This window comes from Plectropomus leopardus, chromosome 11, assembly GCF_026936395.1.
Source record: "Plectropomus leopardus strain MGB_pleo_1.0 chromosome 11, ASM2693639v1, whole genome shotgun sequence".
Classification (NCBI taxonomy): Eukaryota; Metazoa; Chordata; class Actinopteri; order Perciformes; family Serranidae; genus Plectropomus; species Plectropomus leopardus.
The window spans coordinates 10,684,126-10,755,456 of record NC_142186.1 but is presented as its reverse complement, the minus strand read 5'-3'; the positions used below and the strand labels follow the sequence as shown (position 1 = coordinate 10,755,456).

At 40.4% G+C, this 71,331-nt stretch overlaps 4 protein-coding genes across 5 annotated transcripts; 1 reads left to right on the top strand and 3 right to left on the bottom strand.

Annotated features, from left to right (window-relative positions):
* Window positions 1-389: 389 nt before the first annotated feature.
* On the bottom strand, window positions 390-5,877 carry LOC121945381 (uncharacterized). Its single transcript, XM_088083997.1, has 6 exons — window positions 5,583-5,877; window positions 5,273-5,437; window positions 4,957-5,075; window positions 4,559-4,726; window positions 2,648-2,772; window positions 390-2,049 (listed from the first exon to the last, which is right to left on the bottom strand). Exons 1-6 carry the CDS (start codon window positions 5,875-5,877, stop codon window positions 651-653), a joined length of 2,271 nt encoding a protein of 756 aa, XP_087940123.1. The 3' UTR covers window positions 390-650.
* Window positions 5,878-7,277: 1,400 nt separating this feature from the next.
* Window positions 7,278-19,633, bottom strand: tbc1d31 (TBC1 domain family, member 31). The gene is made up of 23 exons (XM_042490575.2): window positions 19,185-19,633; window positions 17,821-17,961; window positions 17,000-17,115; window positions 16,696-16,874; window positions 16,331-16,482; window positions 15,987-16,146; window positions 15,615-15,815; window positions 15,319-15,492; window positions 15,056-15,135; window positions 14,810-14,956; window positions 14,544-14,677; window positions 14,048-14,181; window positions 13,730-13,909; window positions 13,392-13,624; window positions 13,195-13,267; window positions 12,967-13,046; window positions 12,725-12,860; window positions 11,772-11,864; window positions 10,661-10,789; window positions 10,274-10,468; window positions 9,669-9,732; window positions 9,371-9,574; window positions 7,278-8,680 (listed from the first exon to the last, which is right to left on the bottom strand). The coding sequence occupies exons 1-23, from the start codon at window positions 19,253-19,255 to the stop codon at window positions 8,526-8,528; spliced, it is 3,231 nt and encodes a 1,076-aa protein (XP_042346509.2). The 5' UTR covers window positions 19,256-19,633; the 3' UTR covers window positions 7,278-8,525.
* Window positions 19,634-21,398: 1,765 nt separating this feature from the next.
* Window positions 21,399-27,586, top strand: derl1 (derlin 1). Its single transcript, XM_042490666.2, has 8 exons — window positions 21,399-21,719; window positions 23,527-23,638; window positions 23,759-23,823; window positions 24,504-24,530; window positions 25,456-25,551; window positions 25,668-25,720; window positions 25,934-26,044; window positions 26,688-27,586. Exons 1-8 carry the CDS (start codon window positions 21,567-21,569, stop codon window positions 26,833-26,835), a joined length of 765 nt encoding a protein of 254 aa, XP_042346600.1. The 5' UTR covers window positions 21,399-21,566; the 3' UTR covers window positions 26,836-27,586.
* Window positions 27,587-28,704: 1,118 nt separating this feature from the next.
* On the bottom strand, window positions 28,705-61,552 carry zhx2a (zinc fingers and homeoboxes 2a). 2 transcript variants are annotated; one of them, XM_042489917.2, is made up of 13 exons: window positions 61,135-61,552; window positions 41,645-42,177; window positions 40,239-40,937; window positions 39,149-39,361; window positions 37,904-38,158; window positions 37,513-37,728; window positions 37,262-37,346; window positions 36,770-36,955; window positions 34,646-35,061; window positions 32,537-32,789; window positions 32,241-32,400; window positions 31,774-31,893; window positions 28,705-30,139 (listed from the first exon to the last, which is right to left on the bottom strand). In XM_042489917.2, the coding sequence occupies exons 2-12, from the start codon at window positions 41,741-41,743 to the stop codon at window positions 31,776-31,778; spliced, it is 2,700 nt and encodes an 899-aa protein (XP_042345851.1). In that variant the 5' UTR covers window positions 41,744-42,177; window positions 61,135-61,552; the 3' UTR covers window positions 28,705-30,139; window positions 31,774-31,775. The 2 variants fall into 2 exon arrangements, with proteins under 2 accessions (XP_042345851.1, XP_042345852.1); XM_042489918.2 differs by having other exon boundaries at window positions 41,645-42,173.
* Window positions 61,553-71,331: the final 9,779 nt, after the last annotated feature.

Sequence of the window (71,331 nt, the reverse complement as noted above, 5' to 3'; positions counted from 1 at the left end):
TTAACCTGAGCAGAGGTCTAATCAGCTAATAACTGAAAACACCTATGTGGGTGGGCGGGGACAAATGAACACTACAAAATCACCTGAATATTCTGCCATAATACAATCTGATTTAAATCAAATTATAAAACATATGGTAGAGTAAAACACTTGCCTATTTTACAAATTAAAGTCATGCCCTTAAAAAAGCACAATATAGTGCAACTATTTTACAATCCATTAATTTTGTGGAAAGTGCATTTGCCATTAGTTTTCTAGAATTTAATAAGTTTTACACAATAAAATATTCTAATCTGTTTCACAAGAACATAAATTTCGATGACCTCTATGATTATATCTGCGCCTGTGTGTGAGGTTGAATAAATGTGTCCAAGCATCTCAGTTTATGTACATACATAAATGGAAACATAATGCATTCAAAAATTCTGCAGATTTTCTAAATTAAGGGGATTATCTCAGACTTCTGAAGAGTTTTCATGGAAAAAAATTGTGTTTGCTCATCTGTATTAATCCCATAATAATTTTGTTAATTCAGAAACACAATTTACTAGATTGTTAATCTTGATTGAGGAAAAAACATTTTTTCAAGTGAACACATTACATTTTCGTATTTATAATGTTTAGTGTGAATAATTCATAATGTCAGACTGTCACGTTTTGCATATGTTTGGATTCAGGCGCGCTGAGTGTCTGTCGGTCAGGCTTTTGCTCCTTCCTAATGATGTATGCATGCTGCTGTGAAATGGCCTGCTGCCCACTTGTCCGCCCATTTTCTGTCCTGTGCCGTATGTGGTGTCGAAGGAGGTTTGGCGAGCCACAGGTTTAGGCCTTTCAGCGCGACTCTGGGGCATCCAGTTTAGTCTTGGAGGGGGCCTGGCCTGCTGGGAGGTGTGGGGCTGTAGATGTGTCCCTGAGAAGAGTAGCTTGGAGTCGGACTGGAGCTGAGGTTTAAGATGAGCTAGGGTTGCTGATAATGCTGATTTTGTACGTGGAGCCTCTGCTGCTGGGTGTTTCTGGAGGGAAGGTTGGTGGGGCCGCAGGGGCTGATCTTGCCTCCTGGTTCCCATAGAGGACACTCTAGTTTGTAGCCCAGTTGTATGCCCTCTTGGGGGGGTTAAAGGTATCTGCATGTCCATCTTTGCTTGCTTTTGCTGTGATGTGGAAGGAGACAGGACTTTGGGATTATCAGACAGAAAGTCCACCGTCGGTTTAAAGTGAAATGAGTAGTTCCATAGTCGTCTTTGTGTGTTTAGACCTGCAGCAATCCCTGAAGGCTCCGTCAATCTGTGCCTATTCATCTGACGAAAGAGAAGATCTTCAGTACCCACGCTATGGTGCTCGAGATATTTCTTAAAAGTCGATTGATAATTGACAATCCTGTGCTGTCCTTTTGTGGGGGAGGCAGGGTGTGACTCTTGGGCACTCGCATTTTTTTCCGCTGCAGTGGGGATGGTGATGCAGCTGGTGAGCTGAGACTGAACATATGAGACATGAGTGTGACCCAGAGGGTTTGAGTGACTCTGGATCTTGTTTTGATTCTTCTCCAAAGGTTTCACACGCATTTGTGCACCATGCTGTGTGCAGACAGCTCCCACTGTATGCTTTGGCTTTCCCACAGGTACATTCTGCAGCGTCTGTGGTTGAGTTTTTGGTTGCTGTTGTGGAGGTTGTACTAGTGTACCAGTGTCTGCTCTGTGTAGAGGCTCAATATTACCACTGCTGCACTCCCATCCTGCACTCTGTGGGCTGGATAAAACCCTCAGTGTTTCTTTGGCCTGAGTGTTTTGAGCATCTTCATTCTGAGTCCTGTTGCAGATTGTTTTGGTCAGGTGTGATTTTGAGTAACTGGCATTAGTGTTAGAGTTTTGAGCTGTTTGTAATGCATCATACAGAGGGAGAGTGTGAGGCACAGTAATAAAAGTGACAAAGCCGGGGACTGTTTTGGAGCTTGAGTGTAGCCTGAGGAATTCCTGATAGAAAGGTGTGACTGCGCTGCCCTTTACAAGAACAGCAAGACTTCGATGGACCTGCCAGGACAGCCAGGAGAAACTGAGGAGACACACACACACACACACACACACACACACACACACATAAATAGTACAGCCAAAAAATAAAAAGAGTAGAGACAAAAGTTATGTGGACATAGTCTAGGAATGCTAATACAGGAATGAACATAAAATCTGTCATCTGAAGCTTTTACATGCCTTGAAGTAGCTGCCAACAAGTGGCTAAATGACGCTACATATCATCATCGTGTCCAACACGGCTTTACAGTCTTGTTATGGTACTGAAATTAAGTCATGTGACCGTTCGATTATAGCCTTAGCTAACATTTGCTTTTCACTATTGGTGATTGCATTTAGGCTTCAAAAATTATTAAAGGTGGTGTTCATTTGTGAGATTATTTTCTGCAAAAATCTAAAATCCAATGGAAAATTCCATAGGCTTTTTAATGAAGGAACCATCAAAAGACAAAAGAAACAAACAAAAAAAAAGGTCATCCCTGCAGCACACCATTAGATAAACATTTCCAAGAACACAAACATGCATCTTAGAGGATTGTCTCTTTGAATGTGCTCATGTGCAAACATACGGTTTATGATTGTTTGTGTTTGTGTCTGTGTGTGTGCGAGTGTGTGTGTACCTGTACGAGCCAGCCAGCACCTCAGTCCAGTCAGTGATGATAAAGCTCTCAGAAATCTGACCGGTCAGCTTCATGCCGGTCTTGGCACAGTATGTCTGTCCAGCGACGCTGCGTACTGACAGTTTCTATGCACACACACACACACACACACACACACACACACAATTATTAATCAATTGTTTAATTCATATTAGTTATAGTTTTCACTGGAAGAAACAATACAAAAGTTTCCTTTGCTATAGACAGTGAGAAGTTGTGGTGATTTGACAGGCTTGTTTGTTAAATTAATACATTGGTAAATAATCTTCATTAGCCTGTTTATTTTGCACTAAACAATGTCTTTGCAATAGCTGGTGACTGCAGCAGCAAATAATAGACTTCTAAGGATAAAAGTGAAAAAAAAAAGTTCAGTACAGGATGTTAATAAATATTGAACATCATCATAATGGTATTATACTACAGCACTGTTATTTACAGCTCAAATGTTTACTGTGTGCATCACAACAATGACTGATGAAGCCCAACAAAACCTTGTACCTTTTTTAAATAACAATGTCCTGTGACACATTTGGACCGTGATCTAAAAATATATTTTTCAGCTTTGCTTATAGTAAGCACACAATAAAAGCGAACACATATCATATAGGAATTAAGAATTCCAGTATTTTATTTCCACAGCTTAGGAAAATTCAATCAATATTTGAAAATGTGAGCTATTTTCTGTAAAAGCCAGAAACCAAAGAAGTCTCAAGTACAAAGTCTGGAGCTGCTCCATAGATAATGAATGGGATTTTGTGGAACCACATTATGTTTGATTTGCTTTCTTTCTTTTTTAATACCCAAATTGGCTTTTTTTCTAGAAAATTTATATGATATGCTTACAGTGTCATCAAGAATATCTTTGACCATTCATTTACTATAGAGCAGCTCCAGACTTTATAAAATCAAAAATTTGATTTTAGCACTTTAGTTTTTGGATTTTGGAGAGAGGTGTTAATGTTAAATTATATTTTTGGACTGTGTTAAACTAGAGGATTCACATGTGTGACTTCTTAAATAAGTAGCTCCCTTGTAAGGTCCAGCTAGGTGTGATTTTTGGCTACATGCATCAATGGCAGCAATGTATTCTCAAAAAGTCCCCTGCTTTTCCAAGCACAGACTCTCACGCCTGTGCTTCAACGCCTTGCTTAAGATCAAAATCAACTTGAGCTAAAAACAGAGAAACAAGACTGCAGCATGTCCATTACCTACAGGCTGGCTATGGTGCTTCTTATGTAAAGTATATGTTTAATCATTGCATCTAGCAGGAAGCCAGTAATCTGTGCTGTTGTAGCAGGAAAGCTGTGGCTCTTTAGGTAGTGGAGGATGACTTAATGACACTGATGAAGATGGATGAGGCTGACATCACAACCCCTCAAAAAAAATAACTTTGACACACCTTCTTTTCTTTCGTTTACGCAGTTAAAGTAGCTAACATGAAACTTAAAAGAATTGAGCAAAATACATTTCAAAATACCAGGGTTATATTTTATTTGTTGTACTCTTTAAGAAAGTGAGGCTTTGGGTTTGTGAGTTTTTAACATTAAAAACTGTTGTGTTTATGTGAGGGTATTTGGGAAGGCACGGCATGTATTGTGGCTGGATGACCTTTCGGTAGAAATGTGATGAAGAGCTTGGATAAAAAGTTTTTATTATTTTATCTTAGGGATGGAGGACAGAAGGGTATTTATTGACCAGAGCTCCTCCTCAAAGTCAGATGAAATGTTTTTTAGTTTTTTTTTTTTCTTCACAGGTTTTTCGACGGCAAAATATATTTCAAACAATTATTTCAAAAGCAAGTTTTAGTAAAAACAGAATGCAGCCAGACTGGAAAAGGCAGGTGGATGGAAAGAGGAAGATGAATGGACTCACAGGGAAGTTTTTGCTGTTGAGTTTCAGATCCTGCCACATGCTGATGAAAAGGTTCAGGTTGAGATCATCCAGCAGGAGATAAACAGACACATTCCTCTTCTTGCTCAGCTCCAGAAGGTCAAATAGCAGCTCTACATCAGTGAAGCTGTCAATCACTATGGCCAGGGCCTACACACACACACACACACACACACACACATACACACAGTCATATGTCTCTAAAGGTGTCAGTCACTGCAGCAAAAACCTGCACAGACAGATATCACTCACTGTGTATCTACACATAAGATACCAACATCTGTTATCATCCCTCTCATGTACAGACATGCATGTCCTTTAAACATGCAGCCACATGAGGAAAAACACACAAACTGTTCTCTTCACACACCCACACAAACCATTCCAGCCTTTCTGATGAACTCTCGGACCAGGTCTTTCATGGCAGCTGCTCTGCTGTCAGACTGGAAATAAACCACAACATTGGGCTCATCCGGGACAAGATCAGTGCGCTTCACATCTGGAAGGGACAAAATCATTATCAGAGGTGGCAGCGAATGAGAACAGATACTGATTTGCCATCAAAGTACATTAGGCTAACACACAAAAGTCTCTGCAGGAGTTTAACACCTCAGATATCAAGAAAAAGATATTTAAGCACACTTAAGAGTAAATTCCTTGCTTGCTTCCATAAAATGTTTTCTACTCCTGTAATACCTTTTCTGCTGCTTAGTTCCAAGCCTGAGGTAGGATTACTGTCCGTGGACTCTGCAGGACACTGTGTGGTAGACTGGGAGTCATCAGACAAGCTCTCTAAATCTTTGTCATCATCATCATCATCATCATCATCATCATCATCATCATCAGATGCACCAGGATCAGCTGTGTAAAGCAAAATTCTATGATAAATAAAAGTAATACAACCAGCAATTATGTCCATATTTTTGTGTTTTCCAAACAGGCTGCTAAGAGTAGGACAAACTGTGAAAATTCACAGTGTAATCACAATGTAAAAAAAGACATTTACAACCTGTCTTGCCATCTCTCCCATTCTCCAGGATGTAAGTCTTCTCCAGCTCCGACAGAAAGTCCACTTCTCCATCTGCATTCAACACTGCGTGGTAAGCCTCTAAGCCCTGGTTAAGCAGTGAGTCCACTGCAAGACGAGCGCTCTCGTTGTGGCTCAGGTCCAACGCGGGTCTGCTGGCTATATAATCATAACAAGATGGGGAAGGTATGCGGAGGTCTTGAACACGTCGCCTCACCTTGCCCTGGGGTTTTGACCTCTTGTACCACAGCACAGACACGCCGCTGTCATCCATCGCTTACTGTATTTCAGCTGTGCTGTGTATGATCCTCAGAGCCTGAAAGACCAGCATTTCTTTGACAAAAATGAAAGAACTACTGGTTAAAGCACACAGAAAGGTAAAGAGAAAATAGTAGCTCCGCCCCTGCTTGGGGAAAGATGGTTTTACAAGTGATGTGAGGTGACAGCTCGGAGCAAAAGCCGTGCAAATACATGGAGCTGAAAGTCAGAATACATAAGAAAGTAAGTGCATGTATACATGAAGAAAATATATGTTCAGAGGTAAGTGCATAGCATCGTGCGTGAGATGTTAAATTTGGCTTCAAAATAGATACCTTTACTTTTGTGTGTGTGTGTGTGTGTGTGTGTGTCTGTGGTTGTTAATTAAGAGTGATAGGACAGAAAATAATGACAACTGATTTTGCCCTTTTTCCTTCCGGGGCTTGAGGATGATTCATAGCAAGTGAAGACAGACAAACGATGGGTGGAGGGAGTGTAAAGAATGATTGACAGAAATGGGGATGGCTGTCATTTCAACTAATGTCAAACAACACCTGGATGATTATAGGACCAAAGGCAAAGACAGTTAGTTACAGGCACACCCAGTGAGCAGAAGCACAAAGGTTCTCAGCTGTTTTACAGTAAACACACTTGGATTCCTTGGCTGCAGCAAAGTCGAACCTGATCTGTGTGTTGTTTATGAAGAGATGGGTGGCAAAAGACAAACTGCCTATTGTCTTGAGATGAGCAGCCACATAGTGAACACCCTGAAACAAACTCCACAAACTGCCCAATAAAAACATGACACTTCTAACCTAAAATATGGTAAAATCTGTACTTGAAGCCCCTGGGAACTGGAGTTTCTTATTGCATGTCATCTGTTTGCCACACACCATCCCTTTCCTGCCGAAAGAAATATAAATTACATTAATTCAAGGGTATGAGTAGCTGTACTAAAAATCAAAAGATTCGTTTGAGATGAACCAGGCCTGCACAGACTCAATCACAGGCGTTTGCTGCACAATGTATGTTGATTAGATTTGTGTTCAACTTGATCCATGCAATGGAGGTTTTAAGCTGTTAACAAACATATCTTGTGTGGTCGACAATAATATTAATAATAATATGTGGTCTGCAAACTACAGGTAGTCTACAGATGGATCTAACAGATTGTAAATATAATACCTGCGACTTCTTGTATATTCTTTGAAGTCTGCTAAAAAGTGTCTGCATTGACAGCAGCTCTTTCTCACTGTCCCCCTGCTGCTGCCGTCTGATCTCGTCCACTTTTTTTAGGTGAGGCACAGTTCACCTCCAACAAGCCAAATGACTGCTGCAATCACTGTGTAATACCAAAGACAAAAACAGATCTAACACATGTATATCTTGAAAGGTAGAATTAAACAGAAAGTTGGATCAAGATTTTTAAAAACATTTTATCCAAACCCAGTTTTAAATAAGACAAAATATTACATCATTCATTGGAATAAAAATTCAAAATGGAGCACCAGAGCAAATATTTAAAAAATGACAACCATGAATATAAAGTGTGAAACTGAACATTAAATAGAACAAATTCAGAGCTATAATTTTGTATGTACCACAGACACAAGATGTTAAACTGCACTGTAGACACTAAACAACTAACAGATGTTTCATCACACATTTGAAACACACACACAGTTAGACATTGTACCTACAATTCTGTATGTTGCATCAGTTTGTCATTTTGATTACACACAGTAAGATTCACTGGCTACATATTGACCGCAGTAATACAAGATTAGCCTTTTCCCTGTCCTGGCCACTGTCTGTGTCTGGAGAAGGCCCAGACAGAATTGAGTTAAAATGAGTGAAACCGTTATTGCTTGTTGGGATATTTTTAGAAAACCCACTCAGTAGTGATGGTAGGTTTGGATCTTAGAGTAGTGACATCAGCTTCAAAACCGTGTACACATCACATGAAGCAACAGCACAGTCAAAACCAAAATAATTAAAAGTTTCTGTCCTTACAGGATACCAGTCAGAGGACTGATGTCTTAAAGGGAGTGTTCATCCCAAAACCAAAATACATATTTATATGGAGTTGCAGAGTTGCACTTGGCTTGTGGTGCTCTGTGATATGTCTCTTTCCAGAAATCATGACCTTATTATACCTCATACTTTTTTTCTCTACCAAACAACAGCTGCCAACTCTTAACACCACGCAGAAGGAAGTGTGCATCTACTGCTAGCTCACTTAGCAACACTGAGTTGGCTAACGCTCCAGCTCAGCCAGGAAGGACACCATCAATGTTTACATCCGGCGCCGTCATGAGCCTTCGGTCCATGAGTCAATGCATGCTTCCTCTATCACCAATGCTTAGCAACTCACACCAAAACAACCTAGATTAATAAATAGCAGTTAAAAGGAAATATGTATCTTTGATTTGGGGGTGAACTGTCCCTTTAATGCACAATGTGTTGTCATGAGATAGCAGTTGATGATGTGCAGTTTGAGTCCGGTTGTATTAATAGTCTGCAGTTAAAAGGATGGTATATAAAGATTTGGAAAGAGGTAAACAGCAGCAGTTCTTCAGTCTGAGTCATTGTTATTGTCAATGTCGCTCCCTTGAGACAAAAATATGTTTCTGTGACACAAAGAAGACAGAGAGCAGTTTGTGGTCACTGTGAGACAGAGGACAGTGTGTGGACAGACTGTGAGGAGGCTGAGCTGCCCTGTCTGGCTCTGGCCGCCAGTTTCTGTCTCAGTTCTCGGATTTCCTTCAGTAGTTGTCTCTCGCTGCTGTCCAGCTGGGCCCGGCCTCGATCCAGAGAAACTGAAAGAAAACAAAGGAAAGGCACAGCAGCATCACAGATACAGAAACAGAAGATAATAGTGATCACATTGTGTAGAGCTGCAACAATTAACAGATGATTCGATTAGTTGAAAGAGAGAAAACTAATCAGCAATATTTTTTTATTCAGCATATATGTCAAATTTCAAGCAAAAATGCCAAACATATAATAGTTCAAGCTTCTCCAGTACTGAGAATGTAATGCTTTTTCCAGTCTTATATTATGGAAGTAAACTAAATATCTTTAGATTTTAGACTGTTAATCAAACAATAAAGCAATTTGAAAACATCATCTCTATTTTTTCACTGTTTTATTGACCAAGCAACTAATTGATTAATTTATTGTAATTAATAATTGTTAGTTTTAGCTCTAATCTTAAGCATATTCTTACTAAACAATATTTTTAATGGCCCCTCTGACAGTAAGAGTAAGAGTAGGAGGAGGAACACTCATCTCATCCTCATCCTGGTAAGGTGTTGTCTAGTGGTAACATGTTATCTTGCTAAATTTATCTTGTGGTCTCTGCAATTGATCTTTATTGTAGGACAGCAGCATCACTACCTCATCACACTTCCACAACACATCCAACACAACAAATTCTTGCGCTGCGTTGTTGATTTGGATTTATTTATTAGCCTTCAGAAAACACTACCATATTTACAAAGACTTACAGATGGTGGAGGTGCTCTCTGAAGGTGAGCTGCTGTTCAGACACACCATGTTGGTTCCTGCCTGCTTTGGAGAATTGGCAGAGTTGAGTCCGACTGCTGGACCTGCAGCGTTGATTCCAACATTGACAGCAGTGGTGGCACTTGGTCTCTGAGAAAGTCCTCTTGTTGAACACAGTGATCTTATTCCCGTCTGTCTCTGGCCGTCTGATAAAAAGCAAACACTGTAGTATGAAATACGTTTCTGCATAATGGACAGTTCAGCACAAACATGGATAGATGTGTGTGTGTGGAGCAAAACCTGTCTCTGCTGAAGGCCATCGCTGCTCCTGTAACTGTGCTCTGGTGCTCATCACTTCATCCCACTGCAAATTAAGAAGTACTCATTTTCTGACTGGTCAACAGTAAAAAATAAAAAATAAATCTGGCCCATATATATGCACCAATACTGTATATTGTGCAATATTGTATATAGTTTGTGCAATAACTAATAATACTGTAAACAAATTGTGCAATGTGTATACTCTATAGTCTGTTGATAGTTGTTAATTCAGGTAATATTTTTTACATTTATAATCGAATTTCTCTATTTTTAGTATCTTATGTTCCCTTTTTTATTCTGTTTAATACTGCACTTAGCCACTGTAACCAGTGAATTTTCCCGGTGTGTGGATCAATATCAGTGTTTTTAGTGATGTTTCATAGTAAATATTTCAGACATTTATGGTAAGCTGAGATGTTCTTGAGGAACGCAAATAATTCTTATTTTGTATTCTTATGACATGTCATAACCGATTTTAAAAGGTAGCAGAAAAGCCCATAAATTATGTTATAATGACTGAACATTGACAAGCCAATACATCATGTAAGTTGAAGTGTTGACAAACACACTGTTGTTGTTCTCACCTTCCTTCCTGCCACGTCTCTCAGGGTGTCAGCCAGTCTTTCCTCCTCTGCCAGGGTTTGCCTGTGATTCTCTGCCAGTCTCTCCCTCTTCCTCTCCTGCTCAGCATCGACCTGCTGCAGGCGCTCTGCCACCTCTCTCTGCCAGTCTGACTCCAAGCCCAGCTGGCACGCCTCCGCCAGTGACTCCTCCAGGGCCTGTGTGTGTGTTGAGAAAGTTAATGGATACAAGACCAGAGGGTCACCAGTGCCTGTGCCAAAATTGGAGTTTGCATGCGTTGTGGTTTTGACAGTTTCTTGTAAAGTGACGTCAGATTTATGAGTGCATTCAGATCGCGTGCTGACATATGTTGATGATATTGTGCTGCCTCCTCATCATGTGGCACAAACCTGCATGTTTGTCTCTGTGCGGTGTAGCAGCTCTGTGTAATGCTCATCTTCTCTTTCTGCCCTCCTCATCCTCAAATCCACCACCTCCTCAACCTGCCGTCCCATGCGCTCCTGCTCCTTAAACAGGTGCTGAGGGACATAGTCATGGGAAAAACAACAAACAAACAAAAAAAAAAACAACAACCTCAGACTCACAATTATTACACAACAACATCAGCTAAATATTTATTATTCAAAGGACCTCTGTGTTTAAATTCAATGATCTTAATGAATAAAATATGTATTAAAGGTGGCATCTAAAGGAGGCTACAACACTGGGAAGGTTTAAATTGGGAAAAATTCTGTGAGTGATTTCTTTGCCAATAATTTTATTTTGTTTCAAAGTGGGACAAAAAACTCCTAAACTTAGAGGCTGACCTGCAAATGATTGTCAGACATTTTGATCTATTCAATGTCCAGTTGAAAAAACACATTTTATGCTTACAGGTATTTTAACTGCAAAATGTGCTCTAATTTTAGGAGAATCATCAATAGAATAATTATTCGTTACTTCCTGAACCCCCCACAATACAGGAGTGGATAGATATAGTAAATGATATTTATCTTATGGAAAAGATTACTTTCTCTCTTCGCCTTCAGAAGAGTATGTACATTAGTCTCTGGACCAAGTGGGCAAAATATGTAAATCCTCTACGACCATATTTTGTGGAATGTATTAGATGGATGGCCTTGTTTTATGTTACCGTTTTCTTCTTCTTCTTCTTCTTATTATTATTATTATTTTGTTTTACTTTATTAGTTTTTAATTGCTCTGACAAGTCTCCTCATGAAATAGCTTATCAAGCTTTTATATGTACACATGATCTCTCCTACATTATTAATAGTTCTAAAATTTCTTTTCATAAAAAAAAAACCCTGAACACCAAGGGAAATTAAACTGTCTATATTAATGTATATTCTGTACCAAAAAAATCTGTCCAGAAAAAATAAAACATTTTTTAAAAAAAGAATAATTATTCGATCTCAGAGACATGGTGAGGAAAGAAAGGAGAAATGAATCGGAGGACTCTGGCTGGGAGGAAGGAAGGTTGCACTGCATGCTGTTCATCACCTGTTCAAGTCGTCTCCTCTGAGCCTCCAGCTCCATCTGTCGGACCTCTAGATCCTGCACTGCTGCAGCTGTTTCTTGCTCCCGGAGATCCATCTGTAGCACAACATGGGGGTCACTGTTGGGTTAGTGCTCAGACATGGAGGTCGTGTATTTAATTTGTCACGAAAACTTTGTTTTTCTTGTATGCCTCCACGGTAAATGAGGTATCCAGAAACTTTTAATTCTTGGCTGACATGCAGCAGAGGGTTGGAATCGAACCAGCAGCTGCTGTGACAAGAACAAAGCCTTTGTACATCTGGTGCCCGCTCTACCAGGTGAGCTACTGGGCGCCCCGTGATTTTAAGGAACTAGTTTTGGTTTACCAAAGTCACACAATAACACAAACTGACTGATCGAGGCAGCTGTAGACCTGCAGCTACAGTGTTCAGCGAGGTACAATTACTGTTTTGGCTGGCTTTAAGGAAGCCATATTCAATTCCACTTTCCATTTAGCTTCTCATCTGAACAGGCTGTTTGGGAATTACTGAGCGTGCGACTGGATAAATGAGACGTGGATTATACTGTACGAGTTGTGAGAGTTCGTAAACAGGTGTGTTTATACAGTTAAAGGAGGACCCGGAGAACATAAAATTATGAAGAATTGCCTCAGTTTTTGAATTCTTAGTTCACTGTGGAGGCATGTGAGAAAATCAAAATTTCCCCCACAAATTCATCGTAACAATGGATGAGTAATTGTTATTAAAGGTGGTTTTTCAAAGAGTGAAATTTTCCTTTAAGTCCACTGCAGATTATTTGGTAGAAAAATGACTTTTTTTTTTTTTAAAGAGACAAGCACTTTAATGATGATTAACTGTGACCAGCAGAGCTAGTGATTATGGCCCCAGATCTCTGGTATGGCTAATGTCGGCACCTATTTATAGAAAGACTACCTTAAATCTTAATCATCAGCTTACCTTTCTACTGATCTCCTGCTCTAGTCGCTGGACCTGTGAGGCTCTCAGGTCCTGTTGGTGTTTAAGGAAACGTCTTTTAGTTGCGTCCAGCAGCTGCAACTCCTTTACCTTCAGCTCCCTCTTCATGGCTGCCAACCTGCAGAGGGACAAAGCAGTGTCAGCAACCCATTCTGCTAAATCATATTGTTCTTTTTCTGTCTGATAACTTAACCATGAAGGTGTGAAGTGTTTTGTGCTTTTACTTTGCCCTCTGCTGTGTTAGTTTTTCCTCTTCTTGAGCCAGGATGTTTCTGCGCTGCTCCTCTGCCTTCTGCAGCAGCTCCTGAGTTCAAATCAATCAAACTATTCAGGTCACTTAACTTCAATTCCATGCATGTGTTTCATACACAGATGAACTATATGAGCAAACCAAAAAATATACCTTATGACAAAACATTTGCTTAAAATATTTTTTAAAAAAATATCTCTACCTGCTGGGCATAATAGGCCTCCTCTTCAGCTTGGCGTCGCAAAAAATCAGTGCGCAGGGCTGACACCTCCTGCCTGATGAGACAAACACACATCTCATCTTTTTAATCTTTTCCCATCATTGACTTTTACATATATTATTAGCTACATAAATATGCATATTTTATTAACACTGTCAACACACTATCAGCAATATCACCTCTCGCGTAGATACTCCATCTCCTGCAGTCTGATCTTCTCTCTCTCCCGGCTCTGGTACTCTACAATGAATTCTGGGTAGTGGTTGAAGACGGGGTACTGGCCTTTGGTCAGTGGCATAAAGTCAGAGAGCATTGTCCTGGGATGGATGTCAGCTGGTGTGCTACTCATCAGTCGGTAAGCTTCTTTTATCATGGCTCCTACATCCAGGTTGTTACGATGGTGGAAAAAATACTGAGAGGAAAACAAAAGGGAGATGTGAGAGAATATTTCTGGGAGGAGGACAGAAAGGTTTAGTGACAGACTATGGATCTCACTTTAACTTCAGAGGGTAGTTACCTCAAAGTCCTGTTTCTGGGAGCAGAGCAGAAGAGGTTCACGGCAGCAGGTGATGTAAGCCACACAGGCCATGAGCAGGAATGAGGGATGGTTGGAGAAGATGTTGTCAAAAAGTCGAAGCCACTCATCACGAGTCAAAACCTCTGAAAACAAAGTCTCCAGCAGGGGCCACACATAGAGCTGGGGCAGACAGAGATACACAATAAAACCTCTGCATCACACAGGAGTGAAACAGTGAGCTCCAGGACAGCTTGTCTGACCACCCATACACCCTGTTCCTTGAGTTGTGTGTAGCTGTGTGTGTACTGCTTCTGTTACCTGTGACGTGATGCCACAGTCCGCCAGGTGCTGCAGCAGCTCCTTGTCATGATGAGCCAGAATGTTTTCTGCCATGCTCAGGATGTTCAGAGGAGGGTTGGGGAAGTACTCAAACCAATGCTGACACCAATTCACTGTACAATCAAACATCTGAGTATGTAACACACTGATAATATCATGACTTTGCCTCAAGATATGCAGATACAGAATAAACAAAGCCACAATTGAAAAAAACTGAATTTGTTCCAGACCATTAAGTGTCACAAGTCTTAGACTTTGGCTAAAAAAAACACTGAAAACCAATGTTATTTGGTTTCATGCTTATGAATTCACCAGTGCCATTCTTAGTGTCCTGAACTGAATAAAGGATTCTGGACTCAAAGCAGCAGTCCAAAACACTGGAAAGCTAAAAGTGTTTTAATTTTGAAATTTCCAAAATTTCATAATTATGTGCTTACTAGGAGAATGGTGTTTCATAAATACAACCATGACATACCTATGACAGTGGCCACCACCTCGAAGCAGAGCATTGGGTTGTTCTGGAAGAGCTTGACGAAAGGAAAGGCCACCAGGGGAAGGTACTCTGCCTCGCCAAAGATGGCTGCCCAGTGAGCTAAGGCAGACAAAACCCTGTGGGGCGGAGGAAACAACCGAATAACTGATTTGTTGAAAATCATGCGAGTCAAGATTGAAAAAGCCCCCAAATTACAGCAGAAAGAAGAAGATACTTATACTGGGTTGATATTGTGCGTGTGAGAGTACCTCTGCAGTCCCCTCTGCAGCTTGTGACTTTTGATGGGGTATTTATCATGCAGAGTGAGGTAGGCCGAATGCAGGCCTTTATCAGTCAGACTGCTGTATGCCGCATGGTTCTCTGGCAGACACAACAGAGACCGCCATACAAACATCCTGCAACAGGTACATACAAATGAATCATGTAAATCTTACATGAAGTGTTAAAAAGTTGGCATTTTTCATGAATCCTCCTCTTGTGGAATTAAACGTTACCTGTATTTAGCAGGATACTCTCCAAAAGTCTTGAGCATAGCCACCAGTCTCTTCTTATTCAGACCAGCAGGTAATTCATTCTATTGATAAACACAAAAACTTAACTCTCTATTAAATTTTGCTCTCATTGCCTCTATTCAGGGGGGGGCGGGGGGACACTGCGTACATTTACAGTGGAGCATCTCTATGAGGAATGAACTTAACATCACCACACATAAAAAAAATGAAGGAAAAAATGAAGCCTTGGTGCTTGTTGTTCCCACCTCTTTATCATCAGCTGTAGACCCAGCAGGAGGTCTCAGTATCTTCACCTGTGTTCGTCTACCGAAGCTCTTTGCTGGCCTCTGAACGACTTCTGACCTGACCTTGACCTTTATATTAGACAAGTCCTGATCAACTTCACCACCAGAGACGACCGCCACCTGGGAGGGAGGAGGCTGTGTGAGGGACAGACACACATGCACAATATCAATACCCATACAGATCAATATCTCACTATCAAAAAGTGAGAAAAATCTTGAACCTTGTCCATCGTGCTGTTATCACAACTGACTGTCACCTTGTTTAATTCCTGTGTGAGACTCTGCACACTGTAGATGTTGATGCTGCCATTATCCATGATGGCTACAACATGTCGGCCATTAGGACTGACCGCCACTGTGGTTATGGCGTCGTCGTGGGAACCCATGTGGAAAAGCAACTTGCAGGTGTGGATGTTGATGAAACGCATGATGCCATCCTGGCTTAATACACCTAGTGTCTACAGAGATAAGCACATACTTACAGCGTCAATACATAAACAGACCACAGCCTCATTAATATGCACAGACAGGGCCTCTTACAATGATGTCACAGATGTCTAAAATTGAAATAAACAAGACCCCATAGCAGGAGAAGAGAGAAGATGAAAGGAGTATTGCTGTCCATGTACCTGGCTGGCTCCTCCATCAAAGCTGTCGGGCAGGAATTCCAGCTGTCGGACAGTTCGGACCTGCGTGGGCATCTGAATCACCCTGACCAGCTGCTTACTGTCCAGACACCACAGGTGCAGCAGGTTGGAGCGCCCACCAGCAGCAAGGCTCTTACCATCACTGTCAACACAAGGCAGGTGAATCGGTGTTTGACGAAGCTCTCTGATTTCTATTTACTTCAACTTTTATTATGTTTATAAAGTGATTAGAGGTTAAACAAGGTGGGAATTGTAGTCATGAAAAACTTCACTGGAAAGCTGCATAAACGCTGAGCCAGTTAGAGGTTGTGATGTGAGCGACCCACCGTGTGACAGCGAAGGCCTTGTAGGAAATTTTGGGTCCACAGTCGGGGACAGGGAGCTGGTATTTGCAGAACAGGGTGTCACTCTCCCAAGCAAAGATGGAATCATCACTGAAACAGCTGAGGATGTTGTTGCTGAGAGGCAGGAAAAACACCTGCAATACAAACAGTATGCCATGACTACAATGAGAAGAATAACAAATGTAGTGTAGACCATACATTTACTTGACATTTAGCCTTAACATCTTAAAATGAACCAAAAACCTCACATAGAAAAAACTCTTACAAACTTTATCAATCCTTGGATATAAAATTACCTTCATGATTTGACCAAACTACTATGTGTAAGTGTCATTTTGCAAGTTTACCCTCTGAATGCCAACAGACTGTTTGATGTTGAGCTTCCTCTTCCTCTGGAAAGTGTCCAGGTCCCAGAGCTGCGCTGTGTCTGAGGACGTGGTGATGGCGTAGCGACCTGAGCTGTGGACAGAGATGAATGAAACTGCTCCCTCATGACCACGCATCCAGCTGACCAGCTGCTTTGTGTCTAAAAAAAGATGTGTCATTGAAAATTAACTTGTGTGGAAAAATTCACAATAATCTAAAAACAGAGTACACCTCTGCAAATTACCATTAAAAGAACAAAGCAATGTGTGGATGTGTCCATCAGACCTTTGTCGAAGCACTTGATGGTGTAGTCAGCCATGGCCACGAGGAACTCTGTGGTCCTGCGGAGGCTGAATGCCAGAGCAGTGCAGGCCTGCCCTGTCTTCTGCACCAGCCGAAATCTGACCCAAGAAATAAGCAATGAAAAACACAAGGAAAGATAAATGTGACAGTATAAAATTTTAGGGGTAGTAGTGCATCCTCCTCAAACGAACTCAAGTTTGTTTGTGCTCTTTAGATAAGGATACATGTGGACTCAAACAATAACAAGCAAACTCCAAGGAACCCTTGTTTTATACAATTAAAATGCCTTCATTCGCATGTTAGACTTGGAAACAATCTAAATGCGTTTCAACATTAAGCCTTCATCAGATTGCTTTTTAAGTCTAACGTGACCATGCCATGACAAAAAAGGCATTTTAATTGTACAGTATTAAAATGCTTCCGTGAGGATCTGCTCATTTTGTTCTCCTTTAAATAGAGGGGAAGATATATTATTATTTGGAACACTATCATTTCCTTGCAGAGAAAAAGAAAAATTGGGATGAAGATGGGAAGTGTGTAAGTATTTTATCACCACATTTTTATGGTCTAAATAGGAAACATTCAGGTGAGAGAAGAGGCGTGTCAACAATAAATGTCTATGATTATTATTAATAAGAAATGTAAGCATGGTAATAACAATAGGTGGACCATAATAATCCTGAATATTTCACAATTCCTATGTAGCTAACTATCTTAAGGCACATCATAATTATATATGATAGTGATAACCAAACACTTAAAACAATAAATTATTTGGGGGCTTTTTGAGCACAGCCTATCACCTGTTTCTACTGATGTCAAAGACATAGATGTTCCCATGATGATCTCCAGCCAGGAAGGAGTCTCCTGTGGTGTCAAAGGCCACATGAAGGAATCGCACCGTCTTGGCCTGTTGAGCAGTGCGGACCACCGTCACTAACACACTGAGGAAGACAAAAATAACACAACTAGTGGTCACTCTCTCGCCTCCAACTAGTTCAGAATGCAGCAGTTAGGCTTCTTATTTTTACAAACGACAGCACAACACCCCAATCCTGACTTCTCTTCACTGGCTCCCTGTGTGTTAAGTGTTCTAATGACCAGTTAATGTGATGGTTTTGACTAACAGCTCGTCTGCTTTTTTATTATGCTGTCTTCTGTGTTTGGTGGGCCAAAGATAAATTTCCACCCTGGTGGACAATAAAGATATATTCTCTTCTATTCTCTTCAATTTTTATTCTGTGCGTTTTAGAATTGATTTTAAGATTTTATCTAAGCCTGTCTAGGTCTGGCCCCAAGCTACATAGCAGAAATGTTTACTCCATATAAGCCAGCTCGCAGCCTTAGATCCTTTGGTGGGGCCTTTCTGGCTGTTCCAGAGTCAAAGCTTAAATTTAAAGGGGATCATGCTTTTGCCATGAGGGCCCATCAGCTTTGGAATGATCAGGAGTTAAGGCTCGCGGAATCCGTGGCTTTTTTTTAAATCACTTTTTAAAAGCCATTTATGGAGACTTGCTTATCTGTGCAATTGTCTTTTTATTTATTTAATTTCCTTTTAATTTTGTCATTCTATTGCTTTTGGTCCTTTTATTTATATTTATTTACACTGACATTGTGCATTTTTGTCCTCTTGTTTTAACTTTATCCTAACTCTAGCCTAGTTTTGTCTTGCTTATGTTTGATGGGAATGTGTGGTTATTGCTTTGCTTGTTACAGCATTTTGTAAACTCTGCTTTTAAATGTGCCATATGAATAAAGATATCATTAACACACCTTTAAAATGAGAAACCCTCACTCGGATGGAAAGCAACACATTTTTAATGAATCATGGCTGCTCTCTAGTGGCTACAACACACAATGATAAAATTGGCTTAACAAGGACAACAACAATCTGAGGAAGCATCCCTTTAGATTACAGAATAACGTTACAGCATATAACAATGTAAGTGCAATGATTGCCATTCAAGTGTTTACAGCTCATACTGGTATGAATGTCAGAGTGCAACAAGTGTGATTGTACAAACCTGCATTGCAGAACGTTAGTTTAGGTTTGGAAATATATTTTACATGTACATTTTACGACATAATCCAGATAAATATGTCTCCCCCCACAGCATCAGGCGCAAACGACAACTAATTAAGCACCCTTTAGCTTTTACAGACCTACCCTTTGCCTGGTGTTGGTTTTCGATGCCACACTTTTCCCTCTTCTTTGTTTCCGATGTCTGTCACCTCCATCTTTAAATACGTTTGAAGAAACTCAAAGCAAACCCAAACAAAACATAGAATATCCTCCTTATTTAACTAACTTCATGTTGCTGCTACAGTGTCGAGTAACATGGCTAACGCTAGCTAACAGGCTAGCCCCGGCTACTCTCTTAAAGGCGGAGCAAACAGCGCCAAATTTGAAAGCTCAACATTCACTAACGTTGTATTTAGTTTTAAGTAACGGCCAACGAAGCCATGCAGCTCAGCGCCATTTAGTATTGGAGCTCCACGGTACATTTACAGCTTGTCGCACTCTACGCTCGCAGTTTTCTTCAAACTTCAGTTACAGAAGATTTTTTTTTTGTGCTTGTTTTCACGACGGTTATTTTGTCGCCTAAAGATGACGTCACACGTACACAGATGCGTGCAGTGTGGTACTTTTAGTTCAGAAGTATTTTGAGTGACGCGGGGCCTGCAGATAAATCATGCTGTTAACTCAGAGACACTCTTTGAAATGTGGAATTAAAAACTGCTTATATTTTTCCATAAATGTTAGGCCCGTTAAAAAAAACATGTGCAACTGTAGGGGTGTCTTCAGGGGACAGGTTTATCAAACCCTGAAGACAGAAACCATAAGATGCAGAGAGCTCCAATGAGAGAAAATAAGAGTAACTGAACCCTGGTTTTTATCATTTCTTTCTTTCCTTTTTTTTTTTTTTTTTTACAATGTTTAGAATTGGTATATATTTTCAGAAACATTTCCTCACGTTTCTGAAAATATATAACAACACTTTGAAGTTGTACTATGTGTCATCCTCACATTTCCTCTGGTTTGGTCACAAAGAAGTATCCTGCAGCTGCCAGGCATCACAAGGTCAGCATGAGTTCCAGTACTCAAACTAAAGCAGACAGCTTAAGAGTTATGATGTGTGACTAAATGAATATTAACAGGATGCATGATCAACATTTCAGTAACTTTTGTGCATTTTCAGCCCAACATGAAGTGAATGCTTTAAGAAAAATGATCTATTAGTTTATTCATTGAGCACATAGAGATGTGGCGTCTAGGATAATAAAACAACATCCATTTGGGTAAAAGGTCAAATACAGTAAGAAACGAGAAACTAGTAAAAGAAACAAAATATTCAAACTTCGTTATTTAAAAAAAAAAAAAATCTCATATTGCAACATGTACCTCTGCTGTCAAACCAAAAGTCCTGCTTCTTATTTACATTCATTTCACGCTCTGCTATATTGGTTTGAGTCTCTACAGGTGGCAGCTGTAGACACGCCTCCGCTGTTGCTGGCTGCCTCTGGATGGTCTGTTCTAGTGTACAGGGATGGTCCAGCGGGAGCTTTTGCAAATATTACAGGAAGTACCATAATAATACAAATACATACCAATAGATGTTGCTGTGAGACAATAAAATACATCCGGTTCTACCATTTTGCCTTCAAACTAAGAGCATGATATCGTTTGTTAAAATACTGACAATCTCCAAGTAAAAATGACGTAAATAAAGTAAATACACAAGCCCACAAATTGAAAAAAAAGTACATTAGAATTAGACAGACCTTAATTGGTGTTGCTTGCATTTATTGTCTATTATCATCTGTGTAATAATGTCTGAAAAAAACAAGATAAAAAGGCCAAAGACAAACATAGCCAACTGCTAATTTACTCAAGATGTTATGTTATTTTCTTAAATTTACCCCTTAAGGGACAGTCAGATGTACTGCGGGTAATTTGACGTAACCTGAACAGAAATGCCTGTATTAATTCTCTAAAATTAATCAGTACTATCACATCATAAAACTATTCTCAGCAACAAGCTTAGAACTTGAGTAATGACGCTATAGACCTTCAAAAACAAACAAACAAACAAACAAACAAACAAATAAATAAATACATGGGATGGTGATCTGGTATTTGTCTTAGAAATTGAATCGTTTTCTTTCGTCTAAATATCTTTTTTATTTTTAGTTTTATTTATTTAAAAAAAAAAACATCTATGTTAATGAGCAATATTTAACCTTTAATCGTTTGTCAGTTTCATTTTCATTTAAAGGTCGTGGTGGTAGTAGTGGGCTACTTGTAGAAGTAGTAGTAGCTGTTGTTGTTTATTTGGTTTTACTTTGAAAAGCCAAACCGGATGTGTCTGCTCTGATCCCATTAACTTAATGTGCTAGCTCCCCGTGATTAGCCACGTCATGTAAAGTTAGCAGTGGAGCATTCTTGATAAAAAGGCAGCAAGGGGTAGTTTTTTGGGGGGATATTAATTTAATTTTAAAGAGGAGCTTGCGTTTTATGGTCATAACTCGGCAGTAATCGTATGGAAAGATGTCAGATATCGGGGACTGGTTCAGAAGCATCCCTTTCATCACCCGGTCCTGGTTTGCTGCCTCGATTGCTGTTCCCTTTATTGGAAAACTGGGATTGGTTGATTTCAGGAACCTTATGCTGTTTCCAGAGCTGGTCTTTAACAGATTTCATGTGAGTTTATCTTTTCTCCGTTCACCTGTGTATGTGTGCGTGTGTGAGAGTTGGTGATAAATGCTACGGTCGTTGTGTTTTGGAGGTGGACGGTTGGTTAGCAGTTGGCTAGCAATGCTAACTGAGCAGGCCGTGCTGTTGGACAGCCAATGAGAGGGCGAGACGTAGGAGTTTATGACTTCCGGATGCTGTCAAAATGCTACTTAATTTAGCAACACTGAAATAAGTTGTAAAATTTCTATAATATCAGAGCAAATTAGCAAAACTGGCAACGTAGCCGAAATGGTGCAATTTTGGTGTTTGGCAGAATGAACGCGGTTACTTTCAGTTGCTGTTGTTTTGCATATCATCAGGCGAAGAAAGTCAGCAAGCTTCACTGTCAGGTTCACAGTTCATACAAGGGCAGGAGGCACGCTGTAAATATTCGTCCTGAAAGACCTGCCGTAAGGCAAAACAGCCTCCATGACATGCTCACTTGCAGTTGTGGAAAAGTACTAACATAAATACAATTACTTAACTTACCTCAGAGGAACATTTTTAACGTTTTTACTTCAATTACCTGTGTATATTTATAGTTTCTGATTACTTTGAAGAATATGTGAAGAATTGTATTATGTGCGAAATGTGTATGTGTGTATATGTATTATCAGTTTATAGAATGTGAGGCATTACTGCAGTAAACTACCCACAAGTATATGGAGTAGGTAAAATTAGCTCCACCTGTAGTAAAATATGGGCACATGATAGCAGCATTAATGCTTTACTTTTGATACATTTTTAAATACATAACTATGTACTTTAACTATGGTAAGAACTGTGACTTTAACATGTATTGGACCACTTTCCTGTCAAGGCATTGCTGCTTTTACTAAGGCATTTGAATACTTCTTCCCCTACTGGCTATTTGAGCAATCATTAAACTCTCCAGTGTTACATGACTGAGCACTTTTTAACCTACCAGAGAGCAAGCTAGTATGACAGTTACAATAGGTTACTGATATATCAGAGAAACACAGACAGTGCTGCAACTGAACAGCTTATTATTGTATTACTCTGTTTACTTGGAGTTGTTTTGTCGCTTGGCAACTAAATAAAGAAATTGAATCTCAACCTCGAGACATACCTTAGGTTATAAATCTTGAGGGAAGATGTCAGTGAAAACCATTATTATTAAACGGCAGTTCAGTCAGTACAATATTATAAGCTCCTGAATATTTTAAGACCCTTTAAGTTGCCTCCACTGTACACTGATTACAGTACTACTGATTACAGTACTGCTGATTAAGTACTGCTATCTCTCTAGAAGTCCAGCTTTAAGAGCAACCATGGATCGGAGTTTATTCCAGATTTAAATACTGTAAAGCCTAATATCCATATCCATCTACAGAGGAAATATTGACAATAGCAATACATAATCAAGCAGCATATTTAATTATAACCTAGTCACAGTTATAATTTGTTCCACAGTATTATATGTTGTAATTACACCCTGTCAGTCTTCTCTTGATTACTAGTAATTTAACACAGGAAATACTCATCACCCCTCAAGTCACTTCTTAAACACTGTATTGATCTGATGTCTGTTACCTTCAAACAAAACCTTTGAATCTAACAGCGACTCTGCAGAGGAACACCAGCTGTCTGTTTCCAAGTTTTCTTAGTGCTTAGAAGTTTTCATTTACAATCCACATGAGACTTCATGTGTGTTACAAGCACAGTCTTTAAAGTCTGGATCTTTGCACAAACACGGCTATGTTTGTGTCTTACTTCATTTCTATCAGACTAATATCTCTTCTGTTTGTTTCAGCTCTGGAGACCAGTGACGGCCACTCTGTATTTCCCAATAACACCTAATACTGGGTTTCTGTACCTGGTTAACCTGTATTTCCTCTACCACTACTCCACTCGGCTCGAGACAGGTGAGACTGCTGGGCCTGGTGGCTCACACACACACACACACACACACACACACACACACACACACACACACACACTTTGGATGCTGTTTTTGTCGTTCTAATCTTTGTCTTGGTATTTAGGGGCGTTTGATGGCAGACCTGCAGACTATATTTTTATGCTCCTCTTCAACTGGATCTGCATTGTTGTATCCTTTGACCTGCACTACCGACACTTAAAAACCTCCCGTTTAAGTGATAAATTGCAATCTACCTCCAACAGCTGAGGTTACATCCCTGTTGGCCTGTTTTCCTCTCCACCATTGATCCTAGCTCTCTGCTGCTGTCTTTGCCACTCTGCACTTCTCTCTCGTCTGTATTTTCTGTACCCTTCTCCCTCTCTCTCTCTCTCTCTTTCTCTCTCTCTCTCTTTGCAGCACTGTGCCATGTCAGGGTGGCTCTGTGCCAGTGGCCCAGTGTCAGTCTACCCCTGCAGAGCAGAGAAACCTAATCTAGGTCACATGCAGCACAAGCAGTACAGCCCGGCCCACATCTCGACACTGCCGTTTCGTCAGGAGTTCAGCTCTGATTGTCAGCTTGTGTTGAGTTTTCATAGACATTTCTTTGGGCAAAATCCTGCTCTCCTTAAATCTAATCTCAGCCAAGTGTTCAGTATTCACCACAGGAAAATTATTGTAATGGGTGAAAAAAAAAGTCAGGTGCAGGAGGTTAGGCTTACGCAAGGGGAAAAGGGCTGAAGTGGCGGGTGACAGTCAGCCGGTGTGGGGATTTGACCAGGCGACCTTCCAGTCCCCAGCTGCTCTAATCTTAAGGCTCCAGCTGTGATTGTATTGAGCCACGATGTTGTTGTCCTTGACTCGGGCTATAGATAACCGGGCTGCTGATGAACATGCGGGTGAGAATCCTCCTCTCTCTCTGTATTTATATTGCAACATGAAATCATGACCCACCAGTATACTGTGTTTATCAAACATAAAGCAATTGTGTGCAACTGTCACTGGTAATCTTAGGAGTGTTTCATGAGGCAGAATGAGCACTTAAACCAGGCTTACTTAAAGAAAAAGATTGACATTTTGGGAAATGGTCTTCACCTCAGGCATAACCAGTGTTAAAGCAGCTAAAATAGTGTCTTCTGAAGTTTTTCACTGAAAGGTTCTTCTTACTATCGCACTGTGAAAATTTGTCAGATTGCAGTTCACATTCCAAGTTCCACATCCGACACAAGATACACTTATTGTGTACTTTAAATTCAAGCTCATATTTTTTCCAGTCTTAAGTATCTGCACAGTGTTCCAGTCAACATTTGTACTTTTTGAATGCACTGCAATTTAAGTAAGCTGATAAATATCTCTGACCCGTGGCTTATTCAGTACCATCTCCACAATCTTTTCATCCTCTAAATGTCACAAAATTAAATAAACAGACTATCCAAAATCTGCCATTTCAAAAAATAGCTAAATAAATCCCCTGCATAAGGTGTTATTCGATATGTCAAAGTTGTTTAAAGTCATCCTGCTTTTTAGATATTTTGTACAACTTCAACTTTGAGCACATATAATACTTAAAATGTTTGTTTTATTCGCACATTCAGGACAGGCAGCACTTAAACCAGGTGTGACTTCATCTGATCTGAGTCAGCTTCACGAAACCGCTCAATCCTGGTTCAGTCTGTTAGGCTCACTCAAGACAGGCTTTTCATAATAAGCCCCCCTTCATGAAACACCCCTCAGATGTTAAGTGATACTGCACTGCAGCTTATGTATCTCGTGAAGTCCTGTTTGGTTGGACTCATATGTTGTTGTTTATGTTTTTGTTATCAGCTGCTGATGATCCCTCTGATCATGTCAGTTCTCTATGTCTGGGCTCAGTTCAACAAAGACATGATTGTGTCCTTCTGGTTCGGAACACGATTCAAGGTGCCTCATGTTTTATCAACACAAATGATACAATTTTATCTATTAATTACTTCCGATCCGTGAAATTAATTTTAATAGTCACATTATTAATTCTGTTTCCTGATGTTCTGTCTTAGGCACATTATCTACCTTGGGTCATCCTGGTCTTTAACTTCATCATCGGAGGCTCGTAAGTAGTTTTAGTTAGTTGAATCAAAAAAGCGTTTAATAGTAATGTTTCACATACGCTGCACTGTAAATGAATAAGGAATGGTCTCCTTTTCTGTATTTCAAAGTAAGGGAAATCCTGATAAGCAGCCCATGTGTTACGTGAATGTGCAACCAGCACTGTAAAACATTTTACATTTTAAATAATCTACTTCTCTTTGCTGTTATTGTGCAGGTTTGTGAATGAACTGACAGGAAACCTGGTGGGTCACCTCTACTTCTTCCTCATGTTCAAATACCCCATGGACCTCGGAGGACGCTCCTTCCTCTCCACACCAGAGTTTTTGTAAGTTTTTTTGCAAAACATTCTAGTCAAAAATTTCACTGATCATGGAGGATGTTTTATAGCCAGCTTTAGAGCAAGACTGTCACTTTTGATTGAGCTACATGCCTGCTGCTTTAAAATGCATTGCGAAGGGGGCAACCACATAAGTTATCAGATTTTATCTTCAGCAAACCACTTGTTTGAAAGACAAAAACAAAAACGTGAACAATTCCTAAAACTGTTGTAAATATTCATGCAATCTGAAAGAGCTTTCTTTTGGTTCAGCTTGAACCGTCTGTACTTTGAGTTTCTCTTCCATACAAGTATTTTAGATATTTGAGTGGATCCTAATTAATCCCAAGAGAGGAGACTAGTTTAATCAGCCATGCACAGAGACACGTTACAAAAGACTTAAGTCAGACCGATCACAGCACACAGCAACTGAAACACACACTGCTCCAACAAAGTAATAGATGTGCCAAAATGTAAGAAAGAAAAACAGGACTACTTAGTTTTCTTCTCATTAAGTATAAATTGTTGCTTGATTGCCTTTTTGCAAAATAGTACCACAATCCTCAAATGTTCCAGTGTGATCTGTTTTAATGATCTGATTTTAACACCTCTCCTCTCATCCCTGTGAACATCTCTCTCCTCCTCTCTCCAGGTACCGGTTCTTCCCCAACAGGAGGGGAGGGGTGTCGGGTTTTGGAGTCCCTCCCAGCAGACCAGCTGCCCCAGTGCAAGGAGGAGGAGGAGGCGGCGTGAGAGGACGTCACAACTGGGGCCAAGGCTTCCGTCTGGGGGATGAATGAGTGGAGACAAGAGGAGAGAGAGACCCCCATCCTTTTCCTCCTTTTTGTTCCCCAAAACAAACAGCGTTGCAGTTGGTGTTTAAAGTGCTTGCTTTTTCTCATTCTTCCATTTGAGGGAAAACTTGACTTAATTTTTTTTTATGTTTAGTTATAAAGGATACAAGAGGATGAAATGTGAGGAAGCACGCATTTTAACAAAGACAGCAGCGCAGAGCAGGACTGGAACTATTCACACCAAGCTCTATTCTTACTACTACTGCAGATGTGTCCATGTGAAGCAGATAAAAGGAAGTATGAATAAATAGATATTTTTTATGTAATGATTCTTGATCTCCCCTACCCCTTTTCTTCTTACTTTCTGTCCTCCTCTCTTCACCCTCCCCTCCACCTTTTCTCCACACCCTGCCATCGGACTGTCAAAGACAAGAGATGCTGCAGCTGCACACCAGCACGCTGTTGATTTGGACTCTCGTGTCTCCCTCCCTCCCTCTCTCTCTGTGATGCCATATCAGATTACATTGTAATTACCAACGCACTGGGAGTGTGCTCTCAGCAGAACATGGGCAAAGCTATTTACAGAGCACTGTTTCCAGGTCGGATTTTACATGGGTGTAAAAATGTTTTTTAAGCCTCTGTAGCGCTGACCTGATCTTCCCCTTTCTTAAAATCTGATCTTAACCATATGAGTTGAAGATGGGATTTTGCTTTTTTTCTTTTTTGTAAATAATACAGTTGTTTATTGAAAGGATAAGTGAGTCTGAGAGTGTAATTATTTTACTATCCATGTTTCCTTAATGCAACACTTTGATTTTTTTTTCTCACGAGTCAGGAGAGCTCAGCCAGTTATGTACCAGTGTGGCTGAATCACTGTGACTTTATGTACAATATACAGTTAGGACTAACACTTTAATCTGCCAGTTATTTTCTGCCATGATCACTTGCTCTATAAATGTCAGAAAATGGTGAAAAATGCTTTGCTAGTTTGCTCTGGAAGCAGTCAAACACAAATATATTTCTTAGTGAAAAAGGAAAGCTGGAACTTCACAACACATTTGAAATTGTGCTTAAAAAAAGGACTTATTTGTTGTCAAACTAGGTGAATATATTTCTGTCATTTGACTAACTGATTTACTGACTAATTATGTCAGCTTTATATTTGATCTGTATGGCTTTATTCTCCAATTTATAGTCAGTGTGTAGTTTTTTTTTCAAATGAAATTATGCAAATGCACTTCGACTCTCAGTTTGGATAAATTTGTTGCATTGCATTTGGAAAAAGTGGCACATAAAGACAGAATTATGCCCTGAAGATCCATGTAAACACCTCTTCAAACCCACACATAAAAGGGTGTTATGGGTAAACATTGGTTGCAGAGCAGCTGATGCGCACACTATTGTGCGGACCAGCGTATTGAGCAAGTTGATTAAACTCCCTTGGAAGTCGAAATGGCAACAAAAACAAACATGACAAAGTGTATCAGAAACTGCCGCTCAAACTTGTCTAAGCGACCTCCGTTTGCTTACGTGCTGCCCGGAGGAGCGTATTTCAAACATACAGTGTTTTGTGTTAAACACACACATTTCTCCTGGTCAAAATCAAGTTTTGTGAGAAACTTTTGATTAACAATTTGTGAGATGAAATAAAAGGAGCTGCTTAAGCCTTTGAAAAGCATCACTTCAAAGACCTAAACCCAGATACAATGGTAGATGAAGTGTAGGTGACCCGACAAGCCAGTGTACAGTTTAGAGGAGGTGATATCTCTCATTGATTCGATGTTTAACTCTTCACTGGGCCTTGATTAGTCTCCCTGTACATGGTCAAGGTTTTTGATGCATGCGATTTACACTGGAATCCCACGACTTCTGTAGTTTTACAGTTGGTTGTGTATTTATTGAGTTACAGCAGACTTAAAGTAGAAAATGAAAAATGCAAGCGGTTTTCCATTCTAGGGAACCAAATGTACAGTATCCCAGATACTCGTCTGAACATGAAACTAAAGCAGCAGCAGCAACAGACATTCAGCCAGCAAACAGCCATACACCCGCTGTTCAAACCAGGGTTCAATGACAGTTCAACTCATTTTTTTTTTTTTTTTTCCTGCCCAATTATCGCAAGCAATTGCAATTTGACCCAGAAATCACAGATATCCCTTTAAATCATTTTTGAAAATGAGTTTTTAAAAATGAAAATTGTTGAAGCACATGCAAGAAGTTCATGACAGCTTTGGCTGTTGGGATATTTTCGATGCTTTTTTGCCATTTTTCAGCACAGATCTGATCATTTATCTCTGTAACTCATGAACCACCGTTTTCAGGTGTTCTGAACTGACTGTACAAAAATCAGATTAATGCAATCCAGCTTTGAACAGGAGGACCTTCCACAACGGCTTTGTTCACAGATCACAGGAGTTACTTTATCACGTGTGAAATACTTTCACCAAAATGTTCTTGGCAAGTTCATTCATGGGTATTTCAAGTTTTCCAAACAGAGAAGTGATAAAATCGTCACCAGTCTGTACTGTACCCAGTTCTGAGGCAAATGTCAGATAAGAGAGCAGGAAAGGCAGCATGGTGCGATCAAACAGACACTTCACTTTTTTCTCGGCGATTAATCGTTTCTATATCATACTATATGTGTTGAGTTTGCCCATAATACTGTCCCTTGTTCTGACTGCCACTCGAGCACTTTTCACCATCATCGGCGTATTCTATGAGTGCGAGTCGAGGTGACGCTGCAGGAGAAAAGGAAAAGTTACAGTTTCCTAACAGTTTGAGATGAAGTGGCCTAGTTTGTAAATACCTATCACTACCACAGGGATATAGTATGCAAGTGCCATCAAAGACTACTCATAATGAGTAGGTATGGTTTTCAAAAAAATAGGACTGATTATCAGCAAATAACAGACTATCATACACTTTGATCTTAAAACGACGACGACAAGAAAACATTCCAGGTTTCGGGGCATCAGTCATGACTTTTTTTAAAAAATGTAACAAAACTTGCCCTCCCAGTAAAACTGTACAAACTTTTTTTTTTTGTAATACAGAAAAATATTTACAAGGGTGCTTCTTTAAAAAAAAGTGTAGTAGTAGTAAGAACAATGCATCAAGTCCAGCTTTGGCACTCCTCTTAATGTCAGCGTGTGCACCACACATCAGTCAGTGTTTTAACAGTGGAACTACAAAGTCCCCGGCGCTTTGTGATGACATCACAGACAGACAGTTACATTACTCATTCCACATTCGGTCATCTTGAGTAAGTCGCATGATGGTCAGTGACTCGACAGTCTACGATTTACTCGACCTGGAACAGAATCAGAGACAGGAGCTGAAATAAAAACACGGGCTCACTATGCAAGTAAAAAAGTCACTGTTCTATATTTCATTGTTTTATTATCATGCGTTTTGTCTTTTGTGCATGTGTGTGTCCATATTTTTCCATCCATAGCTTATCTCACAAACTACTGGACCAGTCAGCTTAATAATTTGTGTGTACATTTATGACTATGTGCTCAAGGATCTCTTGCAGTTGCGATGATTCAAACCCCTTTTTTCGGACTGTTTTATACAGTCATTTACTGCTGACTCACTTTTTTTAATCGGGAAAAAGGGGCTGCTGGTTTTCTGGAAATCACCTTAAAACAAAAAGCCCTTCTCTTAGTTGCAGGCCATATTTTAGTCATCTTCATGGTTAAAAAACTGACATCCATAGAAGAGTTTTGTTTCATTCTAAACTGGAGCATCTGCAGATTAATTCCACAGCCGATATGTTATGATACACTGAAGTTTGTCAGGTTACTAAATGATTTAATAACCACATTTGTTATCTTTGCTGCCTTCTTGACTATAAGAGAGCCAGGAGGGATAATTCCACCAGGCGCTGCTCGCCACAGTGCGCTTTTGTTCCTTCCACCACCAGAAGTGTTTTACCTGCCTGATTTTATAGACTTTGAGATTTTGTTGATTCTGTCATTTTTCCTTGACATTTGTACTTCTACCATGAGCACAGTAAGTAAGGCAGTTATATGGTTTCTTTTTTTGTCTGTTTTGGCTAAGTTTATTCAAATATTACATTATAGACATAAAGGTAATTTAAGGCTATATACTGTGTTGATTGTTATTTCCTACTTTGTTTTGCTGTAGCCTGCACCGTTAATACTGTTAAAACTCCAGTTATGAATGGCATGGAGCAAGGATTTGTGGTTGTGTTTCAGTTATTAAAAATACATTTATTCTCATAATTACACTGAAACGCACTGCGGCACGTCTCCTGACAAAACAAGAGTTGTCTACAGGCCTTGAACAGCTCGGGCTGCCATGTCGCAGCTGAAATGCTGCTGGTCTACTGGATGCACTTTTCTAGTTAACACTGTTTACATATTATAATATTATAATCTGAGTGAACGCTTGCCATGCAAAAACTAAATTTTATTTGCTAGAAAGGTGCAAATTATTAGAAAAACAAGACATTTAACACCATATGCACACTTGGTTTTGCCTTTCTGTGACAATAACAATGAGTGTGTGTGTTTGTGCACATATGTGTGTGTGTCTACATCTTTGATGCTAATGATGGTGTGGGTCCAAATATCATCCTGCCATCCCAGCATGCCATCTATTTTGAAGGGCCAATCGGAGGTAATTACACTCTAGTAACTTCCTGGGTAGCTGCAGACTGCAGCTGTGGCATCTTAAAGGAACAGTTCACCCTTTATTTATCTATTTATTCAAGCCAAGTCACACAAAATAAACATCCATCTGGTAGAGACTTTAAAACTGCACTAATCAATATTTTTTTTTTATAGTAATGGGTCAAAACGCGGATGTGTGGTGTGAAAAGAGTTGCTGCAGTGTAATGTTAATGTCGGGCTTTTCTCAGTTTCTCAGCATTTTATATAATAGTTTCTTTTGGGAGGATATTTCACCAGTTCAGCCTACCATCAACCAGTGACCCTCCCAGGCTGCTCCAAGGTCAGAACCTCAGTGTCTGTTGCCAGCCTCTGTCTTTCCACTCCTGCTTCACTCTCCTCCCCCACCGCCACAGTCACCTTTACCCACCTGGCAAGGAAACAGACAAAGTTAAAACACAAACAGACTCCTTCTAGGAAGTAGAAACAAACATCAAAGAAAGATTTTTATGTGCACATTGAAAGGTTCTGTGAAAAATGCCATAAATCATGCACAGATATCTAGTTAATACAACAAACAACAAGTGCAAAGGATGAAGTTATTCAGCATCCACAACTTGCTTATACAGTGCTATATTTTTAGACCATTTTCACAAAAAAATCTTAAAATAACTCCTCAGATATCCCTTGAATAAATCACATTTTTTCTGTCTGTATAAGATCAAACACTAGAAAATAAATAAAGGATAAAAGATTCATTTCCCTCTCTCCACCCACCTCCCTTTGTCAGCAGTGCTGGAGCTGGTTTGGTCCGGTCTGGTCCGGCTCAGGTCCGTCACACTGTGGGCCAATCTGTCAGTCAACCACTGGACTTTATCTTGGTCGGACAGCTTGGAGTGCTCTGTAGCAGCTGCTGTGTTCTCGCCAGCGTCCTCCACTGCACCAACAGTTGTAGAATAAAAAGTGTGCACGAGAGCAGAGAAAACAAAGTCAAAAAAGGACCGAAAAACGTTTCGCTACATGATATTCAGAGAAAAATCTCTACTTCAACAAATTCCTTTTCCAAAATTCACCTTTCACAGCCTTAACTTCCAAGGAAACACTCTGGTCTTTCTCAGAGCTCTGGCCGTTCTGTTCCTGGCCAGCTTTCTGCTGTTCTACAAGGTTTTGGTTTTGGAAACTCTCCATCCAGTCCATAGTTTCCCCGTTTTTTAGTGCCGAGCGGTGGTCCTTGAACCAGCGGACAATGTCTGTGCGCCCGAGACTTGTTTGGACCTCCAGCTGGCTGTACTCCTCAGGAGATGGCCACTGAGTCCGACAAAACATCTGTCAAGACAGATTACAAAAATATTAAATCCTTCCAATGTTTCATCGCAAAAATAAAATGGTTTACTGAGCCGCCATCATAAAATGAAAACTCTAAATGTAATGATCAGGAAAAGTAAAAAATAGTTTGCGCCTTGCTTTTCTACTTAGAGCACAAGTCAGTGAAGCCTCCTGCCAGCTCACGGTTAAGAGATAAATTATTAGTTGATCACAAATATGAAATGTTATAGTAACATTTCTAAATTACTGTTTTAGCTCTACTAACAGCCTGGTTCTAGTCATGGCAAAGTCTGCAACATCGGAGGATGAGTAAAGGATCTACACACTTCCTCCACTACTGAACACACTAAAATGAACATGGCAAACATTATACCTGCCAAACATCAGCATGTTAGCTTTGTCATCAGTGTAGGTGTCAGACACTTGAATGTGATGCTTTTTGAGATATATCCAGATCATTTTTTAACCAAATTTAAGTCAGATTTTTAGAAAAGTTATCTTTTTCTTATTCCAGCATTATATGTCAGTAGTTTGTACATGTGTAGTGCTGTGCAGAGGTAGGCTTTATGCAGGAATATGATTACACTAAGCAAGCAAGTGCAAATATAAAGTTAAGTGACAATATTAGGTCAGAAATGTGGACTTTCAGACATAAGAGCTGGACTCATTTTGACAAAAAAGAAATTTAAAGATGAATAAATTAAAGTAGATCAAATCTTTGTTTTACACATTTAAATGTATTTGAATCTTAGATATTTTTTGTCGTTTTAAGGATCTGCGGACACCTTGTTCATTGTGAACATGTTAGCAAGCTGTTGTCAGCATTCAGCTCAAAGACTATGAACAGCCAAACAGAGCTTCCAGCATGCACGTCAATATATCTATTTGGACCTGTTAAATGTTAAATTTCTCATAAGAACTTAACACAGAACACAAATATTATCTTAGAACAAAGTCGCTTTTTTGAGCTTTCTCACTGTGAATAAGAGCACCAGTCACGGACAATGTCAAAGATTTGCACGCAAGAATAGTTTTGATGCAAGCGAGTCTTTCACATTTCAGTTTCATCTGTCACAGCATCCTACATAGAAACTTTTAATTGACAACGTGATAACAACAGTTACAAACAGTTACCTCTGTTACTTTTATTAGCTTTGCTGCAATGTCATTTCTTGCCAGATTCTCTTCAGAAGTAAAACACTCCATAGGGGCTCACGGGGGAGTAGTTGACTGTCATTTTTAACAATTCAGTTGAGAATCATGTTTGAAAACATACACATACCTTTATGTACTATGTGGGTTTTGGTGTGGACAGAAATATATTGGATGCTGTTGACAGGTGTATTATATAGCAGATAGACTCTTTTTAAATAAGCCAGCAGTAGTTGAAATAATTCATTAACTGTCAGCCTGTGTCTATGTTACAGAGCATAAAAAGAGCACTGTTGACGTTCAAGAGACATCTCATGGATATATGTTCCATTTATAGGTTTGTAATCCTATGGGATACCGCACTTTCCGAGACACAAATCTACTCAAGTGCCTTCTCTTCAGTGCCTCAGATCTGACCTTGTGGTCTTATCTCACTCCTAATATTCAGCTATCAGCAAATCTCATCATGTGTGTCAATCACACAGCTTTTCCTGAAGTACCAGAGCAGTACCTTTGCAAGATGAATCAATTTACACATCATCTCACTTCAGATTGTATTTAAAAAAAAATGTCATCTCATCAATTAATCCCTTTAAAGTAACAACTCATTAATGTCTTGTTATCATCTTCGTTGTAGTTTGCGTTACAGTTCTAACTTAATACATAATCGTCTAATCAGCGTTGACGAAGACATCTTCTCTCACCTCTCTGAGGAGGGTGAGGGAGCGGCTGGTGATGGGAGCTGGGCTCGTGGAGGCTGACAGGATGGGAGGATGGGGAGAAGAGGAGGAGGACGAAGTGAGGAGGGGAGGTGATGCAGAGGAGGAGAGGTTTGGTGGATGAGGGGAGGAGGCTGCGAGCACAGGTGGGGAGGATGAGGAAGAGGAGGAGGAGGAAGAGGACAGGATGGGTGGATGAGGAGAGGAGCGCAGAGGTTTCCCGCCCTGCTCTCGATGTGACGCCCCGTTCAGCAGCGCCCCCGGCCGCTCCGCTCTGTCCTCGGTGTTCTTTGAAGACATGCTGAGCAAAGCCTTCTCCATGTTGTCCCTCAGCGCCCTGCGCTCTGAAAACCAGCAGTCCACCTCAGTCTTGGACAGCCTGGTCTCCTGGGCCAGCTGGTCTGCAGGAGAACAGAGTTCACTGGATCAGATGAGCTGACTGTTTTTTTGGAAACCTGGGAATTCAGTCTTTCTCTAGGGGACTTAAAAATGGGCTCATTAAAACTTTTCTGCTATTCCTGTCTGCAGGAACCCACCAGAGACAGGCCTGCAGCTCCTCTGGGGTGAAAGAAAATTAAGTCACCTGCTGTGAACTAATATAATAGAAGACAACACGACTGGATTTCTTTAAGTAATTTTAACATCTAATGGTACAAAGTGAGGATATTGACAAGAACACAACCAACTGCTCATCTGACCGACTGATTCTCATTCTGATCCTGCTTCAGTCAGTAAGTTTAAAAAGTTCTGTAATTGTTTTTTTTCACAGGAACTTCATGATGTAAACTGATCCTAAAAATAGATGACTGGCAAGCCAGTTTTGTGCCTCATTAGCTACCGACCTGCAGGGCATCTGTTTCTGGGTTCTGTAGGCAAATATGTGTATAATGTGCTCACATCAAGCATTTCACTATGAAATAAGCAAACGTGTTTGAATCTACAAAAAAGCATTCAGTACATGATTGTGGTTTTGCCACATTAAGCAATTCTGTGATTGAAAAGCATAATGTTTTAGGTATAGAGGATTGTTCATTTCAAAAATGTAACTGCTCAACACAAGTCTTCCTCTTTACTGCACAGTCACTGAAGTCAAAAAATACTTTTGAGTAGAGGGGCTGTAAATGCTTTCCCCCTCGTCCATCTTTCTTGCATATGTTATATACTACGAGCCAAAATAAGAATGAGCCAACGTCAAATTATAAATCTTTCCATCCCGAGACTTAAGTTACGCAAAGTAAAGGTTAAGTTCGGTATTTTCCGACCTGGACCTTATTTTCCCATGGTTTTATGTCCGAGTAAGTAATGGCAACAACACATTTTGTAAGTGGTCGAGCATTGAGTGAGAGAGCTGCAGCAGTGAAACAGGTTGCAATGTAACCACTTGGGGCATGGCGGCACTGTCAATTTACATCCACTAAAAATGCTTGTTTTTGTCACTGGCAGGTTAAGAGTGTTTGAAAACTTGTGTAAAGGATCCCTGGAGAGAGAGACCTTTGTGTTTAACCAGACACAGCCCCCAAACCACTATTGCTAAAGCTACCAGAATCCTTTTAAATAAACAGTCATTTTAATCATCATAAAAAACACATTTCACTTAAAGTTGGTAGAAACAAAAATAACCTCACAAAACATGTCCAGTCATCTTTCCACTGTTCGAACAATCGGTTTGGTTGAAATATACCGTTAATTCACCTCATTTGATGTGAAAACATGCTAAAATTATTGTTTATTTAAACAGAGTCTGGTGGGTTTGGCAATGATGATTTTGGGGCTTTGTGGTTCAACAAAAAAGATCCTTTTTATTTAAAAAATTTTTTAAAGATCAACCTCTGTGGGGATCCTTTTTACAATGTTGTCAGACACTTACGAAAACAATCTGTGTGTATCAGTGGCAGACTGAGTGGACGGAAGTTGACAGTGTGAACCTACTCTGAGTGTTGACGCTGCAGCCTGTTGTGCTGCTGCAGTCTTCTTGCTCAAAGACTGGACCAGTTTCAAAAATTGTTGTTGTCCCCACACAAAAACATGGGAAAATAATTTCCAGGTTGGAAAATACCAAACTTACCCTAAAGTTCATTTGCTTGTGAGAGGGTTGGTATAAGGCTTTACCGAGCGCTGCCTCTGTCGGAGTGCCGCTTCTCTGAAAACTCTCCTCCAGCGCCTTCAGCTGTTCTGATGACTTCCCCTTCACCCTCTCCAGCAGAGGAAACTGGCTGGGGACCGCTTTCTTTACAGGACCGTCTTTGGGTGCTGGTGTCACCTCTGCTTTTACCAGCACTGGAGGCGGAGGAACGCCTTCAACAGAGACAAAAAGAGAGACTTAAGGACCAAAATATGCTAGTGATTTTTCAAGACAGTAATTGATATTACTAAATGACACTGCACAAACAGTGCTTAAATAATCATTATCAGCTGATTACTGAAGACGATTAAGCACAGTTTGTTTTCTCTGTATATATTTGTTTTTAAAAGCTTAGCAATTAAAATCCACCTCTGAGAACGAGAAAATGAGCTTGTTTAAAACCCGTAGAGAGATGTGTGAATAATCACAGTCGGGGTGTTTTATCGTTTTGGATGTGTGGCTCTGATAACACCACATACCTTTGAGATTAAGGAGCCTCTGTTCACTGAACCATTTCTTTATCTCTCCTCTGGACAGCCCGGTGGTCTCTATCAGCCTGTAGATCTATCACATGACAAAATCCAACAGAAGATGAAACAGCAGGTGTGTTTATCAGAGACAGTGGTGTTTTTAGAAACTAAAAGCAGCTACAATGCCAAAAATCCTTCACATTTATTTTGACCTCCTATGGCATGACACAAGAAATGTCATTTCACTCACTTATTCTTACCTCATCTTCCTCGGGGAAAGGACACTGTGTGTAGCTGGACCTCAGCACTGACAGCTGCTCGGCTGTTTTGTTCGGGTCGACTGTGAAATTCAGCACTTTGGATGATGCCAGCTTGGATGTGGCCATGGGCGCCGAGATGGTTTGAATGATGGAGGGTCGTTTGCTCTCCGTGGCGATCACAGGGGACGCCAGGGGTCGTTTAAGCGACTGTGCCACCTGCAGTAAACACGGTGGAAACTTTGACTACTTTAAATCAAGTGTCTGTTGAGTTAAATCAAGCATGCCACATGTACATCCATATTTTTCTTTAACATATTGCCACAGCTGTAATAATCTTTTAATATGCTTGTGTTCTTATGTCTGAGCAACAGAACGTTTCTGCCCGTTATACCTGGTTAGCCACAGTGAGCGCCAGCGGTGCACAAGTGACTGTGGAGCCGTTGGCTACAGGAGTCAGCACCAGGCTGGTCTGTCCCAGGAGCTGACAGGGGAGGGGCTGCAGGACAGAGGCTGCCGGCTGCATGGCTTTGGAGGCTGCAGACGAGTTGGTGGACGACTGGGAGTTCAGCTGAGGAGCTACGACAGTGAAGGTCTGAGACATAGAGGAGATTGTGCCGTTGAACATTTTCTTCCTGGCTTCTTCCACCTGTCAGAGAAGGAAAATATTTGTTAGACTTAAACCTTGGATCTAATCTCTAATCTCCAAGATATAGATAATATTATACTACTATCATTTAGTAGTATACTAGAGTATACTATGCAGGATTGTCAGTTACAGTTTGTAAACACGCTTGCCAGCGAAAGTGAGTGCAAAGCAACCCCAGATTCACCCTCATATTGCTATCTGCCTCGGTATATTTGCGTTTTTTTACATTGCTATGTCTCTTGGATCTCACTTGCAGGAGATATACGCCTATGAACGACCCAAACACAGGGAGAAGAAATATAAAATACAGACAGAAGGCAGAGTCTCTGCAGAAAAACTCGCCCTCACACAGTTTTAGTAGGTCATAATTGATGACTGAGAGGGATTACTTCTGTATGAGTCTATACATTGTTTATTTAGAAAAACCCAGCATAACATACTTTCAATATCTGCAGTAATAAGAGTACCAAAATTATTAATGTATCAGCTCCTCAACATTGAATAATTTTTTGAAAATCTTATTGTATTTATTACCAAATATGAAAATAACACTGTAACCTGACAGGTCTGTTAAATTTTGGTTGTTTGTTAATGTTAAAGAAATTGAAACATGAAAATGACTGAATTTTAAAACTGATCAATCATCAAACAAAAGCCCACAACCCGATGAGAGGTTATTACCATGGATAGTCAGTGCACCTGTGCTGTTAGCTACAACTTACTATACAGTGATGCAACACGGGACACTCCAGAGCAAATTTAATTTAATTTAATGGTAATTATGCTTGGTGCTTGGAATCTGAATTCAAAATGATTAAGAGCATTTCAAACATAAGGCCCTGGAAAATTTTCGTTTTGGGCAGATCTGACGATACCTTATTTGAGCTTTAGAGTTTTTTAAGAAGACCTGGAACAAAATTCACCAAACCTCACCTGAGCACAGAGAACTGAAAGAGTGCCTCAAATACTGTCATTACTGTAAACCCCTACCTCCTCAGGTGACCAGCTGATGCCCTGTTTGAGCCTCTGTGTGGTGAACCAGACTTTGATTTGCTCCTCCGGATGTTTGGAGGCCGCGGTGAGCCAGGAGAGCTCAGCCTGTGTTGGGTAGGGGAACTTGTTGAAGGAAGAGATGAGGGTCAGGTTGTCGTCCAGCGAGGGATTGTATTTGGTTGTGTTGAGGGGCACTGCGATCTTCGGCACCTGTAATAATACAGTAAGCAATGACTGAACAACTGAATGGCCTTTTTTTCCTTCCAAAAAGAATAATGTCCACGAGTGCTATTTTCAGTTCTTGTCTTCATAAACAAGAACAGACAATTTATGATGGTACATATTAAAAACAGAAAACCACTCGGTAAAATTTAATTATAGGGGTCTGTAATTTCCTAATAATCAAAGTCACAGGAAAAACCTGAAAAGAACTCTACTTTGGTACAAATTATATGGAAAATTAGAATTTCCCTGAAAAAAAAAACTTTACTTTATTTTTATTGTTAACTTTATTCTCCATATATGTTAAGTCATATGCTCTTCTTGTAGACAAATTTTACATTTGTGAATTGTCAGCGAACCTACTGTGTGCACTGATAACAGACTCTCAGTTACATTAGTAATCAGCTGGAATTAATTAACTGAATTGCACAAACTGAACACCGTCTCGTTTCCTTATAATTAGCACTAAATTATATTGTTCTTCCCAGGAAATTACAGAGCCGTAAAATGAAGACATTACAAGGACATAAAACCAAAATGTTAATTTGACAAACTTTTCCACTTATAAAAGTGGAAAAACTTTAAATGCAGTGTGAAAATTATAAAAAATTCTTTGAAATTTGGCTTTTGTTTGGGTTTTTAACCCATTTAAAGCTCATTAATTACCAAATCACATCTTAAGCTCAGCACCTGCTAACAGTGGCTTTACTTTATGTACAGACACAAGAGAGTTATTGACTTTCTCATCTAACTCTTAGCAAGAACGTAAATAAGTGTGTTTCTCAAATTGTCAAACATTTTCTTAAACTGCACGGGACTCGTACAAAAGAGAAAATGAGTATCGTTCCTCCACTGGGTGTCCTACCTGAGTATAGTTTAGAGGCCGCTGTAGGGAAGGCATTATGTGAGAAAGGCCCTCTGCTTTGAGTAGAGTCGACTCAGGGATGATGACCGTCCCGTTCACATTGACCGCTGTGATTGGTTTCTTCAGATCGGGGGTCAGTTTACCCAAATCTGTCCGTTTATTATCTGACATTATTTTTGGTTTACCAATCTTGACTGTGGAGGGTTTGCTTTGCGGCAGAGTGCCCAGTTCGTCCCCTTTGCCAGAAGCGGCACTGGAAGTGTTGTAAATGACTGCATTGTTACTGCAACCCTCTATTGTTTGTTCCAAGATTGTCTGATTGTTCATTTTGATGCGTTTGAATTTAAAGTTGCTCTCTCCTGGGTGACACCTCTCATTGTGTTCCGTCAGAGTGTCAAACTTCTTTGTGTTGAAGTTGCAGACGGCACACAAGTAAAGGGGGTTGAGGATGACGTTGGGGTGGTTGGCGTCAACATGTTCTTTGAATGTGTTGAGGTTCTGTGTGGAGAAGGGGCAGTATTTACACTCGTAGCCCCCCTGCTGCCTACGCTGAGGCTTGGAAAGGTCCGGTGGGTCGGTTGCTGGTTTGTCTGGAGCTGTGGGAGGGTCCGACACTTTGCCCATTAGGTCTAATTCCACAGAGGGCTCTGCCTCTGTTGACAGGTCTGTTCCCTCCTCTGTATAGTTTTCTGTTGTTGTCTGAAAAAAGGCAGTGGTCAGATAAAAAGGACACTTTACTAGAAATGTCATTTTCATATATTCCCAGTATACATCAAACACACATAAATACAGGGTTCACATGGGCAAAATGTCAAATCTTTTTCATGACTTTAATAATATTTTTCATTTGCCCCACTTACCCTGTGTTTTTCAGACTTATTGGTTTCAAACTCTATTCAAGCAAAATTGCATCTAGCAGGCATACATAAAGGGAGAGACGGAACGTGACGGGAAAAAAAAGGAACAAGCAAACGTGATGGTTAAAATGTTGTCGTGCATAATAGAGCTACGCTATATCGTTAGATTAAGAACATAAATTTGATTTTATGTTACATTACATGGACGGTTACCCAAAGAAAATTCCATGATTTTTAAAAAACTTTTAATCATTTTCACTAATTCCAGGAGTATTCCAGGCCTGGAAAATGTGGTTGTGAAATTCCATGACCTTTCCGGGTTTTCCATGACTGTGGAAACACTGTAAATATATCAGCTGTGTTTGTGTCATCTCATAGATTTATGAATTGAATCCCTTTGAAATCCATGGAGATAAAAAGAAAATGGGAAAATGTGTCCTAGGGAAGAAAAAGATTAGGATGAATTACAAGGAAGCATGAAACCCTGTTTTTTAACTCCCTCCTATTAAAGAGAAGCCACATGCTTTCAACAGACATACTGTAGTGTACCTCCATATCATGTGATTCCTCCTCATCATCATCCAGCTCCACCATGGTCTGCTCTGGTCGGATCATTAAGGGAGTGGAGGCCTTTCGTCGACTGGACATGATGACGGCTCCTGGGTTTGTCTGGGTGGACAGCTGCCCTCACTTGGTGCCTGAGCTGAGCCAGTGATGATACAAAGGAGGCTAAGGTGCCCAGGATGCAGGACGAATGTCACAGAGTGGTGGGTGGATAAACCGTCTCAGGCACTGAAGAATAGCCAGGAGGCCTGGCTTGTACTGGGTCTCAGACACAGGCCCGGACTCTCTTTTAGAAAAGGTAGTGGGCACAGGACAGATTCTGGGAGGGAGTGAGCAGCCAGGGAGTCTGAAGAACAGTGGTCCCCTGGGGGAAGATTAGTGGCTGGAGCGAGAGGAGGGCAGGGGAAGGTGAAGATCTGGTAGAGACGGGACTGTTGTGGTGGAGTGTAGGCCGGGCTCGCTGACAGTGTCAGCTCCAGTGCTGGCCGACCTCCTGGAACTGCATGACAGGATGCTACCTTGATGGGAGCAAGAGAGAGAAGAGAAAGAAAAACTGATCATCACCATAAGACATACTTTTTCAACTTGGCCTTCTTTTGTTTAAAAAGCCTCAGCTTAAGCCCCTTTAATTTAATTTATAAGTGAAACTAGTGAGGTGTGACATAACTTGTCTAACCTCACAGGGTCACTCAATATAACTCACAGAATAAAGATGGAGAAAATGTAAGTTTCTTTATGTTGAGAAATTGTTTGTAAAAATGTTTGAGATGACTAAGATGTTCGATTATTGATAGTGGAGGGTAAACAACAATGAAACCAGGTTAACTCTTAACAATCTTTTCAAGTGCCTTTGAATCAGGTGACATACAGGTTGGTTTGAGCGTGTCGAGAAAGGCAACATACTGTGTCATTTAAGCTTAGCGGTGTCCTGCGTGATCTGCAGAGTGCCACCCCCCAAAAGAGTCAACAACAGTCAGCTGACAATGGCTATAACGAAAAAAGGTCAAAGGAAGCTAACAAACAAACAAATGGTCTACAGTTCGTTGACTGCTACAGCAGCACAACACTGGTGCTGCAAGGAAAAGAAAACACTCTTAACAAGAAAATAATTGCAGTGGGCTACGGAGCAATCACTGGACGCTGGAGGTCTGAAAAAGCACGACCACGCTAATTTGTTGTTTCATGCTGATGGAGGGAAGGAACGGTGTGTGGAGAAATCCTGAGTACATACAGCTCCACAGATTTATGAATATGGAGTCAAAAAAGGCAACAATGTAATGACCACAAATGTTTTTACCTCTAAGTATGACATGATTTCAAATGAATTATAAAACCTTGAGGAGGAAGCGGCAGACACGTTAGGGAAGACACAATACACAAGTTACTGCTTATGTAATGTAGAGCTGAAACAAATAGCTGATTAAAAGAAAATCAGTTGGCAACAACTTTAATAATTGCTTGAGTCATTTATTAAGCAAAAATGCCAAGAATTTCCTGCTTCCCACTTCTCAAATGTGAATATTTGCATGTTTCTTGGTGTTCTGAAACAGTACATTGAGTTTCTCTGGGTTTTGGACTGCCGGACAAACACAGCAAACAATGTGAAAATATCAGCTTGAGTTCTGGCAACTTCAAATGGGCATTTTGTATACCTAGACCTGTATACCCAGAATTCCTGTTTTTCTTTTCCTTTCACAGTGGCTGCTCTTCACAGTATGTTAAATCTTAGCTGAAACAACACTGAAATTATGTTTGGGTTGAAATGACACGAAATTGAGATTTATGTGAGACTTTTGTCTGTGGATAATATAAGTCAAACTATTTGTTGTAGGTCTCTGCCCTGGGACATTTTTGGGATTGTGATCCTAGCTCCTGGGGTCTCCAGACTAGTGATCTGTGACCTTGACCTTCCCCCACTGAAATTGCATCAGTAAATTTGTGAATCAAAGTGGATGTTTGTGACAACTTTGAGGAAATTCCCCAAAGGTCTTGTTGTTAAACACATACATGAGATTGAGAGGGAAGCAAGCTTAGAGTCACCTCGATCTTTTGACCATCAAAATCGAATCAGTTCCTCCTTAAATCCAAGTGGACGTTCATGCAAAATTGAGATTAAAAAAAATCCCTGAAGGTGTTCTTGAGATATTGTGCTCATAAGAATGAGACAGACAAGGCAGACGGTGACCTTTGACCACCAAAATCTAATCAGTGAGATTTTGACTCCAAGTGGACATTTGTGGTACATTTAAAGACATTCCACCGAGGCAGTCTTGAGATATCGCATGCACGAATTTGAGACGAAGGGATGCCAAAAACATCATCATATTAATCAATTATTAAAGCCCTAGTTTCCTGTCTCTTGTATATTCTATGTTGCATAATTTCTGCTACATTTATCTTTCCTGAAAAACTGCCAACACTGGGAAAATGTTTGGCGTGCCACCTTGAGTATGTACATTAATGTCTGTTTTTTCCACCTCATGAAGTGTTTGCAAAACAGCTATGCATATATTTAGGATAAATCCGGGTTAATTTTTGCTGATCAGTAAGTTGCTGTAATAAACATTGGCACAGTTTTTCCAATACATTAAAAGCAAGCAGCTGCACTATCAGGACAACAACATGAGCAACAATCTCTTATATCACATGAACTTTGGCCGCTGCCAACACACAGCTGCTGTAAATACAGTTTGGCTGTGACCAGAGGAGTGCACGCAGCAGCTGTATTCTGCAGCTACACCCCGACTGAAAATGAAAACAACACAGCTTCATGGACCAGTTCGGACAAGTTTCCCAAAACAAAAGCATTTTCTAGCGTCTATTTATGTCGAGTGAAAACATCCATCATCACACTTTGATAGCAGTGGTTTGATAGCGTAGCTGCTGGTATGCAAATATATGCAGCTGACAGGTCTGCAGCTGTCAGCGAGACAAGTTGTCCTGAGAAATATTGACTAATCATAAATCAGATTGTACTGCAGAGTGTGAACACGGTGAGAAAGCAGAGACAGAGCAGCTTCAGAGTTCAGATACATATCTTACAAAGCAAGAGCGCAGCTTTTATTTGGGTTCTGTTGAGATGACACCTCTGTGAAGAAAAAGCAGTTAAGAGAAGCGGATAAAGATTGAGCGCAGGAAAACTTTCCTAGGGTAATATTGTAATGAGAGGAGGGAGGGAGCTTATCTGGCTGAAAAAAGTCTATTGATATTCTGGAGGCCTCATGCAGAAGCTTCATATTCACATGAGTAAAAATCAAATGAGTCGATGCAGCAGTGGTGCTCCTCGATCAAAATGTAATGAGGTTCCACAAAACCAAGTCAGCACAGACGAAGAGGGAAAGCCCCCGCCAAATTAAAATCTCCTGTATACAACACAAGTTAAATATGTGATGCTTGTGAGTAAATATTGACAGAAGAAATAGATCTAACCCCACCTCTCACATTTAACAGTTATGCTGCAAAAGGGTGGGGCAATATGCAAAAAGTAAGACTTCAGGGTCTTCTGTCAGCTCAGCAGGTTGCGACTGTACTTTGTAGTCACGCTGAAGTATCACATGCCTTATTTGGGCCACTCTGCCAGCAACGCATTAATGTACCCTTGAAGGCTCGAAGGCCGCCGTTCTCTACTCATTGTCCCGAGATATCTCAACTCCTCATACAACCCACTGAGGCATCATTAGAATGCAGACTCATTGCCATGGTGTCGCTATAGCAACCGTGGACGTAGAGCTGTAGTTAAGTAGCTGCTCCATCCGTGTCACTGACAGACACTGTATATACGGGGTTGACCAGAACACCTGTGTTTGGTGTTTCTTAGAGACAGAGAAAAAAAATCCTCAGGAAAACAGAAATGTTCCAGAAATAGCTGACAGGCCGTGTGCACTGAAAGCCCGGAAAATCCCATTCCTGCAGGAAGCAGAGCGCTGTGGTGCATTTGTGAGGTTTCTTTATCTTTATTCTCTGAAAGTCGATGGGGAAGGTCAAGGAACAGTCAGAAAGAGGGAAAAAAGTATTTTTTCGAAGAATTATCACAGCTAATCATAAACAGAGCAAAGAAACTTTTTTCTCGGGCAGCAGAAGAGGTTACAGGCTCTCTGTTTCCACAATCATCCAAAGGGGTCGCCACATTAAGTGCCATCTCAAACCAACTGGTGAGGAGTGCAAGTGGGTTATAAAACCCTCCAATAGCACCAATTGCTGACTTACTGTCCACGAACAACACCATATTGTGTTCGTCATGGAGGACGTTTTATACAAATTAAGTTCTGAGTGACTATAATAACAAATGTAAACTGCTCAAACTAAGACGCACATTTTATATTGTCATACAGATGTTAACATCTTATATGCTACATTGTATTTAGGATCAAATCTGCCTTCTTTGGTCTCTTCTGTAGTTTATTTGATCGTGAAGTGTTAAAACCTCCTACAGAATGTGCGATTTTAGCAATCTTATGAGTTTTATGCAGTTACAACGTGTGACAGGGATCTAATAAACTTGGATACGACATCAAGTTTGATGTATGCAGACCATATAATGACAATGCCTTCTGAATGGCGGGCTACGATGTATGTCCGTTAACGTCAACAGAGAAGCACGCGTCATCCATCCACGCGGCTGTGGTGGTAAGAGAAAAATGAAAATAAACATGAATAGAGCCCTCGCTATAGTGGCATTTATGTGTGTCGAAAAAAGCCTGAAGAAGAAGAGGAGGAGGAGGAGAATGAGCACGCAACTGTGGCTGGGGAAAAGAGGCCAACTTGGCATGCTAACTTGTTAACAGGAGCTCTAACTATTTATTAGCATCTACTAACATTTAGCATTTATCGGTGGCACGCTGTTCAGTGCATAATTTCATGCTGCTTTTCTACTGGTTGGTTAGTAGTCACACAGTGAGATGGTCATCCCACATTTTTGACACTGTCAGAGTTTTATCCCCCGCTGTCTCTGATCTCAAGAACATGACAACAGCCATCCTTGAACCTCTTTCATTGTGCGATGTAGGACCACTGCTTTAGAGCCCCAAAGATATCGCCACGTTTCTTTCACATTGGTTATCTTTCGTCTGGGACAGCCGAAAATCACAGTGTATACCGGGCCAAGTAACCGATGCAAAAACTGAGCAACTCATTAACATCAGGGTGAAAAACGAGATGTTTACAAAGGAAAAAGAAAAAAAAATGCCACCAATGGACAAAGTTTTATTTCCATTTATGCATTATTCATTCAGTTTGAATAGCAAAAGGTTAATATATGTTTCCCAAAAGATTCCCAGTAAACAGCAGCACAGCCTTCATACAAAATAAAGACACAAATACAGATATGAGGAACCTAAAATGGGAGTAGGTTTTATTATTTCTGCACGGTTACATAATATTACGACAGCTCCTTTTCTGCTACAGAGAGCGATGTTCGTCTCAAAGCTTGCTGCTGTATTTATACACCCTGATGAAGGGTGCTTCATTTGGCTGTGAAGGTGACTACAAACGGAGTTACACTCTGAGACGGAGTGGGAGTGGGTCGGGTCCAGTTTAAGAAAGACAAATGGTGTAAATGCTGCAGGGCTCATTCTTAGACTCACTGTCACTCTGTCCCTCAAAGTCTGCCCAGCAATGAAGCCAACATCTGGTGAGAAGGAGCTGGATATGCATCTGTCAGCTGCATCTGAAGTGTCACTTTATACGACCTGCTGAACTTGTGCTGTCTTGCTGCTGACCAAGCCGCAACACTTTCTGTGTGTGCTGATGGCCGACAGCGAGTGGCTGGACGAGGATCTGACTGCGAGCAGAGCGGAAGAGAGAAAGCTGGTAGCTGATGGACTGCTTTACCTCCTACTGGTGTGTTGAACCCACACAAACAGAGGGAGAGAGGATGAGCAGCTCCATTTACGCAACATCTACATTAGTAAGCAGGAAACAACTGCTCTATAGCTCCACAATGTCACTGTTTTTAACCCATAAAAGCTGCCTCAAAAATGTGACTGGATGACATCAGACACTGGTTTGCATATCAAATAAGTGCCTATTGAGTCATGTATAGAAATACATAACATGACAGATTTTGAGCAGAGCTGACTCAGAAAAGGGAACTTTATCTTGAACAATATACACAGAAGCAGCTCTACCGTTTGAGATGTTTTTGTAGAATAATCTTGTGTGAGCTGACTGTCTCAAACAGCTAGGTAAACCTGTGCAAAGAGTGCTGAACACTGACGAGACACCGGCACCAAAATCCTCTTCCTTGTTTTGCTCTATCAGGAGAATGGCTGCCTTCACAGGCTACTTGAGAGCCCTGAATGCTATCATGGAAAAGATAATTAGTACAGTGTGTGATTAGTGCGCATGGCAATATAGAACTCTGTTCAACAGTCATTAACTTTATCAATATAACTTGTATAATAACTCAACAATAACTTTACTAATAGGCTCCAGTCTCATGAATAGAAAATAATCATTTGTTGTCCCTGAGAGATGAATTTTGTTCCCTGAACTGTTTGTTTGTCTGACTGCAAACATCTCAGTTGCGGCGCTGAAAGAAATGTGCTCTCATTCTAATGTTTCAGTCAGCCATCTGAGCTTTCGCGTAATTATTTTCACTTTATTTCCAGTACAAAGAAATAATTGCATTCAAACTCGGCTGCTTTCATAACCCGGGTCAGACAGTCAGTCTTCCACCTTTTCGTTAGTGTGTCTAACCTAGTCAGCCAGTTAGCGTCTGTGTGCAGAGTGAGCTCCGTGCCGAAGCCACAAACTCCCTACTGTCTGAATGCTCATTAAACTTGTATGAATACCCTGCCTGGCAGCCCCTTGCCTGCCCGGCTCTCTGTACTTGCCAGTTGTCTGGCTGTCTGTCTGACTGGTGCATTATATTAGTCGAGCCATCTCTCTGAAGGAGTTACCTTTAATGCTGCCAGGCAGCAGATACATTTATCAGCCCTGGCAGTAATCAGTTTAGGCTACACACTGGCATACATACTGGAGAGAAACACGGGGGAAATCAATACAAATCCTCCGTACCACTGAGCCTGTCTAATGTATGAAGACAGACAGATGATCTAATACAACAGAAATATAGTGGTGCAATAGGAAGGATATCTATCCAAACAGCAGTGAGGGGAGAATGACACTGAACAGATGAGTCACAGCAGCACCCTCCACTCAGCTCCTATTTCTGTGCCTCGTTGATGTAATCTCAAAGTGGGGTAGGGGGAAAAATATAACTCAGAATGAGCTTCCACAAACTGGAATTTTGGAAAGGCAGCGCGGCCTTCTGCCGCAGATATTCTGTTGAGACACATCTATCTGAACCCAATGACCGCCGTGCAGACGTGTCCCCGACAGAATGACTGATGTTTGCAATGATGTTATTACAGGGAAACAACTTTTCGTAAGGATCACTATAGTAACTGCAGTACCTGTGGCTCAGACGGTAGTGGTAATGGCTGCAGCTCTATTTTCAGTGACATGTGAGCAGTGTTTCACTTAATGCTGAGCAATAAATCAATATCAATATTGTGATATGACATTAGATTTCATCTTTCTACTATCAGGGTTCCCACACATGTTCATAGACAAAATTTCAAGACTTCTCCATGACTTTTGTAGAGACATCAATAACATTTTTTTTCTTGTCCCATTTGCCCGGCATTTTCAAACATATGAGATTCAAAGACGGAGCAAAAAAAGGGAAACATACGTGATAGTAGGCATTATTTCACAAATCAATACTTATCAGAACAACGTTACTTCGAAAGCTACAGAAAATAAATAAGCAATTATGTTAAAATACTTGGAAGGTTATCCATGAAAGATTACTTAAACATTTTAATTACACACAGCAAACTTTCCATGACTTTGTTCAAAAATATTGTGAGGTTTGATTTTTTTCCACATCACCCAGTCCTAGTTTCACTGGCAGGCTGATGGTCCCCACCTCCTGGCCAAAAAAATCTTTCTTTAAATGAAAAAAATACACTAAATATCCATCCCAGTGTTTCCCCTATATTCATTCTGCAGCACTGCACCACCATGAATCCATGATCAAGGCAAGTGTCTGTGGTTAATTTACAGGTCTGTACTCAATATTTCTCCCACACCATCAAGCTAAACTCATATACAAATATGTTTTAATTTTACAGTAAATTGACTTTGTTAAGAAGGGGCCAATTTGGCCTTGTGTGCTCTGATTAATTTGGCATGGAGTCAACGAACCAGTCATAATTTTGTTTTAATGAAAACTCAATTCCTAGAATTGTCGTCTGCTGTTCTTCACCACTATTTTTGGCAGAAGGAAAATAATATTAGCATCATGCAAATCAGCTTTAATAGTGACATATTAGTGCTGTGCCTTGGATCTATCTCATGACGATGTGAAGAGCGGTTCATGTGGACTTCAAAGACATACGTCAGAAATGTTACCTATCTTTCTATCTCATGATATACAGTAAACTTTAAAAAAGAAAAAAGCTTTAACGTGTTAAATTCGAGAATGAAATTTGGTATTTGGTGTGATGGTGGAGGGAGTGTTTACACTTGCCCCTGCTTCATGAAAAAATGTCAGTCAACGAGGGCACACTGCTGATACGATATAAAGTTAAAATAAAAATGATATAATGCAGCCAGGCTGATCAGGTGCACTTGAGTCTCTTGCAAGGCTATGCAGAGACACAGCCAATGGAGAGCCAGAGTTTTCAGGCATGCAGTCAACACAAACACAAAGGCATATGGATGGCAACCTCTGAGGCTCCCGCACTTGAAACCATGCATGAAGTACAAACCAGCCAGTAACACTAGGGCTCTAAAATAACAAGCACAACAAAAACAACAAAAACTCAGCACAGAAACCACAAGCTGCAAAAAAAAAAGTGACTTGACTTTTCTGTAACATTAACTTAAACTTTGAAGCTCTACCACAGACTTTACATCACAAGTAACAAAAACATATTGCACAGAGGGTGTGCACACGCTGCTTTTTTGGCATTGCTGTATGGGGTGTGTTTCTCTCTCCTTCCCTCTGATTCGAGTGTTTTCCCTCCTGACTGCTTGGTCCACAAGTCAGCCACTGCAGTGAGGAGGACAGTGTGCGTCTGAATTGTGTGGGTGAGGAGAAGCACCACCATCACCACCATTAATACAACGTGTCCCAGCAGGAGTGGGAGAGGCAGAATTTCGGACCGTCGCAGAATTGATTTAAATCTCATCACGCGGCTCCTCTAGAGCAAAGCGTTGCTGCACTGTGTTTGAGTGCTTGGTATGTTCTGCATAGCAACAGAGCAGCAGTACTTTTTGCTGGGCTGGGGAAAAGACTGAATGTGGATAAATGATGAAAATGGTTTTTGTGTCATTGGAGTCTGTCCTGCACAGAATTTCTGAGGTCAATGCCCATATTGAGAGGTCAAAAAAAAGAAATATAGGATTTTTTTCAATTCTGTTTTACACACAGACATAACATAAACAGATATTTAATATAGGGAAGCACATTTCTCAAAATGTCAAGCTAATCCTTCAAATTTGGTTTATTAAAGGGGTTGTTTGGATATTTTGAAGTTGTAGTGTATTACATATGTCAGCTGGCATATCCCCAGTCTGAAGAAGCAGTCTGAATTACCGTCACAGAAGCTAAACAGTGTACTGCTGTGGATGGGTCAGCAACAAAGTATATTTTAGACACCTAAAAAAGTGCTCTACTTTCCTGTCAGACAGCAATTTCCAACCACAAACTGAAGCAGTTACATCAATCTCTTAGATCCAGACTCCATTCAGAAAAACAGTAATTTAACATCAATAAAACACACAGGAGTTGCAAACCCAGCACTGCCTCAACCTGTTAGTTTGTTTGTTATATTGTGTGACTTTGGGATTTCGAGGGTTAGTTCTGATCCACAAAAATCACACAATAACACAAACAAACTAACTGATTGAGGAGCGGTGGACCCGCAGTTCCTGTGCACTGTGAGCTAATATGACTGCTTTTGTTAATGGAGTCTGGTGGCTTTGACAAGAGCTTAGATGGGCAACTGAGGCTATTAAAACCACTTCCCAATGGAAAAGGGCTGTCTGGTGGAAAGGTAAAGCAGTGGAAATATTAGGTGTCTGAAATGCTACTTGCTTTTGACCCCATTGACAGCAGTATATTGCTTAACTTCAATGGCTGTACTCCTGCCTGCTTCTCTAAACTGGGGGTGTGCCGACTGACATCTACAGTATATAAATACATCAACTATGGTTAATAAGTACTCATACAACCCCACTTAAAAAAATCGGAACTATCCCTTTAAAGAATTATGACCAAAATATGTACTGTATTTTTGATAAACTAATGGTGACAGTGTTTTGAAAACTGAAATATTAATAAAACATATTTTTGTGACTGCAACTCCTTGCTACTTTTTGCCTGACATACTGTATATACGCTGGTATCAGGGTGGCAAAGCAGATTTTACTACATGCTCTTTCAATTTTAACACGATTTAGTCACATCAGCAAATTTCCCTGTAAATTGTTTATATTGCACATTTTCACTTTTTAACATCAGCACTTTTTCCTTTTCAGTATTTTATCCAATTTACTAAAAGGTGCAGGGACTGCTTTGGCAATATCAAACACACATCATCTTTGGTGAGCAGCTGCCAAACTTTCTTCTTGAAGTAACAGCAAGCCAGACTGGTCATCAGCACTGCTGTGACCATTCAATCTACCGCCACTGTAGGAAACACAGTGGCCTATTTACAGTATGATGGAAACACTGTCCAGCAGATTACACCGCAGTGGATCAAAAATCCAGTCTTCCGTTTGTTCTGGTTCACGTAGCATTGAACACAGACACTAGTCTCACATTGCCAGACCTGTCTCCTCACTGAACACACACAGGAGCACTGTCACACACACAAAGGGCAAGCTACAAAAATATCCAAGTGTCACCCACTCTGCTGCTGATGGTTGTGTTACTATGGTAACACTGTAACCAACAGAAAGCGTGCATGAGTGTGTGCTTGTATCCAGGAGCAGAAACTCAGCAGAGGTCAATCAGTGTCACCACAGCAGCGATGTTTAAAGTCCAGCTCAACTTCACTTTTTCCTCCATGATAGTATGATGAATGCCACATAACTGATTCTGCACATGTCAAAAATATTTCACATAATTAGTATGTCAGAATGATCTTGTCTAAGCGACTGCACATGCAAAACATTAGTGACTGCGTCATCATCTGAAAGCATTTCCACATATAACTCCGGCAACAGACTCAAAATAAGCTATTCAAATTAGTTTGTCACAAACATGAGAGTCAAACTACGCTGGGCTCATATTAAGCGTCGCCTGGTGAACATCAGGAACTTATGTGTATCCAACACACACTGTCATGGAACATGTAAGGCTGTCTCAATTCAGTATGTTGCTGCAACCCCATATAAACTCAAAAAAGTGACCCCAATGACGAAGGCCGACATGTCAGCGAGCATTCACTTAATCCCAGGGCTGCGAGTGGAAATGAAAAGCAGATGGGGTGCAGGGCAGAGTTTCATTACAGCAAACACAATAATACAGGGGTTAACCATCCCTCTCCAACATTTTTATTTAGCTTCCATGATAATGGCCCCCCTTGACTTGATTTTGCTGTCCTATTTTGCGCTCCCCCTGTCCAGCTCTGTGCTCCTCTCTTTCACTCTCCCTAATGGCCTTATGCACAGACAGCGAGCCACACTGATAACACTACATTACTCTCCCATGGAAAACTCGCTCTCCACAATGTCAACTTTTAAGAGCTTAAACCACTGCTAAAAATGCTATTGGATTTTTTAGTTAGGGCAGGGTAAGTGAGCCTTCAGTTGCAGTCAATGCACTGGCACACAAGTGGAATAGGGCAAGGGTCATCTTGCACCCAACCAGCAGCCTCCAAATTAGGTCAACAATGACAAGGGACGTGGGAGGGGATCTACAAAACTTTAGTCCAATGGTAACCACGTTGTAATGACCGCAAATGCAACATGATAGGTTAGATATGCATATTGATGTATACACGATGTCCTCTGCGTGTGTGTGCATGCATAAGAGGAAGAGGGTTTATATCTTGAGTGCAAATGTGGACACCTGGAGACTTTGGAGCTCTTTATTTTGTTTGTTGGAGTCTCAGCGAGCATTTAGTGCTCCTGTGCAGCCAGATTTCCAACCTGTCAATCTCTGCCTTCCCTGCAGTGGGTGTGGCTTGGGAATTGTCTCCAGCCTCTCCTCATTGGGCTCACGCTGGCAGGAGGGGTGTGTCTGCGCTCTGCCAGCGGCTGACGTGGTGCAGTGCAGAAGGCCTTTTAGTAAGCTCTCCCTTTCTCCTTTGCTCCCTCTCTCTCTCTCTCTCTACTTTTTTTCCAAACTTGAAATTTGGAGGACACAGTGGGATGGGAGAAGGGGAGCTACTCCACACACACGCTCACACGGACGACCTACACAACATACAGAGGCCAATTGTGTGCAACTTTTTCGACAGTTGCAATGTAGCAATTGTCAAAATTTCATCAGAGGACTTCATTTTTCAAATGCACTAAGAAGCACTTTCCAGTTCTAAAAGACTGCAGGGGCAAAGACTGGTGGCTGATATATACACGAGGTAATTTAATACATGCTTACACGTGTAGAAGTACACCGCCATACAAACAGCTCTGCACCCACAGACTTAAATAATAATCAATGCAGCAATGAAGTGGGTCTTTTATAAAATACACCGCTTATGAAATGACCGACTGCAGATACTAATGGTGGGGTCCAGTGTACCTGCTCTTTCTTCCCCACACACACACACACACACACACTTATCTTGCAGTCTCTCACTCTGAGGCTGTCTCTTGTTTCTTATTCACATCGCTGAGACATCCTGTCTCTCGTGTCGGCTTTCTTTTCTTTGTCACTCTGGCGCTCACGGCATCACGTTGTTTTCTTTGCAGCATCTCTAGTTCTAGTTTACAACATGCTAATCAGCACAATGTACCTTAAATTCTTTATATCTACTGCAAATTTGCGTACAAACTGTCATAACTGTCATCAGAAGAACAACAGAAAAGGGGATTGCCTTGGCGGACACATAAACCCATCATATGTAAAATCATTGTGACCTTTTGAGTGCTTTACCTGGAAATGTTGCTGCTGTGGTTTCCACTAAGGCTGCAGCTGAATATTTCAAGGAATCCACCTAGTTCCTAAATTAGCAAATGACAGCCTTTTACACCAAAAACTGACATGACACCAGCACGGAAAATCTGCTTTTACAGGTTGGGCCTTTAGTCTCCATCGGCTTCTCACTTCCTCCCTTGTCACCCTCATGCGGTGCCACTCAATTGTCTCTTCCTCTGTATCACTCTGTCTCTCTCAGACATCACACGTAGTCTCTCATACAGTGTTGATTTCATGCTCCCTCTCCCTCCTGTCCCTATGTAACCCCTCAGCTCTGCGTCTCTAATTGTCTCCTTCTCTCCATCACGCTCCCGTTCAGCCCCACCTACAGGTGATGAGCTCATCTCCATGGTTGCCTTAGTCACCTAACAACACGTCTGAGAAGCCGTCGGAGGCACAGCGGAGAGAAGAGGACCTGAACCGAAAAACACTGGAACAAAAGCACAGCGTAGATGTTGGTGATGTCATCACAGAGCCAAGCTGGGCACGACAGGGCCGTGATGACAACAACCCTCCGTCCTCCAATCCATGATGACTCATTCCAGTGTCTCACCAAGAGAATGGACAGCCATTATATAGCTCGGGATTGGATGTGGAAGTGTTATGTGCAGACAGGAAATGTGGATGTTCCTGATGAATTAAAAAAAACAAACAAAAATGTGTTGAAACCAACCACAGGTCAGCTGGCACTAAAAATAACAGCCACACATCATGGAAGGAAAACTGGTCTGAGCTCAGTCAAGATAAACACAAAAATATAGGAGCAATATATTTAGTCTCACATGCAGCATACGGTTCTTCTGTAAGCAAAACCTAAACAGGGATATGGTTCACAGGGATATACTCCTATAAAATCAACCACAGGCACATTATCAACAGCCAGGGTTTAAGCAAGAACGTGCAACTGCAACTATGACCTCTTTAAAGCAGAAAATATCCCATCATTCACACCTCTCTGCACCCATAAAAGTCAAGGGTAGGTAACTGTTTGCATGCTTCAAAATTATTATGATTTTATGAGCTGTATCATTTATTCTGCGAGTTAGCAAAACTATGAAATTGACTGTTGGCTATTGCCTTGTAAACCTGTATCACAAGCTTTTTATGTGCTGTTTTTTTCCTGTTTACATAGAAAAGTGTTAGTTCATAAACAATTGTTAGCATAGCATTAGAACATCGATATCCAGCTAGCTGTTGGTAGGTGCTGGACTGCTAATGCTGACAGATAGAAAGCAATAATTCAAATCCCTCAGTTGTACATCATATTATATTTCCATCACTTAAATCTAGGGATGTGTGGTTAGCCGACTAGTCGATTATACACGTCTACCCTCGGCAGTCGCCACCAAAAAGAACAGGCAGTCAAACTTAATATTACAATTATTATTTTATGCGTTCACCCAACAAAAATGCCCTTCAAATAATCAGCCGCATTTCCACAACATTATTGTCCTAGAGAAGAGTGTTTTCAATGCATGCTTTTTGTTAACTTTAATCTAATGAGTCGGCAATTTTTGTAGAATAATGTATAATATCCATAATGCTGTGTAAACATACACAATACTTTTCTAACCTTAAAGATTAAATTTTGCTCAATTTTTACTGTTTTCTTAGCATTTCATTACTCTTAACAACCAGTCAACTAGTTTCATTTTAAACTTTTACTTAAACAACTGTAAAATTAGTAGTTAGACACATCCCTACTTTAGTTGGGATATTTGGACATTAAGAGCTGAGTAGCAGCTGTGCTGTCAGTCTTGTAACTGTAACTGTAACACAACACTATGACATGATTGAATGATGAGAAAAAATTAAATACATTTTTCAATTCTACACAGAGATTAACATTTAAGTTGACTGCAAGTAAAATACTAATAGCAGCATTAAAACAAGACTATCTGCCACATGCCCACTTGAATTCATCAGAAACAAACAAACTTTCTTGTTGTTTTACTGTCAATCTTCTGCTCCAGGTTAGTTCCAGCTAGCAGCGAGACACTGCGTCAGACAATTTCAATAGCTATTTTTGCTAGCATGACTGACACATCCAACATCTGGCAGTAAGACGACTGCCAACAATCAGATCTCACACGTCATTTATACAAACGATAGTTGACTGTAGAGCACTTTCTTCACTGTCAGACCACACCAATGGTTTCTATTTAAATGCATCTAACAGACTGAGTCTTGCTCATTTTCCACCATCTGACTGCAGTAAACGAATAAACGCCTCTAGGAACAAACGGAGCGGCTCACCTCACAGCTGGATGTTTTGGCTGTGACATTCTCAGAGGTCACAGTACATTGAGAAACACTGCATGGATGAGCAAGACTGGAAAAACAGTCAATTCAATGAGGGTAGATTTATTTTTTATGCCTCTTCACTTCAAAAATAATAACTGCCAAACTCCTTACTGTAAACAACCCAAATGATTCTAGGGACGTTCAGAAAATCCCTCCTGAAATGCTCTCTCTTTACTGCTGTCACAGTGTAGTGATGATGGGACAATCACTGAGGTTATGGACAACAAGGTAGTGACATCTGTGCATTTTGCTAATCCCTTAAGCAACGCCGAGAATAACAATTTCTCCCCAAAATATTTAAACACAGCCTTAATCTTGCATTGCTAAACTGTAAAAACAATTCATCAATGCCCTATACCCAACACTGGACAAAAATAAGGATTTTTTTTAAATTATTGGCCGTTATATTCACCACTTTTTTTTCCTTGTACACTAATTTGGTAGCAGTCACTCTGTTTTGGCAAACAAAAAATCATTCACAATTCACCTTAAACGCCTATTTTTGGCAGTATTCCCCATGTTCTGCAAAAAAAAAAAGCTTGGCCACACAACACGCTGAAGCAACTGTGTGAAATCTCGAAATGTGACGTTTCCTTTTATCAACAGAAACTCCTTTGATTGTTCAGCCTCCAATAAAAATGAGCCGGTTGTCATTCTAAATTATATAAGATTATGTGTGATTTTTACAGATCACACACGGAACCCATGTGAAGAACAAACATGAGCCTCATTTCTACTCACATGGAAAGAGCAAGAGAGCATGGCTTAGTGAGCGAAGCCAAGTTTATACCCAGAGGAATTGCTGGTAACAGGCATGACGGGGGGGTTAACTGCGCTGTGATCAAAACCACTTACATCTTTTACGGATTGGGCTCTGTTGGGCTGCTGATCAAGGAATGTTTAGAAATACAACATAGTAGGTCAGCCCAGTATGAGGGGAGTGCCGTCTAATGAACAAGATGTTTCATCAGACGCGCAGTAAGAATGTGAATACAGACTGCGTGACAGCTTCACTTAGAAAAGCAGCTTCGATAACAGACACTAAATGCTTTTCAATTAAGTGGCCCACCTGTAGGGACTGAGAGTGTTGACCTGTCAGAGGTCTGAGACTGTACACTCGTAAACAGGTGTATTGAATTACAGCGTTGTGGATCTGTGTCAGCGACTGTTTATCACAATCGGCAATACTAAGATATGAAATGCTACTTTAATCTCAACCTACAGTGCTGTCAGAGTCAATATCTAACTGAAACTGGCACTGGGAGCTGAGGCGCCTCTGTTCTGTGCATTGTCATTGTCAGGTGTAAGTCTCTTCTTTTGTTTATCATTTTTATTTTTACTGTCATTGTCACCAGCTTATGTGTATGTTGTTTAGGATGGACTCAAATCAACTATTATTATGTGCATGCACAAAAAAAGGCAAAAAAAACGCTTGCTGTATAGTAGCCAAGGGATGCACCGATTCAACTGTTCTTCTCCCAACCATCTCAATTTAGGGTATGCACCAATACCAAGTACTACTCTGATACCAGTGCACTCTTTTTCTAAATTTTTAAACATATAAAATCTCACTGCAGGGAACTGGTTGGACTCATTTTCCTGTGAGGTAACGTGATGCCACAGATCATTGTGGTTCCAAAAACTGCACTGGCAGCTCTCTGTGACTGAATGACTCTAACTAATAGAGGCAGTGAATTGATTTTATATTAAAATTGACAAATAAACTGTGTGTAATGTGAATAAATCTAGTCATGGCCAATACCCAAAGACACTTGAACAGTGTCAGCACCAATCCAGCATACTGGACGACTGTCTCTTCTAAGCAACACTGTAGGTGTACACACTTCCCTAATTCTGTCAAATCTCTAAAAAGGATTTAGACAAATTATGGAGGGCTTGATTACAATGCACTAAGGTCTAAGGTTGCAATGGTATGAGATTTTCACAGTATGATAATCATCAACAATATCACAGTATTACAGAGTTATCATTATCAGTTATGATGACCCTTAAATTAATGAAAACAGAGGGTTTTTTCTTTGGTTGAACAAACGATTCAGTTTTTACTAAAACTGAATCTTGACAACATCTTTTAAAATGGGGATATGTATAAAAAGTCTCCCTCAGAATAGTAAAAATAAGGTCAGATTCTCCACCTGGTTGCCTTTTATTCTGTCAATTTTCATACCACATAATACCTTGAAACCGGTATACCGCTGCAACCCCACTGAAGTCTGATGGAGACATGCAAATCCAAACTTATTGGAAAGTAAGTGAGTTTTGGTGATGCTGAAGAGACTTTATGACATAGTCTCCAAATAATAAAACTATATGACTTTGTGCTGTATGTGAAATATTTTGTTACATGACGTACAGCACTGTACAAAAGTCTTAGGCCACCATAGATCTGTTGTTTTAGCAAAGCTGCAGTGAGGATATACATATATTTATTGCTCAATCTCTTTATAAAAGATACAAAGAGAATATGAAGATCATGTACATGCAATAAAACACAAAAAAGTCAAAACAAAAATTATTTCTTCAGAGTGAGGTCAATATTTAGTGTGACCTCGCTTTTCAGGTAGCACCTCCTCAACTCTCTTGGGCAGACTATCTTGAAGCTTTCTTATATAATCTTCTGGTGTAAGAGTAGTAATGTAAATTGCCTCATATAGTTTGAGCAGTCAAGACATACTAAATACTTGCAACATTAGCCTGTTGAGGTTGTATTGTTTTTTTTTCTGAAATATTTGCATTATTAACACTGTATACATATTTCCTGTATGTTTTGCTTGTATTTTTATAAGAGAGTACTGAGAATAAATATGCATTATTATTATAACCTTGCTATAATGATGTTTAAGGCGACCTAACATTTTTGCACAGCACTGTACATCGGTGTAAGATGAGAAAAGTGGGTAAGAGATCATATGCACTGACCTAGAAAAGCAAGCACAATGTCCCTGTTTGAACTATGGCACTGGAGTACTTGACTGTTTGTGTTTATGGCATAAGCCTATGCAATGTTTGATCCTTATCTGTTTATGCTCAAACCTCCTCTAAATCATTGCTTCTGTCATATTCTGTGCAGGATACAACACAATGAAATAAATCAGACTGACACTATCTTTTGAAAAGGTTTTCCTGGGTGCACTGGGGACACATGCTCCTCTGGTTAAAGCAAAATGACTACAGAGTGCGGCACACACACTGCCGGGGCACTGGGTTCATTACCAAAGTTGATATTGTGAATATGAAGAAACCACGCCTGACTTTTTACAGCAGTTACAGGCCTACAGGATATAAGTCAGCTCCTCTGCTACAGCACCGTGTGCGTCTCTGTCTGCATTCAGTACAAGAGCCATGGTCTCGGAGGGGAGGAGGCATCACCAGGGGGACGTTACGCCTACATCACAAGAGTCGCACAAATCAAAGTCTATAAACAACGTCGGACTCCAAAAGTTGCACTGAAACCTCCGTACGGCTGAATGTCAGCGGGAACACCGGCGGCGGTGCGGAGTTTGGCGGCCGTTTCCGCCGGCCAGCCCGAGATGTGACAGTGGGGCGCAGAAAAACACTCTCCCCAAATGTTCCCCCTCTCGCCATCGACGTAACAACATGTCGGCAAAGGACGGCCATGTTTTGCTGGTTATGTCGACACGGGGAGGAGGAAAAGTAGACACGATGTTTCTCCTCTCTGCCTTCTCCCACCAACGTATCAAAGTGAAACTTAAACACAGGGGGAGAAAAAGGTCCAATTAACAACTTGGTGGACACATTGTCTCACACGCAGGTGTAAACGGCAGGGGCAGGCAAAGTTCATGCGGCTAGACAAGTTAAAATATTTATACAGAGGCGTGTGGGTGTTTTGGGAGCCACGCATAAGCAGAGCAAGCCACGAGAGGCACAAAAAAACAACTACATGCAGTTTTAACTTGAGGGACTTTTCAGGAGGAGGGAGCCGCGGCGAGCTCGAGAGAAAAACAAGAGGAAGACTTTATCCGTTTCTTACCTGCCCACCGTTTTGGCGCGATGCTCAGGTAGTGCGGTACAATCCCAAAGCGACTGCTAAACCAACAAACGAGCCCAAATCTGTTTTAAACACTCCCACGGCGGTCCGATAACCGAGCAGACAACAGGCGACAGGAAAGAAAAAATTGGCGATCACAAGGAGGATCTACGCCAAAAGCCACATGATCGCCGACGTCAGAGTACGTATTTGCATGCCGTACCGGAGCGCCGGTGTCCGTCCATAGCGGGTCCATAGTGTTATTGCCGGGAAAAGTTCACAAACGGGCGGAGGAAAGTGAAACAACCCTGAGTCCAGACATCGGAAAGAGTGCTGGTGGCTCCGTGAAGCATGCCCGCTGCTGCAAAAATGAATGAACTGCGCCTTGTTGCCGTCAACTTCTCTCCGTGACGCTTGTCTGCATGTTCGCTTAGAGCTAATTGAATATTACAGTATGAAAGAGGGGGCGTTTGTTACTCTAAGAGTCCCACCCCCCCATGTCACCCCGCCCACCCCTCTTCCTTTCTCCCCTTCTCTCTGAATGCATGTGCATGTGATGAGGTGAGTTGCTGCAGTGCTTTCTCAACTGGAAGTCTCTTCTGCAGGCACACACACACACCCCTGCCTTTCATCACACACACACGCAGGATACACACTAACATCTGGATCCACAAAGGTTAGTCTGGGGTCAGCTGATATTCACAGTTTGTGTTGGTGAGACAAACTGCCCTGAAATGACACAGATGGCTCAGTGAGCGCACACGCAACAGTGACCTCCACTGGATCCTCTTAGGAAGTGATTTTGACCTTGGCTCGTGCATGCATCACAGTGCTCACTGAGCTGTGGTGGAGTCATATACAACATTTGGGCTGCAGGGATTCCTCTGGGTTTCACCAGTGTCATACATGAATGAAAAATATTATATTTTCACAGGGAAAGTGTTATTTTTGTAAACAGGGAAGTTGTGTTTTTACACCGAGGCAAGTTTAGATACAGCACGGTGACCCTGGACTTGGAAGGTTTTTATTGTTTTGCTTCAGTAGGATGGAGGTTTGCTAAAATGTGGTTTGAAATTTGGCTGCAGTCTCTTAGGGCAGGGATAATCATAGGAGGTCAGGGGCCAGTTCAATAACAAAGATTAATAATGTTTTATCAGATAAAATGAATAAACATCAAAAGGTCCATGACTCATTGTTCTTTATAGTTATTATTTTTTTAATTTACTGACTTATTTGCATAACATATTAGCCTGGACCTTTAATAGGGGTCCAGGGAATCCTCCCCTGGCACTTTGTTTCGATAAGCTGTATTTTTAAAAATTATTAATTTATTTATTTTTGTTTTTTAAATGCACTTTAGCACCTTAATTCACATTCAGAAAAAAAAGAAATCAAAGTATAAATCAATTTATTTTCATTGCGAAGTAGAAAATAGTTGGCGGGCCACCCAGAACGTCATTAGTATAATAAGTATCACTGCCTTAGGGAATAAACCAGTGAATCAACAATGCTTTGCAAATACAGGAATCAGTTAAAACAATTCAGATGATTTCCATTATTTTCTAAGGCTGTGATTTTGATTTTTTTTGTTCTGGATGCAAGGTTTCAAGAGCAAAAAGCATACCTGCTTTATATTAAATTCTTCAGCAAGTTTGTGTTGCACTTCCATAAAGTTTGGCAACCTGTTACTCTGATGAACTGTAAATAGTCAGAGTGTCAGGAGAGAAAAACAAACAAAACAAAACAAATCAAAAACAAGCAAACAAAAAAAAACAAAACATCAAACAACAAATATTATATATTTATACTACCTCTCATACTGTATATTTTTGAATTACATACTGTACATTTTGTATATATTCTCTATCTCTTCCTTTTGTGAATACAATTACATGTCTATGTTTGTCTTTTTTTCTATTTTTCTTATCCCTAACTTATTTCCCTCCCCTGTACTGTGAGCATTGCCAACCCGGAAAAAATTCCTTGTTCCTCATTTGTTGAACTTGGCCAATAAACGTGATTCTGATTCTGATTGTGAGAGACAGATTTTTCAGTGCAGTTTGCAGATCAGTGCTGCAGACTGCACTGAAACTATTATGCAATGCTTGCTTCTGTATGTCCCAATGATGTGTCTGTGTGAGTAAATTGTTTGCTATTTACACACTACTTAATCAGACTGGCCATAGGGTGAATTCAGGCAAAAATGACGTTTCCTAATTGATTTCCCCAAGCCATAATGGTAGTCTAGAGGAATGGTCAGATCAATACACCAGGGTTCATAAGCCTGGATAATAGAGACATCAGACATGCGAAAGGTCAGTCAGTCAGTCATTTTCTGTAATCGCTCGTCCTCGTAAGGGTAGCGGGGGGGCTGTGCCAATCCCAGCTGTCATTGGGCGGAAAGTGGGGTACACCCTGGACAGTTCACCAGACCATTGCAGACATGCGAAAGGTAATACAGATTAAATGTATGAGTGTGTTTCATAAAATGTACTTGTGTTGTGTATAGGCTAATTTACTTAAATCTAATCTGGTTTGTTTAAATCACACCTGACTGTAATCGAGTGCACAGACGTCTGCTCTGCAAGGTCAGTAAGTTTCTATTTAATTATTATAAACAGTTAAGTGGCTGCTGTGGCTGCTGGGGGATTTGGATTCATTTCAAATGGCATCATTAGCTGGATTGGTATTCTATTGTTATTGACAACAAATCAGTTTAAATATGAAGAATGGTTCACCACAAAAAAGATGATAAGAAAATAATTAAGTGGTAGTGAAACAGTTGTTTGCACAGGAGCAACAGCACATTTTTATATAATATTAACCATTATTTATCTTGCTTGTTCAGTTTGTGATTGACCAAAATTAGTGTAGCTATCCCTGGAGCCACATGTCAAAGTAAATATATTGTTTATATTCTGCTTGAGTATTTTTAATAATGTTAGTTGTTCTCAGACCAGAACATCGAGACAAACTCCCCTGGCTAGATGAAAACAAACATAAAAGGAAAACTGATAAATTGGCTGTCCCCAACAATGTTATGAAGGGAAATGCTGAAACATCAGAGCAAAGTAAAGATCAAGAGGAGTATATTTCTGCAGCCTTGTTTTGAAGGACTATTTTACCTGCAGGATATTTTACTATGTTGTTGAGCCAGGTTTTCACATCTCCTCATGTCCCTGACATTTAAATTTTGTATGAAGGTTAATAATTTTTAATATTCAGGTCTGTTGTTGCATCTTTTATGAAGTTGTCTGCCTGCTCTGATCCTTTCACACAAAATTCCTTTACAAGCTATCTGAATGAGTTAAACTGGTCAATTTTCTCTATTTGACATCAGTTCATCCTCAGTCTTTGCAGTGGTTCAATCTGAATCCTTATCTACAGAATGCTTGTGAAGTGCACAAAGGTGTAGGTTTTGTTTACTTGGCCTGGGCTCTGTAGTACACAGTTTATTGAATGCAGACCAGTCTTCTTCTCCTTTTACAGATATGTGAAAGTAAGCTAACGAGGTGTCACAAACCTTCTTGGTCTCCTTGAGGACTCAGAAAAATACTCATTAGGATGACAAAATCAGAATGTGAAAGATAGATGTTTTCTTGCAGGCTGGGATTTTCTTTACTCTGTGAACGCACCATCAGGCCCACAGTATAAAGGAGCTTGACCTGTGAGAGCCAAAAAGTTGACACTAGTTGGGACATCTCTGCCACCTAACAGCTGTGGATCAGAGCAATGAGCAGTCACATCTGTAAATCATATACATCTTTGTCACAATGTTCTATATTACTTTTATACATGCCTTGAACAACACCAATTCCAAAAAAGTTGGAATGCTCTAGAAAACTTGACTAAAAGACTCAGTAAGCTTTGGGGAACTGAGGACACGAATTGTTTAAGTTTTGAGAATTCATTCTCAATTCTTGCTTGATGTACAACTTTAGTTGCTTAAAAGTGTGGGGTCTTTGTTGCTGTGTTTTGCACTTCAAAATGCACCACACATTTTCTATGGGAGACAGGTATAGATTGTAGACGGGGCAGTCTAGTACCTGCACCCTTATAATCAAGGCTCTAATGTTGAAACACTTGCAGAATGTGGCTTGGCATTGTCTTGCTGGAATAAGCAGGGACATCCCTGAAAAAGATGTCATCTGGATGGCAGCATGTGCTCCTCCAAAACCTGTATGTACCTCTCGCCATTCATGGTGCTTTCACAGATGTGGAAGACACTAACACACCCCCATACCATTACAATTGCTGGCTCTGAACTTTAAGCTGGTAACAGTCTGGATGGTCCTTTTCCTCTTTAGCCCAGATGACATGACATCCACAATTTCCAAAAAACAATTTGAAATGTAGATGTGTCAGACCACAGCACACTTTGCCGCTTTGTATTAGTCCATCTCAGGTGAGCTCGGGCCCAGAGAAGTCAGCGCTGTTTCTAGATCTTGTTGATATATGGCTTACACTTTGCACAGTAAGAGTCCTGACTTGGATTTTTAGATGAAGCAAAAAATTGTGTTTACACATGGTTTTCCAAAGTGTTCCTGAGTCCATGCAGTAATATCCTTTTTACAGTTATGTTAGTTTTTAATGCAGTGCAGCCTGAGGGGTCAAAGGTCAAGGGCAATTAATGATGGTTTTCAGCCTTGCCCCTAACGTACAGAGTCCTTGACATTCTCTGAATCTTTTGATGATATTGTGTATTGTAGATGGTGAAATCCCTAAATTCTTTGCAAATATGTTTTGATATTTACTTCTGTAAGGTTCCAAACAGGTGTTGATAGATGATTCCACACCTTTCCCATTTGTTTGTGGTAGTGTCCTCAATTCCCAAACACTCACTGAGTGTTGTTGAAAGAAAAGGTGATGTAACAGTCTGAATTTTGGAAAAACAAATAGGAAATGACTTATTTGTAGCATAACATGTCTTATCAAACAATAGCAAGGAAGCAATGAAAAAAGCTGTGCTTCAACCAAGTTTGGTCCTCTTTTACTTTGGAGTTAATGTTATTCCTGAAAAGTTGGAAAAACAAAAATACAAAGACAAAATGTACCAAATTACATTAGCTTCAGTCAAAAACACACCAAATGTGTAAAATTATGCTGAATTTGAATTTTTCCTTTCTTTTTAAAAACAAAAAATGCTCCAGATCATTTCTTACTGTGGAGATGTATTTTGGAAGATAAAGTCCTCTTTGTTTTTTCAGAAATTTAGGACACTTCTTGGATGGGCATGAAACTCTACTGGTTAGAGATCCAGACTGTAGGATCTAGTGGAATCTAGCGGTGAAGTTGCAGATTTTAGCCAACTGAATACCCCTTTGATCACTGCTCCCTCTTAAAGCGTGTAGACGGATCTACAATGGTTCTCATGTAACTAGAAATGCTAGAGGAACTCTCTAAAGCCAGTGTTTGGTGTGTCCATTCTGGGCTACTGTAGAAACATGGCAGGTTTCGTGGAACTGGATCTGCTTCTTTATGTAGATATGAACGACTCATTTTAGCTAACAAAAAAACCCCCAAACGATTCTTGGCTTCTGGTGATTATATACTAATGAAAACATAATTCTGAATATGATATTTAATTTCTGCCAATAGATCCCCTTAAATCCTAAATACAGGACTTTTTAAACATCGGTACAAAATATGAGTAACTACATTTGAAAATGTCTGGTTCTTTGATAAATAAAAAGTCAGTCAGAGAGAAAGCCTGCGTAAATAAAAGACACAGAGAGAAATTAGGTGCATTTTGGTATGATACATCATCACCCAGTCCTAAAATCGATTGTGCCAACGGCAAGCTGAAACTTAAGTTCATATTTTGTAAAGACCTGAGATACACTTAGGAGCATAAATACATTCACTTTTAGATTCAGGGTACATTTTAGATGATAATGGTAAAGTGTTTTGTCACTGAATGCAAAAAAAAAAGAATTTTGATCTCAGTAGGCTACAGCTTTGATTAACGCCCCTGGCTTTCTTCTTCTTCATCGCAATGAGTGGCTCATGTGTCCTGTAATATTTAGAGTATTTTTTTCCCAACTAGACCATAATCTTTTGATTATAAAATGGGTGATGAATATACCGGTGCTAATTTTCTGTTCTTCCACCGCTATTTCTTATCATTCCTATAACATGGCCCTGCCATAATGCATAGGACAGCGTCTTCAAGAAGTACACTTTCCTTTTAAAAGATCACAGCTACCCTACAAGCTTAGAAAGGCTGATACTTGAAAACATTGATAAATGAAGGAAGACTGAATTTGATTAAGGTGTTCATGGGCTCTATGCAGTATAAATTTCTGTTACTGTACAGACTGACTAACTTGGTTGTGTTTTTTTTCCAAAAGAATTTGTCAAAAAAAAAAATCAATACAGTAATCTGGATTTTCCCATCAAATTGCCCTTTAATATAATAATAAAAATAGAAACATACTTTCTAATCTAAAAGACAGTAAATTCTGAGTGTGTATCTGTAATGTGATTAGGACAGGAGGTCACTAGATGGTGCCACATGGCTGCACAATCGGTCCAGTGTGGAATCCCTAAACCTCCCAGCTGCGACTGAACTGGACTGGTTGGGTGTTTGTTTTTTGAAGTACTTTTATGGCTGAAGTCTAAACACCTTTCAGTGCATCTAATAATAACTTTGCTTCTATTTATACCACCTTGGAACATATTTTTTAAACTTTCAAACATTTGCAGTATATCTCTACAAGTTTTCCATTATATTTGCTTTGATTATCAAAAATAGCTCCGTGTGGCCATTTTTACATATTACTTATTAACATGGCAGGGTTAGAATTACTGAATGAATTGGAATAAAACAACTTTGGGAATGAGGGATGAAAGTAAGAGACACAGAGAGAAAGAGGGAGGAAGACTTAAAGTCAACAAATCAGTTTAAATATGAAGAAAGGCTTTGTCCCAATAGTTCATTAGGAGTTCAAGTGTCAGTGTGTGGTCAGAAGGAAGTTTTCTTGGCCCATAATAGATGGCGTGCATGTGATCACTAACTCCATCTTACACACACACACACATGCACGCACGCATGCACGCGCGCACACACACACACACACACACACACACACACAGAGCACATTATCTCTTCTCCTATCCTCTCGTCTCCTCTCCTTCATTTCTTTGTTTACCGAATTACATTAAAAAAGATCTTTCATTCTGTTCCTTTGATGATTGATTTGTTTATCGATCATTTAATTTTTCTTTTGGACACGGCTGATTGCCACTTCTGCGATTGTGAAGTATCTATAACTGGGTGCAGGAGTTCTAAGCTTTAGGTTTCTCAACATGCCAAAGCAGAGCACCATTAAGAGTGATCAGTTTACTAAGAGTGTGGATGTTTTTTTTCTTCACCTTTCCAAAACCAAAACCCACTGTTACTCTCAAGGCACTGTAAGTTAACAATAGCTTACTACATTATTTGGTGGACTTACATCATAAAAAGCCTTCATTAGGGCTGGCACAGCCTTTAGTTTGTGAGGGCCACTGTTGACTGTGGCAGATTCTGGATGACATTAGCAGATCTATCCTCTGCTTTTATTGAATTGTAGTTTATTCAAAATATGTTTTCGAGTCTGATCAGTTTTACTCATCATAGAACTGAAAATACTAACAATAAATAACAATAAAGCATACATCTAGCTACCCTTTGTGTTTAGTTTACATTCTTCTTGTTCTTCTTTTTGAATTTGAAAAGGGAAAATGTACATCAACCAATATTCAGAAAGACCTAAATGCACCCGAGTTAGCTCAAAGGCTAGTTTTCATCAGCAGTTTCTTATTAAAACATGTTTTTCGAAAGTAAGCATCTAAATCTAAGTAGTATTTTTTCCATTTAATACTGTATTATAGCACAAGAGCTAACTAGCCCTACTCTACCCATCAAGTGATGAGGACACTCATTATTTGCTCGGGATCTTTTAGCTTTAGCCTCAGTCTTTATTGCATCATTAGATGGCGCAGAGTTAGAATGTTTTATGTAGCTAACAAATGCATATTTAAAAACATTTCTAAAGGTTTTCATTTTCAAATTTCTCAGTTGGAAATATTAAAAAGTCAGCTGAAGAACTCAGCGAGTCCATGTACAGAGGCTATATCCTCACCGCAGTGTTTGCGGGTTTGAATCCAACCCGTGGCCCTTTGTGGCATGTCATCCCCTCTCTCTCCCCCTTTCATACTTAAGCTGTCCTATAAATAATAAAGGCAAAAGCTAATGAAATAATCTTTAAAAGAACTCAAAATGCTCATGTTAACTACATAGCTAGCTACATGTGATCTGCCAGCAGTGGCAAGGTAAAAATAAGAGGTCTGCCTGTCTGAAATCAAACTCCCAGAGTTTCAAATGTTACCATGAAATTTGAGTGATAAATCAAGTAAACTACATTGTTTAGGTAATCTCTATAAACAAATATTTTCATATTAATTCAGAATCCCTAGGCAATGGAACAAGATTTTGAAAGCATATTGGTTTTATAGACCAAGGAGTATTAATCAATGAATCAGCTTTGACTGCACGCAGCCAGGTCAGCCCTATGTTCCCTCAATCCTATGCTACTTGATTAATTTTCTTCCATCCCGAATTAGGTCCTATGTTCCCTCAGCATCAGAGCTGGCCCTTCCATAACTGGGATGGAGTTTCTCAGGTTATTACAGTTGTAAAAACATAACTTTACCAACAGAGGTACTAATCTGAGGGCACACAGAGCTGAGGTAATATAGACATGCTCCCTATGCAGGTAGACAATCCGTGCAAAGAGCCAAATTGCATTGGCCAAAATGCAATCCCAGAACACATCTCCTATACATAAACTCAAGTAACTATAGGACTGTAAACCATGATTAGCACACGGAGGAGGCTTGGCCCAGATATCCATAATCTGGATATCGGGATATCTGCTGGCTGCAGTGGAACCCTGAAATGTTAGCCATTAACCCCAGAGGCTCAGACCGATAGCCGATGGTTTCCGAGACTGGTGTTTGCTAGACAGCAAAGCTTAACAGGTGTAGCAACACTGACTATAGGGTACTGGGTTTAGCGAACAGTCAATTGACCAGTTGGCTTTTCTACACTTATAAAAATATGCCTGTTGTAGTGTTTTGCTGTTGCCTTGTATAGTTGATGAGACTACACTAAATAATGGAGATGTTATAGTTGTAATGACTTGCAGTGATTTAGTGTGCATCTATGAATGCACTAATGTGTGTGTGAGTGTGTGTGTGTGTGTGTGTGTGTGTGTGTGACTGCAGGTTGTGCGTGTACTTCCCCAGTGAGCAATTTTGGCGCATTCAGACAGTAGACAGTTGGAATATAGTCAAGGAAGCTGTTTGGTAACGATGTATTCACAGACAGCTCATCCAGTGGGCGTTTTTTTTCTTCTTTTATAAATCCTGTTATCACCACTGTAACCTCAAACTAACTTCCATTCCCACATTGAGGTTCAACCATGACACAGCTGTTACAGCAAAGGAAGAGGAGGAGAGACACAAATGATTGTGACTTTTCTATTTCCGTACCGTACATGTCACAAGAGCATAAGGAGAAGGAAGGGATGACCTAGTGGCTAAAGAGACCATCCTGCCACAGCTGTGCTCCCACAGTGTGTTCTGGCAAAGTATCATGCTGAAATCTCTAAGAGCTAAATACAAAACAGAATGAAGAGTAGAATAATACAGCAGAGTACATTTTTGGAAGAGACTCCTGCACAGACCCTCTCTCAGTCACAAGAGAGGAGCGCTTACAATAATTGAGTCCAGAGATTCTGAAGGTCAATTAAGTTCACTGCGCTGATAGATTTAGTAAATACACAGAATTACTAGTTTTACAGAGAAGGACCAAGCCTTGTGTTCAGCTATTTTGCAGTGGAGTTTTGCTTTTTAAACAACACTGAAAAATTACTTGTTGGCTCAGGTGAGAAGCTTGACTCCAAACCCTTTGGCTCATCTCTCTACTGTATACTGCACAAAGGAGGAGCAGTTCTCGGATGATTACCTTGGCTTGCAAAATGATTTTACACTATGTGAGAATATACAATACACTATCACATAGATTTCTTTTCAAGCACCCCATCTACTTCTATTAACTTGATGAAGGAAATTTTGTTGTGTAGCCCGAAAATGCTACAAGTCATTCCAAGGAGGAAATCAGATCACTGTACTTCTCCTCTCCCTCCGCTCCCACCT

Excerpts from the sequence above, each read along its gene's own strand:
- LOC121945381 (XM_088083997.1), bottom strand. The coding sequence starts at position 5,877 with ATGGATGACAGCGGCGTGTCTGTGCTGTGGTACAAGAGGTCAAAACCC. Across the intron at positions 5,438-5,582 it reads GAGAGATGGCAAGACAGGTT|CTGATCCTGGTGCATCTGAT; the intron begins GTAAATGTCTTT and ends TGCTTTACACAG. Across the intron at positions 5,076-5,272 it reads GGAACTAAGCAGCAGAAAAG|ATGTGAAGCGCACTGATCTT; the intron begins GTATTACAGGAG and ends TGTCCCTTCCAG.
- tbc1d31 (XM_042490575.2), bottom strand. The coding sequence starts at position 19,255 with ATGGAGGTGACAGACATCGGAAACAAAGAAGAGGGAAAAGTGTGGCAT. Across the intron at positions 13,625-13,729 it reads CCCAGAAACAGGACTTTGAG|TATTTTTTCCACCATCGTAA; the intron begins GTAACTACCCTC and ends TTTTCCTCTCAG. Across the intron at positions 9,575-9,668 it reads ATGGCCTTCAGCAGAGACAG|ACGGCCAGAGACAGACGGGA; the intron begins GTTTTGCTCCAC and ends GCTTTTTATCAG.
- derl1 (XM_042490666.2), top strand. The coding sequence starts at position 21,567 with ATGTCAGATATCGGGGACTGGTTCAGAAGCATCCCTTTCATCACCCGG. Across the intron at positions 21,720-23,526 it reads TGGTCTTTAACAGATTTCAT|CTCTGGAGACCAGTGACGGC; the intron begins GTGAGTTTATCT and ends TGTTTGTTTCAG. Across the intron at positions 25,552-25,667 it reads GGTTCGGAACACGATTCAAG|GCACATTATCTACCTTGGGT; the intron begins GTGCCTCATGTT and ends GTTCTGTCTTAG.
- zhx2a (XM_042489917.2), bottom strand. The coding sequence starts at position 41,743 with ATGTCCAGTCGACGAAAGGCCTCCACTCCCTTAATGATCCGACCAGAG. Across the intron at positions 39,362-40,238 it reads GGCCTCTAAACTATACTCAG|GTGCCGAAGATCGCAGTGCC; the intron begins GTAGGACACCCA and ends GTATTATTACAG. Across the intron at positions 35,062-36,769 it reads TCCGACAGAGGCAGCGCTCG|ACCAGCTGGCCCAGGAGACC; the intron begins GTAAAGCCTTAT and ends GTTCTCCTGCAG.